Here is a 71,245-nt window from a genome sequence, read left to right as displayed (position 1 = left end):
CTAGGCTCAGACTCTATACTCTGTCTAGACTCAGTCTCTATACTCTGTCTAGGCTCAGTCCCTATACTCTGTCTAGGCTCAGTCTCTATACTCTGTCTAGGCTCAGTCTCTATACTCTGTCTAGGCTCAGTCTCTATACTCTGTCTAGGCTCAGTCTCTATACTCTGTCTAGGCTCAGTCTCTATACTCTGTCTAGGCTCAGTCTCTATACTCTGTCTAGGCTCAGTCTCTATACTCTGTCTAGACTCAGTCTCTATACTCTGTCTAGACTCAGTCTCTATACTCTGTCTAGGCTCAGTCTCTATACTCTGTCTAGGCTCAGTCTCTATACTCTGTCTAGACTCAGTCTCTATACTCTGTCTAGGCTCAGTCTCTATACTCTGTCTAGGCTCAGTCTCTATACACTGTCTAGGCTCAGTCTCTATACTCTGTCTAGGCTCAGACTCTATACTCTGTCTAGACTCAGTCTCTATACTCTGTCTAGGCTCAGTCTCTATACTCTGTCTAGGCTCAGTCTCTATACTCTGTCTAGGCTCAGTCTCTATACTCTGTCTAGGCTCAGTCTCTATACTCTGTCTAGACTCAGTCTCTATACTCTGTCTAGACTCAGTCTCTATACTCTGTCTAGGCTCAGTCTCTATACTCTGTCTAGGCTCAGTCTCTATACTCTGTCTAGGCTCAGTCTCTATACTCTGTCTAGGCTCAGTCTCTATACTCTGTCTAGGCTCAGACTCTATACTCTGTCTAGACTCAGTCTCTATACTCTGTCTAGGCTCAGTCTCTATACTCTGTCTAGGCTCAGTCTCTATACTCTGTCTGGACTCAGTCTCTATACTCTGTCTAGGCTCAGTCTCTATACTCTGTCTAGGCTCAGTCTCTATACTCTGTCTAGGCTCAGTCTCTATACTCTGTCTAGGCTCAGTCTCTATACTCTGTCTAGGCTCAGTCTCTATACTCTGTCTAGGCTCAGTCTCTATACTCTGTCTAGGCTCAGTCTCTATACTCTGTCTAGGCTCAGTCTCTATACTGTCTCGACACAGTCTCTATACTCTGTCTAGGCTCAGTCTCTATACTCTGTCTAGGCTCAGTCTCTATACTCTGTCTAGACTCAGTCTCTATACTCTGTCTAGGCTCAGTCTCTATACTCTGTCTAGGCTCAGTCTCTATACTCTGTCTAGGCTCAGTCTCTATACTCTGTCTAGGCTCAGTCTCTATACTCTGTCTAGGCTCAGTCTCTATACTCTGTCTAGGCTCAGTCTCTATACTCTGTCTAGGCTCAGTCTCTATACTGTCTCGACTCAGTCTCTATACTCTGTCTAGGCTCAGTCTCTATACTCTGTCTCGGCTCAGTCTCTATACTCTGTCTAGACTCAGTCTCTATACTCTGTCTAGACTCAGTCTCTATACTCTGTCTAGGCTCAGTCTCTATACTCTGTCTAGGCTCAGTCTCTATACTCTGTCTAGGCTCAGTCTAGACTCAGTCTCTATACTCTGTGTAGGCTCAGTCTCTATACTCTGTCTAGGCTCAGTCTCAATACTCTGTCTAGGCTCAGTCTCTATACTCTGTCTAGGCTCAGTCTCTATACTCTGTCTAGGCTCAGTCTCTATACTCTGTCTAGGCTCAGTCTCTATACTCTGTCTGGGCTCAGACTCTATACTCTGTCTGGACTCAGACTCTATACTCTGTCTAGGCTCAGTCTCTATACCCTGTCTAGGCTCAGTCTCTATACTCTGTCTAGGCTCAGTCTAGGCTCAGTCTCTATACTCTGTCTAGGCTCAGTCTCTATACTCTGTCTAGGCTCAGTCTCTATACTCTGTCTAGGCTCAGACTCTATACTCTGTCTAGACTCAGTCTCTATACTCTGTCTAGGCTCAGTCTCTATACTCTGTCTAGGCTCAGTCTCTATACTCTGTCTAGACTCAGTCTCTATACTCTGTCTAGGCTCAGTCTCTATACTCTGTCTAGGCTCAGTCTCTATACTCTGTCTAGACTCAGTCTCGATACTCTGTCTAGACTCAGTCTCTATACTCTGTCTAGGCTCAGTCTCTACACTCTGTCTAGGCTCAGTCTAGGCTCAGTCTCTATACTCTGTCTAGGCTCAGTCTCTATACTCTGTCTAAACTCAGTCTCTATACTCTGTCTAGGCTCAGTCTCTATACTCTGTCTAAACTCAGTCTCTATACTCTGTCTAGGCTCAGTCTCTATACTCTGTCTAGGCTCAGTCTCTATACTGTCTCGACTCAGTCTCTATACTCTGTCTAAACTCAGTCTCTATACTCTGTCTAGGCTCAGTCTCTATACTGTCTCGACTCAGTCTCTATACTCTGTCTAGGCTCAGTCTCTGTACTCTGTCTAGGCTCAGTCTAGACTCAGTCTCTATACTCTGTCTAGGCTCAGTCTCTATACTCTGTCTAGGCTCAGTCTCTATACTCTGTCTAGGCTCAGTCTAGACTCAGTCTCTATACTCTGTCTAGGCTCAGTCCCTATACTCTGTCTCGGCTCAGTCTCTATACTCTGTCTAGGCTCAGTCTCTATACTCTGTCTAGGCTCAGTCTCTATACTCTGTCTAGACTCAGTCTCTATACTCTGTCTAGGCTCAGTCTCTATACTCTGTCTAGGCTCAGTCTCTATACTCTGTCTAGGCTCAGTCTCTATACTCTGTCTAGGCTCAGTCTCTATACTCTGTCTAGGCTCAGTCTCTATACTCTGTCTAGGCTCAGTCTCTATACTGTCTCGACACAGTCTCTATACTCTGTCTAGGCTCAGTCTCTATACTCTGTCTAGGCTCAGTCTCTATACTCTGTCTAGACTCAGTCTCTATACTCTGTCTAGGCTCAGTCTCTATACTCTGTCTAGGCTCAGTCTCTATACTCTGTCTAGGCTCAGTCTCTATAATCTGTCTAGGCTCAGTCTCTATACTCTGTCTAGGCTCAGTCTCTATACTCTGTCTAGACTCAGTCTCTATACTCTGTCTAGGCTCAGTCTCTATACTCTGTCTAGGCTCAGTCTAGACTCAGTCTCTATACTCTGTCTAGGCTCAGTCTCCATACTCTGTCTAGGCTCAGTCTCTATACTCTGTCTAGACTCAGTCTCTATACTCTGTCTAGGCTCAGTCTCTATACTCTGTCTAGACTCAGTCTCTATACTCTGTCTAGGCTCAGTCTCTATACTCTGTCTAGGCTCAGTCTCTACACTCTGTCTAGACTCAGTCTCTATACTCTGTCTAGGCTCAGTCTCTATACTCTGTCTAGGCTCAGTCTCTATACTCTGTCTAGGCTCAGTCTCTATACTCTGTCTAGGCTCAGTCTCTATACTCTGTCTAGGCTCAGTCTCTATACTCTGTCTAGGCTCAGTCTCTATACTCTGTCTCGACTCAGTCTCTATACTCTGTCTAGTCTCAGTCTCTATACTCTGTCTAGGCTCAGTCTCTATACTCTGTCTAGGCTCAGTCTCTATACTCTGTCTAGGCTCAGTCTCTATACTCTGTCTAGGCTCAGTCTCTATACTCTGTCTAGGCTCAGTCTCTATACTCTGTCTAGGCTCAGTCTCTATACTCTGTCTCGACTCAGTCTCTATACTCTGTCTAGGCTCAGTCTCTATACTCTGTCTCGACTCAGTCTCTATACTCTGTCTAGACTCAGTCTCTATACTCTGTCTAGACTCAGTCTCTATACTCTGTCTAGGCTCAGTCTCTATACTCTGTCTCGACTCAGTCTCTATACTCTGTCTAGGCTCAGACTCTATACTCTGTCTAGGCTCAGTCTCTATACTCTGTCTAGGCTCAGTCTCTATACTCTGTCTAGGCTCAGTCTCTATACTCTGTCTAGGCTCAGTCTCTATACTGTCTCGACTCAGTCTCTATACTCTGTCTAGGCTCAGTCTCTGTACTCTGTCTAGGCTCAGTCTCTATACTCTGTCTAGACTCAGTCTCTATACTCTGTCTAGACTCAGTCTCTATACTCTGTCTAGGCTCAGTCTCTGTACTCTGTCTAGGCTCAGTCTCTATACTCTGTCTAGGCTCAGTCTCTATACTCTGTCTAGGCTCAGTCTCTATACTCTGTCTAGGCTCAGTCTCTATACTCTGTCTAGGCTCAGACTCTATACTCTGTCTAGACTCAGTCTCTATACTCTGTCTAGGCTCAGTCTCTATACTCTGTCTAGGCTCAGTCTCTATACTCTGTCTCGACTCAGTCTCTATACTCTGTCTAGGCTCAGTCTCTATACTCTGTCTAGGCTCAGTCTCTATACTCTGTCTAGGCTCAGTCTCTATACTCTGTCTAGGCTCAGTCTCTATACTCTGTCTAGGCTCAGTCTCTATACTCTGTCTAGGCTCAGTCTCTATACTCTGTCTAGGCTCAGTCTCTATACTCTGTCTGGACTCAGTCTCTATACTCTGTCTAGACTCAGTCTCTATACTCTGTCTCGACTCAGTCTCTATACTCTGTCTAGGCTCAGTCTCTATACTCTGTGTAGGCTCAGTCTCTATACTCTGTCTAGGCTCAGTCTCTATACTCTGTCTAGGCTCAGTCTCTATACTCTGTCTAGGCTCAGTCTCTATACTCTGTCTAGGCTCAGTCTCTATACTCTGTCTAGACTCAGTCTCTATACTCTGTCTAGGCTCAGTCTCTATACTCTGTCTAGGCTCAGTCTCTATACTCTGTCTAGGCTCAGTCTCTATACTCTGTCTAGGCTCAGTCTCTATACTCTGTCTAGGCTCAGTCTCTATACTCTGTCTAGGCTCAGTCTCTATACTCTGTCTAGGCTCAGTCTCTATACTGTCTCGACTCAGTCTCTATACTCTGTCTAGGCTCAGTCTCTATACTCTGTCTCGGCTCAGTCTCTATACTCTGTCTAGACTCAGTCTCTATACTCTGTCTAGACTCAGTCTCTATACTCTGTCTAGGCTCAGTCTCTATACTCTGTCTAGGCTCAGTCTCTATACTCTGTCTAGGCTCAGTCTAGACTCAGTCTCTATACTCTGTGTAGGCTCAGTCTCTATACTCTGTCTAGACTCAGTCTCTATACTCTGTCTAGGCTCAGACTCTATACTCTGTCTAGGCTCAGTCTCTATACTCTGTCTAGGCTCAGTCTCTATACTCTGTCTAGGCTCAGTCTCTATACTCTGTCTAGGCTCAGTCTCTATACTCTGTCTAGGCTCAGTCTCTATACTCTGTCTAGGCTCAGTCTCTATACTCTGTCTAGGCTCAGTCTCTATACTCTGTCTAGGCTCAGTCTCTATACTCTGTCTAGGCTCAGTCTCTATACTCTGTCTAGGCTCAGTCTCAATACTCTGTCTAGGCTCAGTCTCTATACTCTGTCTAGGCTCAGTCTCTATACTCTGTCTAGGCTCAGTCTCTATACTCTGTCTAGGCTCAGTCTCTATACTCTGTCTAGGCTCAGTCTCTATACTCTGTCTAGGCTCAGTCTCTATACTCTGTCTGGGCTCAGACTCTATACTCTGTCTGGACTCAGACTCTATACTCTGTCTAGGCTCAGTCTCTATACCCTGTCTAGGCTCAGTCTCTATACTCTGTCTAGGCTCAGTCTAGGCTCAGTCTCTATACTCTGTCTAGGCTCAGTCTCTATACTCTGTCTAGGCTCAGTCTCTATACTCTGTCTAGACTCAGTCTCTATACTCTGTCTAGGCTCAGTCTCTATACTCTGTCTAGGCTCAGTCTCTATACTCTGTCTAGACTCAGTCTCTATACTCTGTCTAGGCTCAGTCTCTATACTCTGTCTAGGCTCAGTCTCTATACTCTGTCTAGACTCAGTCTCGATACTCTGTCTAGACTCAGTCTCTATACTCTGTCTAGACTCAGTCTCTATACTCTGTCTAGGCTCAGTCTCTATACTCTGTCTAGACTCAGTCTCTATACTCTGTCTAGACTCAGTCTCTATACTCTGTCTAGGCTCAGTCTCTATACTCTGTCTAGGCTCAGTCTCTATACTCTGTCTAGGCTCAGTCTAGACTCAGTCTCTATACTCTGTCTAGACTCAGTCTCTATACTCTGTCTAGGCTCAGACTCTATACTCTGTCTAGGCTCAGTCTCTATACTCTGTCTAGGCTCAGTCTCTATACTCTGTCTAGGCTCAGTCTCTATACTCTGTCTAGGCTCAGTCTCTATACTCTGTCTAGGCTCAGTCTCTATACTGTCTCGACACAGTCTCTATACTCTGTCTAGGCTCAGTCTCTATACTCTGTCTAGGCTCAGTCTCTATACTCTGTCTAGACTCAGTCTCTATACTCTGTCTAGGCTCAGTCTCTATACTCTGTCTAGGCTCAGTCTCTATACTCTGTCTAGGCTCAGTCTCTATAATCTGTCTAGGCTCAGTCTCTATACTCTGTCTAGGCTCAGTCTCTATACTCTGTCTAGACTCAGTCTCTATACTCTGTCTAGGCTCAGTCTCTATACTCTGTCTAGGCTCAGTCTAGACTCAGTCTCTATACTCTGTCTAGGCTCAGTCTCCATACTCTGTCTAGGCTCAGTCTCTATACTCTGTCTAGACTCAGTCTCTATACTCTGTCTAGGCTCAGTCTCTATACTCTGTCTAGACTCAGTCTCTATACTCTGTCTAGGCTCAGTCTCTATACTCTGTCTAGGCTCAGTCTCTACACTCTGTCTAGACTCAGTCTCTATACTCTGTCTAGGCTCAGTCTCTATACTCTGTCTAGGCTCAGTCTCTATACTCTGTCTAGGCTCAGTCTCTATACTCTGTCTAGGCTCAGTCTCTATACTCTGTCTAGGCTCAGTCTCTATACTCTGTCTAGGCTCAGTCTCTATACTCTGTCTCGACTCAGTCTCTATACTCTGTCTAGTCTCAGTCTCTATACTCTGTCTAGGCTCAGTCTCTATACTCTGTCTAGGCTCAGTCTCTATACTCTGTCTAGGCTCAGTCTCTATACTCTGTCTAGGCTCAGTCTCTATACTCTGTCTAGGCTCAGTCTCTATACTCTGTCTAGGCTCAGTCTCTATACTCTGTCTCGACTCAGTCTCTATACTCTGTCTAGGCTCAGTCTCTATACTCTGTCTCGACTCAGTCTCTATACTCTGTCTAGACTCAGTCTCTATACTCTGTCTAGACTCAGTCTCTATACTCTGTCTAGGCTCAGTCTCTATACTCTGTCTCGACTCAGTCTCTATACTCTGTCTAGGCTCAGACTCTATACTCTGTCTAGGCTCAGTCTCTATACTCTGTCTAGGCTCAGTCTCTATACTCTGTCTAGGCTCAGTCTCTATACTCTGTCTAGGCTCAGTCTCTATACTGTCTCGACTCAGTCTCTATACTCTGTCTAGGCTCAGTCTCTGTACTCTGTCTAGGCTCAGTCTCTATACTCTGTCTAGACTCAGTCTCTATACTCTGTCTAGACTCAGTCTCTATACTCTGTCTAGGCTCAGTCTCTGTACTCTGTCTAGGCTCAGTCTCTATACTCTGTCTAGGCTCAGTCTCTATACTCTGTCTAGGCTCAGTCTCTATACTCTGTCTAGGCTCAGTCTCTATACTCTGTCTAGGCTCAGACTCTATACTCTGTCTAGACTCAGTCTCTATACTCTGTCTAGGCTCAGTCTCTATACTCTGTCTAGGCTCAGTCTCTATACTCTGTCTCGACTCAGTCTCTATACTCTGTCTAGGCTCAGTCTCTATACTCTGTCTAGGCTCAGTCTCTATACTCTGTCTAGGCTCAGTCTCTATACTCTGTCTAGGCTCAGTCTCTATACTCTGTCTAGGCTCAGTCTCTATACTCTGTCTAGGCTCAGTCTCTATACTCTGTCTAGGCTCAGTCTCTATACTCTGTCTGGACTCAGTCTCTATACTCTGTCTAGACTCAGTCTCTATACTCTGTCTCGACTCAGTCTCTATACTCTGTCTAGGCTCAGTCTCTATACTCTGTGTAGGCTCAGTCTCTATACTCTGTCTAGGCTCAGTCTCTATACTCTGTCTAGGCTCAGTCTCTATACTCTGTCTAGGCTCAGTCTCTATACTCTGTCTAGGCTCAGTCTCTATACTCTGTCTAGACTCAGTCTCTATACTCTGTCTAGGCTCAGTCTCTATACTCTGTCTAGGCTCAGTCTCTATACTCTGTCTAGGCTCAGTCTCTATACTCTGTCTAGGCTCAGTCTCTATACTCTGTCTAGGCTCAGTCTCTATACTCTGTCTAGGCTCAGTCTCTATACTCTGTCTAGGCTCAGTCTCTATACTGTCTCGACTCAGTCTCTATACTCTGTCTAGGCTCAGTCTCTATACTCTGTCTCGGCTCAGTCTCTATACTCTGTCTAGACTCAGTCTCTATACTCTGTCTAGACTCAGTCTCTATACTCTGTCTAGGCTCAGTCTCTATACTCTGTCTAGGCTCAGTCTCTATACTCTGTCTAGGCTCAGTCTAGACTCAGTCTCTATACTCTGTGTAGGCTCAGTCTCTATACTCTGTCTAGACTCAGTCTCTATACTCTGTCTAGGCTCAGACTCTATACTCTGTCTAGGCTCAGTCTCTATACTCTGTCTAGGCTCAGTCTCTATACTCTGTCTAGGCTCAGTCTCTATACTCTGTCTAGGCTCAGTCTCTATACTCTGTCTAGGCTCAGTCTCTATACTCTGTCTAGGCTCAGTCTCTATACTCTGTCTAGGCTCAGTCTCTATACTCTGTCTAGGCTCAGTCTCTATACTCTGTCTAGGCTCAGTCTCTATACTCTGTCTAGGCTCAGTCTCAATACTCTGTCTAGGCTCAGTCTCTATACTCTGTCTAGGCTCAGTCTCTATACTCTGTCTAGGCTCAGTCTAGGCTCAGTCTCTATACTCTGTCTAGGCTCAGTCTCTATACTCTGTCTAGGCTCAGTCTCTATACTCTGTCTAGACTCAGTCTCTATACTCTGTCTAGGCTCAGTCTCTATACTCTGTCTAGGCTCAGTCTCTATACTCTGTCTAGGCTCAGTCTCTATACTCTGTCTGGGCTCAGACTCTATACTCTGTCTGGACTCAGACTCTATACTCTGTCTAGGCTCAGTCTCTATACCCTGTCTAGGCTCAGTCTCTATACTCTGTCTAGGCTCAGTCTAGGCTCAGTCTCTATACTCTGTCTAGGCTCAGTCTCTATACTCTGTCTAGGCTCAGTCTCTATACTCTGTCTAGACTCAGTCTCTATACTCTGTCTAGGCTCAGTCTCTATACTCTGTCTAGGCTCAGTCTCTATACTCTGTCTAGACTCAGTCTCTATACTCTGTCTAGGCTCAGTCTCTATACTCTGTCTAGGCTCAGTCTCTATACTCTGTCTAGACTCAGTCTCGATACTCTGTCTAGACTCAGTCTCTATACTCTGTCTAGACTCAGTCTCTATACTCTGTCTAGGCTCAGTCTCTATACTCTGTCTAGACTCAGTCTCTATACTCTGTCTAGACTCAGTCTCTATACTCTGTCTAGGCTCAGTCTCTATACTCTGTCTAGGCTCAGTCTCTATACTCTGTCTAGGCTCAGTCTAGACTCAGTCTCTATACTCTGTGTAGGCTCAGTCTCTATACTCTGTCTAGACTCAGTCTCTATACTCTGTCTAGGCTCAGACTCTATACTCTGTCTAGGCTCAGTCTCTATACTCTGTCTAGGCTCAGTCTCTATACTCTGTCTAGGCTCAGTCTCTATACTCTGTCTAGGCTCAGTCTCTATACTCTGTCTAGGCTCAGTCTCTATACTCTGTCTAGGCTCAGTCTCTATACTCTGTCTAGGCTCAGTCTCTATACTCTGTCTAGGCTCAGTCTCTATACTCTGTCTAGGCTCAGTCTCTATACTCTGTCTAGGCTCAGTCTCAATACTCTGTCTAGGCTCAGTCTCTATACTCTGTCTAGGCTCAGTCTCTATACTCTGTCTAGGCTCAGTCTCTATACTCTGTCTAGGCTCAGTCTCTATACTCTGTCTAGGCTCAGTCTCTATACTCTGTCTAGGCTCAGTCTCTATACTCTGTCTGGGCTCAGACTCTATACTCTGTCTGGACTCAGACTCTATACTCTGTCTAGGCTCAGTCTCTATACCCTGTCTAGGCTCAGTCTCTATACTCTGTCTAGGCTCAGTCTAGGCTCAGTCTCTATACTCTGTCTAGGCTCAGTCTCTATACTCTGTCTAGGCTCAGTCTCTATACTCTGTCTAGGCTCAGACTCTATACTCTGTCTAGACTCAGTCTCTATACTCTGTCTAGGCTCAGTCTCTATACTCTGTCTAGGCTCAGTCTCTATACTCTGTCTAGACTCAGTCTCTATACTCTGTCTAGGCTCAGTCTCTATACTCTGTCTAGGCTCAGTCTCTATACTCTGTCTAGACTCAGTCTCGATACTCTGTCTAGACTCAGTCTCTATACTCTGTCTAGGCTCAGTCTCTACACTCTGTCTAGGCTCAGTCTAGGCTCAGTCTCTATACTCTGTCTAGGCTCAGTCTCTATACTCTGTCTAAACTCAGTCTCTATACTCTGTCTAGGCTCAGTCTCTATACTCTGTCTAAACTCAGTCTCTATACTCTGTCTAGGCTCAGTCTCTATACTCTGTCTAGGCTCAGTCTCTATACTGTCTCGACTCAGTCTCTATACTCTGTCTAAACTCAGTCTCTATACTCTGTCTAGGCTCAGTCTCTATACTGTCTCGACTCAGTCTCTATACTCTGTCTAGGCTCAGTCTCTATACTGTCTCGACTCAGTCTCTATACTCTGTCTAGGCTCAGTCTAGACTCAGTCTCTATACTCTGTCTAGGCTCAGTCTCTATACTCTGTCTAGGCTCAGTCTCTATACTCTGTCTAGACTCAGTCTCTATACTCTGTCTAGGCTCAGTCTCTATACTCTGTCTAGGCTCAGTCTCTATACTCTGTCTAGGCTCAGTCTCTATACTCTGTCTAGGCTCAGTCTAGACTCAGTCTCTATACTCTGTCTAGGCTCAGTCCCTATACTCTGTCTCGGCTCAGTCTCTATACTCTGTCTAGGCTCAGTCTCTATACTCTGTCTAGACTCAGTCTCTATACTCTGTCTAGGCTCAGTCTCTGTACTCTGTCTAAACTCAGTCTCTATACTCTGTCTAGGCTCAGTCTCTATACTCTGTCTAGGCTCAGTCTCTATACTCTGTCTAGGCTCAGTCTCGATACTCTGTCGAGGCTCAGTCTCTATACTCTGTCTAGGCTCAGTCTCTACACTCTGTCTAGGCTCAGTCTCAATACTCTGTCTAGACTCAGTCTCTATACTCTGTCTAGACCCAGTCTCTATACTCTGTCTAGGCTCAGTCCCTATACTCTGTCTAGGCTCAGTCTCTATACTCTGTCTAGGCTCAGTCTCTATACTCTGTCTAGACCCAGTCTCTATACTCTGTCTAGGCTCAGTCTCTATACTCTGTCTAGGCTCAGTCTCTATACTCTGTCTAGACCCAGTCTCTATACTCTGTCTAGACTCAGTCTCTATACTCTGTCTAGGCTCAGTCTCTATACTCTGTCTAGGCTCAGTCTCTATACTCTGTCTAGGCTCAGTCTCGAGACTCTGTCTAGGCTCAGTCTCTATACTCTGTCTAGACTCTGTCTCTATACTCTGTCTAGGCTCAGTCTCTATACTCTGTCTAGGCTCAGTCTCTACGCTCAGTCTCTATACACAGTCTAGGCTCAGTCTCTATACTCTGTCTAGGCTCAGTCTCTATACTCTGTCTAGGCTCAGTCTAGGCTCAGTCTCTATACTCTGTCTAGACTCAGTCTCTATACTCTGTCTAGACTCAGTCTCTATACTCTGTCTAGACTCAGTCTCTATACTCTGTCTAGGCTCAGTCTCTATACTCTGTCTAGACTCAGTCTCTATACTCTGTCCAGACTCAGTCTCTATACTCTGTCTAGACTCAGTCTCTATACTCTGTCTAGGCTCAGTCTCTATACTCTGTCTAGGCTCAGTCTCTATACTCTGTCTAGACTCAGTCTCTATACTCTGTCTAGGCTCAGTCTCTATACTCTGTCTAGACTCAGTCTCTATACTCTGTCTCGACTCAGTCTCTATACTCTGTCTAGGCTCAGTCTCTATACTCTGTCTAGACTCAGTCTCTATACTCTGTCTAGGCTCAGTCTCTATACTCTGTCTAGGCTCAGTCTCTATACTCTGTCTAGGCTCAGTCTCTATACTCTGTCTAGACTCAGTCTCTATACTCTGTCTAGGCTCAGTCTCTATACTCTGTCTCGACTCAGTCTCTATACTCTGTCTAGGCTCAGACTCTATACTCTGTCTAGGCTCAGTCTCTATACTCTGTCTAGGCTCAGTCTCTATACTCTGTCTAGGCTCAGTCTCTATACTCTGTCTAGGCTCAGTCTCTATACTGTCTCGACTCAGTCTCTATACTCTGTCTAGACTCAGTCTCTATACTCTGTCTAGGCTCAGTCTCTATACTCTGTCGAGGCTCAGTCTCTATACTCTGTCTAGGCTCAGTCTCTATACTCTGTCTAGGCTCAGACTCTATACTCTGTCTAGGCTCAGTCTCTATACTCTGTCTAGGCTCAGTCTCTATACTCTGTCTAGGCTCAGTCTCTATACTCTGTCTAGGCTCAGACTCTATACTCTGTCTAGGCTCAGTCTCTATACTCTGTCTAGGCTCAGTCTCTATACTCTGTCTAGGCTCAGTCTCTATACTCTGTCTAGGCTCAGTCTCTATACTCTGTCTAGGCTCAGACTCTATACTCTGTCTAGGCTCAGTCTCTATACTCTGTCTAGGCTCAGTCTCTATACTCTGTCTAGGCTCAGTCTCTATACTCTGTCTAGGCTCAGTCTCTATACTCTGTCTAGTCTCAGTCTCTATACTCTGTCTAGGCTCAGTCTCTATACTCTGTCTAGGCTCAGTCTCTATACTCTGTCTAGGCTCAGTCTCTATACTCTGTCTAGGCTCAGTCTCTATACTCTGTCTAGGCTCAGTCTCTATACTCTGTCTAGGCTCAGTCTCTATACTCTGTCTAGGCTCAGTCTCTATACTCTGTCTAGGCTCAGTCTCTATTCTCTGTCTAGGCTCAGTCTCTATACTCTGTCTAGGCTCAGTCTCTATACTCTGTCTAGGCTCAGTCTCTATACTCTGTCTAGGCTCAGTCTCTATACTCTGTCTAGGCTCAGTCTCTATACTCTGTCTAGGCTCAGACTCTATACTCTGTCTAGACTCAGTCTCTATACTCTGTCTAGGCTCAGTCCCTATACTCTGTCTAGGCTCAGTCTCTATACTCTGTCTAGGCTCAGTCTCTATACTCTGTCTAGGCTCAGTCTCTATACTCTGTCTAGGCTCAGTCTCTATACTCTGTCTAGGCTCAGTCTCTATACTCTGTCTAGGCTCAGTCTCTATACTCTGTCTAGGCTCAGTCTCTATACTCTGTCTAGACTCAGTCTCTATACTCTGTCTAGACTCAGTCTCTATACTCTGTCTAGGCTCAGTCTCTATACTCTGTCTAGACTCAGTCTCTATACTCTGTCTAGGCTCAGTCTCTATACTCTGTCTAGGCTCAGTCTCTATACACTGTCTAGGCTCAGTCTCTATACTCTGTCTAGGCTCAGACTCTATACTCTGTCTAGACTCAGTCTCTATACTCTGTCTAGGCTCAGTCTCTATACTCTGTCTAGGCTCAGTCTCTATACTCTGTCTAGGCTCAGTCTCTATACTCTGTCTAGGCTCAGTCTCTATACTCTGTCTAGGCTCAGTCTCTATACTCTGTCTAGGCTCAGTCTCTATACTCTGTCTAGGCTCAGTCTCTATACTCTGTCTAGGCTCAGTCTCTATACTCTGTCTAGACTCAGTCTCTATACTCTGTCTAGACTCAGTCTCTATACTCTGTCTAGGCTCAGTCTCTGTACTCTGTCTAGGCTCAGTCTCTATACTCTGTCTAGGCTCAGTCTCTATACTCTGTCTAGGCTCAGTCTCTATACTCTGTCTAGGCTCAGTCTCTATACTCTGTCTAGGCTCAGACTCTATACTCTGTCTAGACTCAGTCTCTATACTCTGTCTAGGCTCAGTCTCTATACTCTGTCTAGGCTCAGTCTCTATACTCTGTCTCGACTCAGTCTCTATACTCTGTCTAGGCTCAGTCTCTATACTCTGTCTAGGCTCAGTCTCTATACTCTGTCTAGGCTCAGTCTCTATACTCTGTCTAGGCTCAGTCTCTATACTCTGTCTAGGCTCAGTCTAGACTCAGTCTCTATACTCTGTGTAGGCGCAGTCTCTATACTCTGTCTAGGCTCAGTCTCAATACTCTGTCTAGGCTCAGTCTCTATACTCTGTCTAGGCTCAGTCTCTATACTCTGTCTAGGCTCAGTCTCTATACTCTGTCTAGGCTCAGTCTCTATACTCTGTCTAGGCTCAGTCTCTATACTCTGTCTAGGCTCAGTCTCTATACACTGTCTGGGCTCAGACTCTATACTCTGTCTGGACTCAGACTCTATACTCTGTCTAGGCTCAGTCTCTATACCCTGTCTAGGCTCAGTCTCTATACTCTGTCTAGGCTCAGTCTAGGCTCAGTCTCTATACTCTGTCTAGGCTCAGTCTCTATACTCTGTCTAGGCTCAGTCTCTATACTCTGTCTAGGCTCAGACTCTATACTCTGTCTAGACTCAGTCTCTATACTCTGTCTAGGCTCAGTCTCTATACTCTGTCTAGGCTCAGTCTCTATACTGTCTCGACTCAGTCTCTATACTCTGTCTAGACTCAGTCTCTATACTCTGTCTAGGCTCAGTCTCTATACTCTGTCGAGGCTCAGTCTCTATACTCTGTCTAGGCTCAGTCTCTATACTCTGTCTAGGCTCAGACTCTATACTCTGTCTAGACTCAGTCTCTATACTCTGTCTAGGCTCAGTCTCTATACTCTGTCTAGGCTCAGTCTCTATACTCTGTCTAGGCTCAGACTCTATACTCTGTCTAGGCTCAGTCTCTATACTCTGTCTAGTCTCAGTCTCTATACTCTGTCTAGGCTCAGTCTCTATACTCTGTCTAGGCTCAGTCTCTATACTCTGTCTAGGCTCAGTCTCTATACTCTGTCTAGGCTCAGTCTCTATACTCTGTCTAGGCTCAGTCTCTATACTCTGTCTAGGCTCAGTCTCTATACTCTGTCTAGGCTCAGTCTCTATACTCTGTCTAGGCTCAGTCTCTATTCTCTGTCTAGGCTCAGTCTCTATACTCTGTCTAGGCTCAGTCTCTATACTCTGTCTAGGCTCAGTCTCTATACTCTGTCTAGGCTCAGTCTCTATACTCTGTCTAGGCTCAGTCTCTATACTCTGTCTAGGCTCAGACTCTATACTCTGTCTAGACTCAGTCTCTATACTCTGTCTAGGCTCAGTCCCTATACTCTGTCTAGGCTCAGTCTCTATACTCTGTCTAGGCTCAGTCTCTATACTCTGTCTAGGCTCAGTCTCTATACTCTGTCTAGGCTCAGTCTCTATACTCTGTCTAGGCTCAGTCTCTATACTCTGTCTAGGCTCAGTCTCTATACTCTGTCTAGGCTCAGTCTCTATACTCTGTCTAGACTCAGTCTCTATACTCTGTCTAGACTCAGTCTCTATACTCTGTCTAGGCTCAGTCTCTATACTCTGTCTAGGCTCAGTCTCTATACTCTGTCTAGACTCAGTCTCTATACTCTGTCTAGGCTCAGTCTCTATACTCTGTCTTGGCTCAGTCTCTATACACTGTCTAGGCTCAGTCTCTATACTCTGTCTAGGCTCAGACTCTATACTCTGTCTAGACTCAGTCTCTATACTCTGTCTAGGCTCAGTCTCTATACTCTGTCTAGGCTCAGTCTCTATACTCTGTCTAGGCTCAGTCTCTATACTCTGTCTAGGCTCAGTCTCTATACTCTGTCTAGACTCAGTCTCTATACTCTGTCTAGACTCAGTCTCTATACTCTGTCTAGGCTCAGTCTCTGTACTCTGTCTAGGCTCAGTCTCTATACTCTGTCTAGGCTCAGTCTCTATACTCTGTCTAGGCTCAGTCTCTATACTCTGTCTAGGCTCAGTCTCTATACTCTGTCTAGGCTCAGACTCTATACTCTGTCTAGGCTCAGTCTCTATACTCTGTCTAGGCTCAGTCTCTATACTCTGTCTCGACTCAGTCTCTATACTCTGTCTAGGCTCAGTCTCTATACTCTGTCTAGGCTCAGTCTCTATACTCTGTCTAGGCTCAGTCTCTATACTCTGTCTAGGCTCAGTCTCTATACTCTGTCTAGGCTCAGTCTAGACTCAGTCTCTATACTCTGTGTAGGCTCAGTCTCTATACTCTGTCTAGGCTCAGTCTCAATACTCTGTCTAGGCTCAGTCTCTATACTCTGTCTAGGCTCAGTCTCTATACTCTGTCTAGGCTCAGTCTCTATACTCTGTCTAGGCTCAGTCTCTATACTCTGTCTAGGCTCAGTCTCTATACTCTGTCTAGGCTCAGTCTCTATACTCTGTCTGGGCTCAGACTCTATACTCTGTCTGGACTCAGACTCTATACTCTGTCTAGGCTCAGTCTCTATACCCTGTCTAGGCTCAGTCTCTATACTCTGTCTAGGCTCAGTCTAGGCTCAGTCTCTATACTCTGTCTAGGCTCAGTCTCTATACTCTGTCTAGGCTCAGTCTCTATACTCTGTCTAGGCTCAGACTCTATACTCTGTCTAGACTCAGTCTCTATACTCTGTCTAGGCTCAGTCTCTATACTCTGTCTAGGCTCAGTCTCTATACTCTGTCTAGACTCAGTCTCTATACTCTGTCTAGGCTCAGTCTCTATACTCTGTCTAGGCTCAGTCTCTATACTCTGTCTAGACTCAGTCTCGATACTCTGTCTAGACTCAGTCTCTATACTCTGTCTAGGCTCAGTCTCTACACTCTGTCTAGGCTCAGTCTAGGCTCAGTCTCTATACTCTGTCTAGGCTCAGTCTCTATACTCTGTCTAAACTCAGTCTCTATACTCTGTCTAGGCTCAGTCTCTATACTCTGTCTAAACTCAGTCTCTATACTCTGTCTAGGCTCAGTCTCTATACTCTGTCTAGGCTCAGTCTCTATACTGTCTCGACTCAGTCTCTATACTCTGTCTAAACTCAGTCTCTATACTCTGTCTAGGCTCAGTCTCTATACTGTCTCGACTCAGTCTCTATACTCTGTCTAGGCTCAGTCTCTGTACTCTGTCTAGGCTCAGTCTAGACTCAGTCTCTATACTCTGTCTAGGCTCAGTCTCTATACTCTGTCTAGGCTCAGTCTCTATACTCTGTCTAGACTCAGTCTCTATACTCTGTCTAGGCTCAGTCTCTATACTCTGTCTAGGCTCAGTCTCTATACTCTGTCTAGGCTCAGTCTCTATACTCTGTCTAGGCTCAGTCTCTATACTCTGTCTAGGCTCAGTCTCTATACTCTGTCTAGGCTCAGTCTCTATACTCTGTCTGGACTCAGTCTCTATACTCTGTCTAGACTCAGTCTCTATACTCTGTCTAGACTCAGTCTCTATACTCTGTCTAGGCTCAGTCTCTGTACTCTGTCTAGGCTCAGTCTCTATACTCTGTCTAGGCTCAGTCTCTATACTCTGTCTAGGCTCAGTCTCTATACTCTGTCTAGGCTCAGTCTCTATACTCTGTCTAGGCTCAGACTCTATACTCTGTCTAGACTCAGTCTCTATACTCTGTCTAGGCTCAGTCTCTATACTCTGTCTAGGCTCAGTCTCTATACTCTGTCTCGACTCAGTCTCTATACTCTGTCTAGGCTCAGTCTCTATACTCTGTCTAGGCTCAGTCTCTATACTCTGTCTAGGCTCAGTCTCTATACTCTGTCTAGGCTCAGTCTCTATACTCTGTCTAGGTTCAGTCTCTATACTCTGTCTAGGCTCAGTCTCTATACTCTGTCTAGGCTCAGTCTCTATACTCTGTCTGGACTCAGTCTCTATACTCTGTCTAGACTCAGTCTCTATACTCTGTCTCGACTCAGTCTCTATACTCTGTCTAGGCTCAGTCTCTATACTCTGTGTAGGCTCAGTCTCTATACTCTGTCTAGGCTCAGTCTCTATACTCTGTCAAGGCTCAGTCTCTATACTCTGTCTAGGCTCAGTCTCTATACTCTGTCTAGGCTCAGACTCTATACTCTGTCTAGGCTCAGTCTCTATACTCTGTCTGGACTCAGTCTCTATACTCTGTCTGGACTCAGTCTCTATACTCTGTCTAGACTCAGTCTCTATACTCTGTCTAGGCTCAGTCTCTATACTCTGTCTGGACTCAGTCTCTATACTCTGTCTAGGCTCAGTCTCTATACTCTGTCTAGGCTCAGTCTCTATACTCTGTCTGGACTCAGTCTCTATACTCTGTCTAGGCTCAGTCTCTATACTCTGTCTAGGCTCAGTCTCTATACTCTGTCTAGGCTCAGTCTCTATACTCTGTCTAGGCTCAGTCTCTATACTGTCTCGACTCAGTCTCTATACTCTGTCTAGGCTCAGTCTCTATACTCTGTCTAGGCTCAGTCTCTATACTCTGTCTAGGCTCAGTCTCTATACTCTGTCTAGGCTCAGTCTCTATACTCTGTCTAGGCTCAGTCTCTATACTCTGTCTAGGCTCAGTCTCTATACTGTCTCGACACAGTCTCTATACTCTGTCTAGGCTCAGTCTCTATACTCTGTCTAGGCTCAGTCTCTATACTCTGTCTAGACTCAGTCTCTATACTCTGTCTAGGCTCAGTCTCTATACTCTGTCTAGGCTCAGTCTCTATACTCTGTCTAGGCTCAGTCTCTATACTCTGTCTAGGCTCAGTCTCTATACTCTGTCTAGGCTCAGTCTCTATACTCTGTCTAGGCTCAGTCTCTATACTCTGTCTAGGCTCAGTCTCTATACTGTCTCGACTCAGTCTCTATACTCTGTCTCGGCTCAGTCTCTATACTCTGTCTAGACTCAGTCTCTATACTCTGTCTAGACTCAGTCTCTATACTCTGTCTAGGCTCAGTCTCTATACTCTGTCTAGGCTCAGTCTCTATACTCTGTCTAGGCTCAGTCTAGACTCAGTCTCTATACTCTGTGTAGGCTCAGTCTCTATACTCTGTCTAGGCTCAGTCTCAATACTCTGTCTAGGCTCAGTCTCTATACTCTGTCTAGGCTCAGTCTCTATACTCTGTCTAGGCTCAGTCTCTATACTCTGTCTAGGCTCAGTCTCTATACTCTGTCTAGGCTCAGTCTCTATACTCTGTCTAGGCTCAGTCTCTATACTCTGTCTGGGCTCAGACTCTATACTCTGTCTGGACTCAGACTCTATACTCTGTCTAGGCTCAGTCTCTATACCCTGTCTAGGCTCAGTCTCTATACTCTGTCTAGGCTCAGTCTAGGCTCAGTCTCTATACTCTGTCTAGGCTCAGTCTCTATACTCTGTCTAGGCTCAGTCTCTATACTCTGTCTAGGCTCAGACTCTATACTCTGTCTAGACTCAGTCTCTATACTCTGTCTAGGCTCAGTCTCTATACTCTGTCTAGGCTCAGTCTCTATACTCTGTCTAGACTCAGTCTCTATACTCTGTCTAGGCTCAGTCTCTATACTCTGTCTAGGCTCAGTCTCTATACTCTGTCTAGACTCAGTCTCGATACTCTGTCTAGACTCAGTCTCTATACTCTGTCTAGGCTCAGTCTCTACACTCTGTCTAGGCTCAGTCTAGGCTCAGTCTCTATACTCTGTCTAGGCTCAGTCTCTATACTCTGTCTAAACTCAGTCTCTATACTCTGTCTAGGCTCAGTCTCTATACTCTGTCTAAACTCAGTCTCTATACTCTGTCTAGGCTCAGTCTCTATACTCTGTCTAGGCTCAGTCTCTATACTGTCTCGACTCAGTCTCTATACTCTGTCTAAACTCAGTCTCTATACTCTGTCTAGGCTCAGTCTCTATACTGTCTCGACTCAGTCTCTATACTCTGTCTAGGCTCAGTCTCTGTACTCTGTCTAGGCTCAGTCTAGACTCAGTCTCTATACTCTGTCTAGGCTCAGTCTCTATACTCTGTCTAGGCTCAGTCTCTATACTCTGTCTAGACTCAGTCTCTATACTCTGTCTAGGCTCAGTCTCTATACTCTGTCTAGGCTCAGTCTCTATACTCTGTCTAGGCTCAGTCTCTATACTCTGTCTAGGCTCAGTCTAGACTCAGTCTCTATACTCTGTCTAGGCTCAGTCCCTATACTCTGTCTCGGCTCAGTCTCTATACTCTGTCTAGGCTCAGTCTCTATACTCTGTCTAGGCTCAGTCTCTATACTCTGTCTAGACTCAGTCTCTATACTCTGTCTAGACTCAGTCTCTATACTCTGTCTAGACTCAGTCTCTATACTCTGTCTAGGCTCAGTCTCTATACTCTGTCTAGGCTCAGTCTCTATACTCTGTCTAGGCTCAGTCTCTATACTCTGTCTAGGCTCAGTCTCTATACCCTGTCTAGGCTCAGTCTCTATACTCTGTCTAGGCTCAGTCTAGGCTCAGTCTCTATACTCTGTCTAGGCTCAGTCTCTATACTCTGTCTAGGCTCAGTCTCTATACTCTGTCTAGGCTCAGACTCTATACTCTGTCTAGACTCAGTCTCTATACTCTGTCTAGGCTCAGTCTCTATACTCTGTCTAGGCTCAGTCTCTATACTCTGTCTAGACTCAGTCTCTATACTCTGTCTAGGCTCAGTCTCTATACTCTGTCTAGGCTCAGTCTCTATACTCTGTCTAGACTCAGTCTCGATACTCTGTCTAGACTCAGTCTCTATACTCTGTCTAGGCTCAGTCTCTACACTCTGTCTAGGCTCAGTCTAGGCTCAGTCTCTATACTCTGTCTAGGCTCAGTCTCTATACTCTGTCTAAACTCAGTCTCTATACTCTGTCTAGGCTCAGTCTCTATACTCTGTCTAAACTCAGTCTCTATACTCTGTCTAGGCTCAGTCTCTATACTCTGTCTAGGCTCAGTCTCTATACTGTCTCGACTCAGTCTCTATACTCTGTCTAAACTCAGTCTCTATACTCTGTCTAGGCTCAGTCTCTATACTGTCTCGACTCAGTCTCTATACTCTGTCTAGGCTCAGTCTCTGTACTCTGTCTAGGCTCAGTCTAGACTCAGTCTCTATACTCTGTCTAGGCTCAGTCTCTATACTCTGTCTAGGCTCAGTCTCTATACTCTGTCTAGACTCAGTCTCTATACTCTGTCTAGGCTCAGTCTCTATACTCTGTCTAGGCTCAGTCTCTATACTCTGTCTAGGCTCAGTCTCTATACTCTGTCCAGGCTCAGTCTAGAGTCAGTCTCTATACTCTGTCTAGGCTCAGTCCCTATACTCTGTCTCGGCTCAGTCTCTATACTCTGTCTAGGCTCAGTCTCTATACTCTGTCTAGGCTCAGTCTCTATACTCTGTCTAGACTCAGTCTCTATACTCTGTCTAGACTCAGTCTCTATACTCTGTCTAGACTCAGTCTCTATACTCTGTCTAGGCTCAGTCTCTATACTCTGTCTAGGCTCAGTCTCTATACTCTGTCTAGGCTCAGTCTCTATACTCTGTCTAGGCTCAGTCTCTATACTCTGTCTAGGCTCAGTCTCTATAATCTGTCTAGGCTCAGTCTCTATACTCTGTCTAGGCTCAGTCTCTATACTCTGTCTAGACTCAGTCTCTATACTCTGTCTAGGCTCAGTCTCTATACTCTGTCTAGGCTCAGTCTAGACTCAGTCTCTATACTCTGTCTAGGCTCAGTCTCCATACTCTGTCTAGGCTCAGTCTCTATACTCTGTCTAGGCTCAGTCTCTATACTCTGTCTAGACTCAGTCTCTATACTCTGTCTAGGCTCAGTCTCTATACTCTGTCTAGGCTCAGTCTAGACTCAGTCTCTATACTCTGTCTAGGCTCAGTCTCCATACTCTGTCTAGGCTCAGTCTCTATACTCTGTCTAGACTCAGTCTCTATACTCTGTCTAGACTCAGTCTCTATACTCTGTCTAGGCTCAGTCTCTATACTCTGTCTAGGCTCAGTCTCTATACTCTGTCTAGGCTCAGTCTCTATACTCTGTCTAGGCTCAGTCTCTATACTCTGTCTAGGCTCAGTCTCTATACTCTGTCTAGGCTCAGTCTCTATACTCTGTCTCGGCTCAGTCTCTATACTCTGTCTAGGCTCAGTCTCTATACTCTGTCTAGGCTCAGTCTCTATACTCTGTCTGGACTCAGACTCTATACTCTGTCTAGGCTCAGTCTAGGCTCAGTCTCTATACTCTGTCTCGACTCAGTCTCTATACTCTGTCTAGGCTCAGTCCCTATACTCTGTCTAGGCTCAGTCTCTATACTCTGTCTAGGCTCAGTCTCAATACTCTGTCTAGACTCAGTCTAGACTCAGTCTCTATACTCTGTCTAGGTTCAGTCTCCATACTCTGTCTAGGCTCAGTCTCTATACTCTGTCTAGACTCAGTCTCTATACTCTGTCTAGGCTCAGTCTCTATACTCTGTCTAGGCTCAGTCTCTATACTCTGTCTAGGCTCAGTCTCTATACTCTGTCTAGGCTCAGTCTCTATACTCCGTCTAGGCTCAGTCTCTATACTCTGTCTAGGCTCAGTCTCTATACTCTGTCTAGGCTCAGTCTCTATACTCTGTCTAGGCTCAGTCTCTATACTCTGTCTAGGCTCAGTCTCTACACTCTGTCTAGGCTCAGTCTCTATACTCTGTCTAGACTCAGTCTCTATACTCTGTCTAGGCTCAGTCTCTATACTCTGTCTAGGCTCAGTCTCTATACTCTGTCTAGGCTCAGTCTCTATACTCTGTCTCGGCTCAGTCTCTATACTCTGTCTAGGCTCAGTCTCTATACTCTGTCTAGGCTCAGTCTCTATACTCTGTCTGGACTCAGACTCTATACTCTGTCTAGGCTCAGTCTAGGCTCAGTCTCTATACTCTGTCTCGACTCAGTCTCTATACTCTGTCTAGGCTCAGTCCCTATACTCTGTCTAGGCTCAGTCTCTATACTCTGTCTAGGCTCAGTCTCAATACTCTGTCTAGACTCAGTCTAGACTCAGTCTCTATACTCTGTCTAGGCTCAGTCTCCATACTCTGTCTAGGCTCAGTCTCTATACTCTGTCTAGACTCAGTCTCTATACTCTGTCTAGGCTCAGTCTCTATACTCTGTCTAGACTCAGTCTCTATACTCTGTCTAGGCTCAGTCTCTATACTCTGTCTAGGCTCAGTCTCTATACTCTGTCTAGGCTCAGTCTCTATACTCTGTCTAGGCTCAGTCTCTATACTCTGTCTAGGCTCAGTCTCTATACTCTGTCTAGGCTCAGTCTCTATACTCTGTCTCGGCTCAGTCTCTATACTCTGTCTAGGCTCAGTCTCTATACTCTGTCTAGGCTCAGTCTCTATACTCTGTCTGGACTCAGACTCTATACTCTGTCTAGGCTCAGTCTAGGCTCAGTCTCTATACTCTGTCTCGACTCAGTCTCTATACTCTGTCTAGGCTCAGTCCCTATACTCTGTCTAGGCTCAGTCTCTATACTCTGTCTAGGCTCAGTCTCAATACTCTGTCTAGACTCAGTCTCTATACTCTGTCTAGACTCAGTCTCTATACTCTGTCTAGGCTCAGTCTCTATACTCTGTGTAGGCTCAGTCTCTATACTCTGTCTAGACTCAGACTCTATACTCTGTCTAGGCTCAGTCTCTATACTCTGTCTAGGCTCAATCTCTATACTCTGTCTAGGCTCAGTCTCTATACTCTGTCTAGGCTCAGTCTCTATACTCTGTCTAGGCTCAGTCTCTATACTCTGTCTGGACTCAGACTCTATACTCTGTCTAGGCTCAGTCTCTATACTCTGTCTAGGCTCAGTCTCTATACTCTGTCTAGGCTCAGTCTCTATACTCTGTCTAGGCTCAGTCTCTATACTCTGTCTAGGCTCAGTCTCTATACTCTGTCTAGACTCAGTCTCTATACTCTGTCTAGGCTCAGTCCCTATACTCTGTCTAGGCTCAGTCTCTATACTCTGTCTAGGCTCAGTCTCTATACTCTGTCCAGACTCAGTCTCTATACTCTGTCTAGGCTCAGTCTCTATACTCTGTCTAGGCTCAGTCTCTATACTCTGTCTAGGCTCAGTCTAGGCTCAGTCTCTATACTCTGTCTCGACTCAGTCTCTATACTCTGTCTAGGCTCAGTCCCTATACTCTGTCTAGGCTCAGTCTCTATACTCTGTCTAGGCTCAGTCTCTATACTCTGTCTAGACTCAGTCTCTATACTCTGTCTAGGCTCAGTCTCTATACTCTGTCTAGGCTCAGTCTCTTTTCTCTGTCTAGGCTCAGTCTCTATACTCTGTCTGGACTCAGACTCTATACTCTGTCTAGGTTCAGTCTCTATACTCTGTCTAGGCTCAGTCTCTATACTCTGTCTAGACTCAGTCTCTATACTCTGTCTAGGCTCAGTCTAGGCTCAGTCTCTATACTCTGTCTAGGCTCAGTCTCTATACTCTGTCGAGACTCAGTCTCTATACTCTGTCTAGGCTCAGTCTCTATACTCTGTCTCGGCTCAGTCTCTATACTCTGTCTAGGCTCAGACTCTATACTCTGTCTAGGCTCAGACTCTATACTCTGTCTAGGCTCAGTCTCTATACTCTGTCTAGGCTCAGTCTCTATACTCTGTCTAGGCTCAGTCTCTATACTCTGTCTAGGCTCAAACTCTATACTCTGTCTAGATGCAGTCTAGGCTCAGTCTCTACACTCTGTCTAGGCTCAGTCTAGGCTCAGTCTCTATACTCTGTCTAGGCTCAGTCTCTATACTCTGTCTAAACTCAGTCTCTATACTCTGTCTAGGCTCAGTCTCTATACTCTGTCTAAACTCAGTCTCTATACTCTGTCTAGGCTCAGTCTCTATACTCTGTCTAGGCTCAGTCTCTATACTGTCTCGACTCAGTCTCTATACTCTGTCTAAACTCAGTCTCTATACTCTGTCTAGGCTCAGTCTCTATACTGTCTCGACTCAGTCTCTATACTCTGTCTAGGCTCAGTCTCTGTACTCTGTCTAGGCTCAGTCTAGACTCAGTCTCTATACTCTGTCTAGGCTCAGTCTCTATACTCTGTCTAGGCTCAGTCTCTATACTCTGTCTAGACTCAGTCTCTATACTCTGTCTAGGCTCAGTCTCTATACTCTGTCTAGGCTCAGTCTCTATACTCTGTCTAGGCTCAGTCTCTATACTCTGTCTAGGCTCAGTCTAGACTCAGTCTCTATACTCTGTCTAGGCTCAGTCCCTATACTCTGTCTCGGCTCAGTCTCTATACTCTGTCTAGGCTCAGTCTCTATACTCTGTCTAGGCTCAGTCTCTATACTCTGTCTAGACTCAGTCTCTATACTCTGTCTAGACTCAGTCTCTATACTCTGTCTAGACTCAGTCTCTATACTCTGTCTAGGCTCAGTCTCTATACTCTGTCTAGGCTCAGTCTCTATACTCTGTCTAGGCTCAGTCTCTATACTCTGTCTAGGCTCAGTCTCTATACTCTGTCTAGGCTCAGTCTCTATACTCTGTCTAGGCTCAGTCTCTATACTCTGTCTAGGCTCAGTCTCTATACTCTGTCTAGACTCAGTCTCTATACTCTGTCTAGGCTCAGTCTCTATACTCTGTCTAGGCTCAGTCTAGACTCAGTCTCTATACTCTGTCTAGGCTCAGTCTCCATACTCTGTCTAGGCTCAGTCTCTATACTCTGTCTAGACTCAGTCTCTATACTCTGTCTAGGCTCAGTCTCTATACTCTGTCTAGACTCAGTCTCTATACTCTGTCTAGGCTCAGTCTCTATACTCTGTCTAGGCTCAGTCTCTATACTCTGTCTAGGCTCAGTCTCTATACTCTGTCTAGGCTCAGTCTCTATACTCTGTCTAGGCTCAGTCTCTATACTCTGTCTAGGCTCAGACTCTATACTCTGTCTAGGCTCAGTCTCTATACTCTGTCTAGGCTCAGTCTCTATACTCTGTCTAGGCTCAGTCTCTATACTCTGTCTAGGCTCAGTCTCTATACTCTGTCTGGACTCAGACTCTATACTCTGTCTAGGCTCAGTCTAGGCTCAGTCTCTATACTCTGTCTCGACTCAGTCTCTATACTCTGTCTAGGCTCAGTCCCTATACTCTGTCTAGGCTCAGTCTCTATACTCTGTCTAGGCTCAGTCTCTATACTCTGTCTAGACTCAGTCTCTATACTCTGTCTAGGCTCAGTCTCTATACTCTGTCTAGGCTCAGTCTCTTTTCTCTGTCTAGGCTCAGTCTCTATACTCTGTCTGGACTCAGACTCTATACTCTGTCTAGGTTCAGTCTCTATACTCTGTCTAGGCTCAGTCTCTATACTCTGTCTAGACTCAGTCTCTATACTCTGTCTAGGCTCAGTCTAGGCTCAGTCTCTATACTCTGTCTAGGCTCAGTCTCTATACTCTGTCTAGACTCAGTCTCTATACTCTGTCTAGGCTCAGTCTCTATACTCTGTCTCGGCTCAGTCTCTATACTCTGTCTAGGCTCAGACTCTATACTCTGTCTAGACTCAGTCTCTATACTCTGTCTAGGCTCAGTCTCTACACTCTGTCTAGGCTCAGTCTAGGCTCAGTCTCTATACTCTGTCCAGACTCAGACTCTATACTCTGTCTAGGCTCAGTCTCTATACTCTGTCTAGGCTCAGTCTCTATACTCTGGACTCAGTCTCTATACTCTGTCTAGGCTCAGTCTCTATACTCTGTCTAGACTCAGTCTCTATACTCTGTCTAGGCTCAGTCTCTATACTCTGTCTAGGCTCAGTCTCTATACTCTGTCTAGACTCAGTCTCTATACTCTGTCTAGACTCAGTCTCTATACTCTGTCTAGGCTCAGTCTCAATACTGTCTCGACTCAGTCTCTATACTCTGTCTAGGCTCAGTCTCTATACTCTGTCTAGACTCAGTCTCTATACTCTGTCTAGGCTCAGTCTCTATACTCTGTCTAGGCTCAGTCTTTATACTCTGTCTAAACTCAGTCTCTATACTGTCTCGACTCAGTCTCTATACTCTGTCTAGGCTCAGTCTCTATACTCTGTCTAGACTCAGTCTCTATACTCTGTCTAGACTCAGTCTCCATACTCTGTCTAGGCTCAGTCTCTATACTCTGTCTAGACTCAGTCTCTATACTCTGTCCAGACTCAGTCTCTATACTCTGTCTAGGCTCAGTCTCTATACTCTGTCTAGGCTCAGTCTCTATACTCTGTCTAGGCTCAGTCTCTATACTCTGTCTAGACTCAGTCTCTATACTCTGTCTAGACTCAGTCTCTATACTCTGTCCAGACTCAGTCTCTATACTCTGTCTAGGCTCAGTCTCTATACTCTGTCTAGGCTCAGTCTAGGCTCAGTCTCTATACTCTGTCTCGACTCAGTCTCTATACTCTGTCTAGGCTCAGTCCCTATACTCTGTCTAGGCTCAGTCTCTATACTCTGTCTAGGCTCAGTCTCTATACTCTGTCTAGACTCAGTCTCTATACTCTGTCTAGGCTCAGTCTCTATACTCTGTCTAGGCTCAGTCTCTTTTCTCTGTCTAGGCTCAGTCTCTATACTCTGTCTGGACTCAGACTCTATACTCTGTCTAGGTTCAGTCTCTATACTCTGTCTAGGCTCAGTCTCTATACTCTGTCTAGACTCAGTCTCTATACTCTGTCTAGGCTCAGTCTAGGCTCAGTCTCTATACTCTGTCTAGGCTCAGTCTCTATACTCTGTCGAGACTCAGTCTCTATACTCTGTCTAGGCTCAGTCTCTATACTCTGTCTCGGCTCAGTCTCTATACTCTGTCTAGGCTCAGACTCTATACTCTGTCTAGGCTCAGACTCTATACTCTGTCTAGGCTCAGTCTCTATACTCTGTCTAGGCTCAGTCTCTATACTCTGTCTAGGCTCAGTCTCTATACTCTGTCTAGGCTCAAACTCTATACTCTGTCTAGATGCAGTCTAGGCTCAGTCTCTACACTCTGTCTAGGCTCAGTCTAGGCTCAGTCTCTATACTCTGTCTAGGCTCAGTCTCTATACTCTGTCTAAACTCAGTCTCTATACTCTGTCTAGGCTCAGTCTCTATACTCTGTCTAAACTCAGTCTCTATACTCTGTCTAGGCTCAGTCTCTATACTCTGTCTAGGCTCAGTCTCTATACTGTCTCGACTCAGTCTCTATACTCTGTCTAAACTCAGTCTCTATACTCTGTCTAGGCTCAGTCTCTATACTGTCTCGACTCAGTCTCTATACTCTGTCTAGGCTCAGTCTCTGTACTCTGTCTCGGCTCAGTCTAGACTCAGTCTCTATACTCTGTCTAGGCTCAGTCTCTATACTCTGTCTAGACTCAGTCTCCATACTCTGTCTAGGCTCAGTCTCTATACTCTGTCTAGACTCAGTCTCTATACTCTGTCCAGACTCAGTCTCTATACTCTGTCTAGGCTCAGTCTCTATACTCTGTCTAGGCTCAGTCTCTATACTGTCTCGACTCAGTCTCTATACTCTGTCTAGGCTCAGTCTCTATACTCTGTCTAGACTCAGTCTCTATACTCTGTCCAGACTCAGTCTCTATACTCTGTCTAGGCTCAGTCTCTATACTCTGTCTAGGCTCAGTCTCTATACTCTGTCTAGGCTCAGTCTCTATACTCTGTCTAGGCTCAGTCTCTATACTCTGTCTAGGCTCAGTCTCTATACTCTGTCTAGGCTCAGTCTCTATACTCTGTCTCGGCTCAGTCTCTATACTCTGTCTAGGCTCAGACTCTATACTCTGTCTAGACTCAGTCTCTATACTCTGTCTAGGCTCAGTCTCTACACTCTGTCTAGGCTCAGTCTAGGCTCAGTCTCTATACTCTGTCCAGACTCAGACTCTATACTCTGTCTAGGCTCAGTCTCTATACTCTGTCTAGGCTCAGTCTCTATACTCTGTCTAGACTCAGTCTCTATACTCTGTCTAGGCTCAGTCTCAATACTGTCTCGACTCAGTCTCTATACTCTGTCTAGGCTCAGTCTCTATACTCTGTCTAGACTCAGTCTCTATACTCTGTCTAGGCTCAGTCTCTATACTCTGTCTAGGCTCAGTCTTTATACTCTGTCTAAACTCAGTCTCTATACTGTCTCGACTCAGTCTCTATACTCTGTCTAGACTCAGTCTCTATACTCTGTCTAGACTCAGTCTCTATACTCTGTCTAGGCTCAGTCTCTATACTCTGTCTAGGCTCAGTCTCTATACTCTGTCTAGGCTCAGTCTCTATACTCTGTCTAGGCTCAGTCTCTATACTCTGTCTCGGCTCAGTCTCTATACTCTGTCTAGGCTCAGTCTCTATACTCTGTCTAGGCTCAGTCTCTATACTCTGTCTGGACTCAGACTCTATACTCTGTCTAGGCTCAGTCTAGGCTCAGTCTCTATACTCTGTCTCGACTCAGTCTCTATACTCTGTCTAGGCTCAGTCCCTATACTCTGTCTAGGCTCAGTCTCTATACTCTGTCTAGGCTCAGTCTCAATACTCTGTCTAGACTCAGTCTAGACTCAGTCTCTATACTCTGTCTAGGTTCAGTCTCCATACTCTGTCTAGGCTCAGTCTCTATACTCTGTCTAGACTCAGTCTCTATACTCTGTCTAGGCTCAGTCTCTATACTCTGTCTAGGCTCAGTCTCTATACTCTGTCTAGGCTCAGTCTCTATACTCTGTCTAGGCTCAGTCTCTATACTCCGTCTAGGCTCAGTCTCTATACTCTGTCTAGGCTCAGTCTCTATACTCTGTCTAGGCTCAGTCTCTATACTCTGTCTAGGCTCAGTCTCTATACTCTGTCTAGGCTCAGTCTCTACACTCTGTCTAGGCTCAGTCTCTATACTCTGTCTAGACTCAGTCTCTATACTCTGTCTAGGCTCAGTCTCTATACTCTGTCTAGGCTCAGTCTCTATACTCTGTCTAGGCTCAGTCTCTATACTCTGTCTCGGCTCAGTCTCTATACTCTGTCTAGGCTCAGTCTCTATACTCTGTCTAGGCTCAGTCTCTATACTCTGTCTGGACTCAGACTCTATACTCTGTCTAGGCTCAGTCTAGGCTCAGTCTCTATACTCTGTCTCGACTCAGTCTCTATACTCTGTCTAGGCTCAGTCCCTATACTCTGTCTAGGCTCAGTCTCTATACTCTGTCTAGGCTCAGTCTCAATACTCTGTCTAGACTCAGTCTCTATACTCTGTCTAGACTCAGTCTCTATACTCTGTCTAGGCTCAGTCTCTATACTCTGTGTAGGCTCAGTCTCTATACTCTGTCTAGACTCAGACTCTATACTCTGTCTAGGCTCAGTCTCTATACTCTGTCTAGGCTCAATCACTATACTCTGTCTAGGCTCAGTCTCTATACTCTGTCTAGGCTCAGTCTCTATACTCTGTCTAGGCTCAGTCTCTATACTCTGTCTGGACTCAGACTCTATACTCTGTCTAGGCTCAGTCTCTATACTCTGTCTAGGCTCAGTCTCTATACTCTGTCTAGGCTCAGTCTCTATACTCTGTCTAGGCTCAGTCTCTATACTCTGTCTAGGCTCAGTCTCTATACTCTGTCTGGACTCAGACTCTATACTCTGTCTAGGCTCAGTCTCTATACTCTGTCTAGGCTCAGTCTCTATACTCTGTCTAGGCTCAGTCTCTATACTCTGTCTAGGCTCAGTCTCTATACTCTGTCTAGGCTCAGTCTCTATACTCTGTCTAGACTCAGTCTCTATACTCTGTCTAGGCTCAGTCCCTATACTCTGTCTAGGCTCAGTCTCTATACTCTGTCTAGGCTCAGTCTCTATACTCTGTCCAGACTCAGTCTCTATACTCTGTCTAGGCTCAGTCTCTATACTCTGTCTAGGCTCAGTCTCTATACTCTGTCTAGGCTCAGTCTAGGCTCAGTCTCTATACTCTGTCTCGACTCAGTCTCTATACTCTGTCTAGGCTCAGTCCCTATACTCTGTCTAGGCTCAGTCTCTATACTCTGTCTAGGCTCAGTCTCTATACTCTGTCTAGACTCAGTCTCTATACTCTGTCTAGGCTCAGTCTCTATACTCTGTCTAGGCTCAGTCTCTTTTCTCTGTCTAGGCTCAGTCTCTATACTCTGTCTGGACTCAGACTCTATACTCTGTCTAGGTTCAGTCTCTATACTCTGTCTAGGCTCAGTCTCTATACTCTGTCTAGACTCAGTCTCTATACTCTGTCTAGGCTCAGTCTAGGCTCAGTCTCTATACTCTGTCTAGGCTCAGTCTCTATACTCTGTCTAGACTCAGTCTCTATACTCTGTCTAGGCTCAGTCTCTATACTCTGTCTCGGCTCAGTCTCTATACTCTGTCTAGGCTCAGACTCTATACTCTGTCTAGGCTCAGACTCTATACTCTGTCTAGGCTCAGTCTCTATACTCTGTCTAGGCTCAGTCTCTATACTCTGTCTAGGCTCAGTCTCTATACTCTGTCTAGGCTCAAACTCTATACTCTGTCTAGATGCAGTCTAGGCTCAGTCTCTACACTCTGTCTAGGCTCAGTCTAGGCTCAGTCTCTATACTCTGTCTAGGCTCAGTCTCTATACTCTGTCTCGACTCAGTCTCTATACTCTGTCTAGGCTCAGTCTCTGTACTCTGTCTAGGCTCAGTCTAGACTCAGTCTCTATACTCTGTCTAGGCTCAGTCTCTATACTCTGTCTAGGCTCAGTCTCTATACTCTGTCTAGACTCAGTCTCTATACTCTGTCTAGGCTCAGTCTCTATACTCTGTCTAGGCTCAGTCTCCATACTCTGTCTAGGCTCAGTCTCTATACTCTGTCTAGACTCAGTCTCTATACTCTGTCTAGGCTCAGTCTCTATACTCTGTCTAGGCTCAGTCTCTATACTCTGTCTAGGCTCAGTCTCTATACTCTGTCTAGGCTCAGTCTCTATACTGTCTCGACTCAGTCTCTATACTCTGTCTAAACTCAGTCTCTATACTCTGTCTAGGCTCAGTCTCTACTCTGTCTAGGCTCAGTCTCTGTACTCTGTCTAGGCTCAGTCTAGACTCAGTCTCTATACTCTGTCTAGGCTCAGTCTCTATACTCTGTCTAGGCTCAGTCTCTATACTCTGTCTAGACTCAGTCTCTATACTCTGTCTAGGCTCAGTCTCTATACTCTGTCTAGGCTCAGTCTCCATACTCTGTCTAGGCTCAGTCTCTATACTCTGTCTAGACTCAGTCTCTATACTCTGTCTAGGCTCAGTCTCTATACTCTGTCTAGGCTCAGTCTCTATACTCTGTCTAGGCTCAGTCTCTATACTCTGTCTAGGCTCAGTCTCTATACTCTGTCTCGGCTCAGTCTCTATACTCTGTCTAGGCTCAGTCTCTATACTCTGTCTAGGCTCAGTCTCTATACTCTGTCTGGACTCAGACTCTATACTCTGTCTAGGCTCAGTCTAGGCTCAGTCTCTATACTCTGTCTCGACTCAGTCTCTATACTCTGTCTAGGCTCAGTCCCTATACTCTGTCGAGGCTCAGTCTCTATACTCTGTCTAGGCTCAGTCTCAATACTCTGTCTAGACTCAGTCTAGACTCAGTCTCTATACTCTGTCTAGGCTCAGTCTCCATACTCTGTCTAGGCTCAGTCTCTATACTCTGTCTAGACTCAGTCTCTATACTCTGTCTAGGCTCAGTCTCTATACTCTGTCTAGACTCAGTCTCTATACTCTGTCTAGGCTCAGTCTCTATACTCTGTCTAGGCTCAGTCTCTATACTCTGTCTAGGCTCAGTCTCTATACTCTGTCTAGGCTCAGTCTCTATACTCTGTCTAGGCTCAGTCTCTATACTCTGTCTAGGCTCAGTCTCTATACTCTGTCTCGGCTCAGTCTCTATACTCTGTCTAGGCTCAGTCTCTATACTCTGTCTAGGCTCAGTCTCTATACTCTGTCTGGACTCAGACTCTATACTCTGTCTAGGCTCAGTCTAGGCTCAGTCTCTATACTCTGTCTCGACTCAGTCTCTATACTCTGTCTAGGCTCAGTCCCTATACTCTGTCTAGGCTCAGTCTCTATACTCTGTCTAGGCTCAGTCTCAATACTCTGTCTAGACTCAGTCTCTATACTCTGTCTAGACTCAGTCTCTATACTCTGTCTAGGCTCAGTCTCTATACTCTGTGTAGGCTCAGTCTCTATACTCTGTCTAGACTCAGACTCTATACTCTGTCTAGGCTCAGTCTCTATACTCTGTCTAGGCTCAATCTCTATACTCTGTCTAGGCTCAGTCTCTATACTCTGTCTAGGCTCAGTCTCTATACTCTGTCTAGGCTCAGTCTCTATACTCTGTCTGGACTCAGACTCTATACTCTGTCTAGGCTCAGTCTCTATACTCTGTCTAGGCTCAGTCTCTATACTCTGTCTAGGCTCAGTCTCTATACTCTGTCTAGGCTCAGTCTCTATACTCTGTCTAGGCTCAGTCTCTATACTCTGTCTAGACTCAGTCTCTATACTCTGTCTAGGCTCAGTCCCTATACTCTGTCTAGGCTCAGTCTCTATACTCTGTCTCGACTCAGTCTCTATACTCTGTCTAGGCTCAGTCCCTATACTCTGTCTAGGCTCAGTCTCTATACTCTGTCTAGGCTCAGTCTCTATACTCTGTCTAGACTCAGTCTCTATACTCTGTCTAGGCTCAGTCTCTATACTCTGTCTAGGCTCAGTCTCTTTTCTCTGTCTAGGCTCAGTCTCTATACTCTGTCTGGACTCAGACTCTATACTCTGTCTAGGTTCAGTCTCTATACTCTGTCTAGGCTCAGTCTCTATACTCTGTCTAGACTCAGTCTCTATACTCTGTCTAGGCTCAGTCTAGGCTCAGTCTCTATACTCTGTCTAGGCTCAGTCTCTATACTCTGTCGAGACTCAGTCTCTATACTCTGTCTAGGCTCAGTCTCTATACTCTGTCTCGGTTCAGTCTCTATACTCTGTCTAGGCTCAGACTCTATACTCTGTCTAGGCTCAGACTCTATACTCTGTCTAGGCTCAGTCTCTATACTCTGTCTAGGCTCAGTCTCTATACTCTGTCTCGGCTCAGTCTCTATACTCTGTCTAGGCTCAAACTCTATACTCTGTCTAGATGCAGTCTAGGCTCAGTCTCTACACTCTGTCTAGGCTCAGTCTAGGCTCAGTCTCTATACTCTGTCTAGGCTCAGTCTCTATACTCTGTCTAAACTCAGTCTCTATACTCTGTCTAGGCTCAGTCTCTATACTCTGTCTAAACTCAGTCTCTATACTCTGTCTAGGCTCAGTCTCTATACTCTGTCTAGGCTCAGTCTCTATACTGTCTCGACTCAGTCTCTATACTCTGTCTAAACTCAGTCTCTATACTCTGTCTAGGCTCAGTCTCTATACTGTCTCGACTCAGTCTCTATACTCTGTCTAGGCTCAGTCTCTGTACTCTGTCTAGGCTCAGTCTAGACTCAGTCTCTATACTCTGTCTAGGCTCAGTCTCTATACTCTGTCTAGGCTCAGTCTCTATACTCTGTCTAGACTCAGTCTCTATACTCTGTCTAGGCTCAGTCTCTATACTCTGTCTAGGCTCAGTCTCTATACTCTGTCTAGGCTCAGTCTCTATACTCTGTCTAGGCTCAGTCTAGACTCAGTCTCTATACTCTGTCTAGGCTCAGTCCCTATACTCTGTCTCGGCTCAGTCTCTATACTCTGTCTAGGCTCAGTCTCTATACTCTGTCTAGGCTCAGTCTCTATACTCTGTCTAGACTCAGTCTCTATACTCTGTCTAGACTCAGTCTCTATACTCTGTCTAGACTCAGTCTCTATACTCTGTCTAGGCTCAGTCTCTATACTCTGTCTAGGCTCAGTCTCTATAATCTGTCTAGGCTCAGTCTCTATACTCTGTCTAGGCTCAGTCTCTATACTCTGTCTAGACTCAGTCTCTATACTCTGTCTAGGCTCAGTCTCTATACTCTGTCTAGGCTCAGTCTAGACTCAGTCTCTATACTCTGTCTAGGCTCAGTCTCCATACTCTGTCTAGGCTCAGTCTCTATACTCTGTCTAGACTCAGTCTCTATACTCTGTCTAGGCTCAGTCTCTATACTCTGTCTAGGCTCAGTCTCTATACTCTGTCTAGGCTCAGTCTCTATACTCTGTCTAGGCTCAGTCTCTATACTCTGTCTAGGCTCAGTCTCTATACTCTGTCTAGGCTCAGACTCTATACTCTGTCTAGGCTCAGTCTCTATACTCTGTCTAGGCTCAGTCTCTATACTCTGTCTAGGCTCAGTCTCTATACTCTGTCTAGGCTCAATCTCTATACTCTGTCTGGACTCAGACTCTATACTCTGTCTAGGCTCAGTCTAGGCTCAGTCTCTATACTCTGTCTCGACTCAGTCTCTATACTCTGTCTAGGCTCAGTCCCTATACTCTGTCTAGGCTCAGTCTCTATACTCTGTCTAGGCTCAGTCTCTATACTCTGTCTAGACTCAGTCTCTATACTCTGTCTAGGCTCAGTCTCTATACTCTGTCTAGGCTCAGTCTCTTTTCTCTGTCTAGGCTCAGTCTCTATACTCTGTCTGGACTCAGACTCTATACTCTGTCTAGGTTCAGTCTCTATACTCTGTCTAGGCTCAGTCTCTATACTCTGTCTAGACTCAGTCTCTATACTCTGTCTAGGCTCAGTCTAGGCTCAGTCTCTATACTCTGTCTAGGCTCAGTCTCTATACTCTGTCTAGACTCAGTCTCTATACTCTGTCTAGGCTCAGTCTCTATACTCTGTCTCGGCTCAGTCTCTATACTCTGTCTAGGCTCAGACTCTATACTCTGTCTAGACTCAGTCTCTATACTCTGTCTAGGCTCAGTCTCTACACTCTGTCTAGGCTCAGTCTAGGCTCAGTCTCTATACTCTGTCCAGACTCAGACTCTATACTCTGTCTAGGCTCAGTCTCTATACTCTGTCTAGGCTCAGTCTCTATACTCTGGACTCAGTCTCTATACTCTGTCTAGGCTCAGTCTCTATACTCTGTCTAGACTCAGTCTCTATACTCTGTCTAGGCTCAGTCTCTATACTCTGTCTAGGCTCAGTCTCTATACTCTGTCTAGACTCAGTCTCTATACTCTGTCTAGACTCAGTCTCTATACTCTGTCTAGGCTCAGTCTCAATACTGTCTCGACTCAGTCTCTATACTCTGTCTAGGCTCAGTCTCTATACTCTGTCTAGACTCAGTCTCTATACTCTGTCTAGGCTCAGTCTCTATACTCTGTCTAGGCTCAGTCTTTATACTCTGTCTAAACTCAGTCTCTATACTGTCTCGACTCAGTCTCTATACTCTGTCTAGGCTCAGTCTCTATACTCTGTCTAGACTCAGTCTCTATACTCTGTCTAGACTCAGTCTCCATACTCTGTCTCGGCTCAGTCTCTATACTCTGTCTAGACTCAGTCTCTATACTCTGTCCAGACTCAGTCTCTATACTCTGTCTAGGCTCAGTCTCTATACTCTGTCTAGGCTCAGTCTCTATACTCTGTCTAGGCTCAGTCTCTATACTCTGTCTAGACTCAGTCTCTATACTCTGTCTAGACTCAGTCTCTATACTCTGTCCAGACTCAGTCTCTATACTCTGTCTAGGCTCAGTCTCTATACTCTGTCTAGGCTCAGTCTAGGCTCAGTCTCTATACTCTGTCTCGACTCAGTCTCTATACTCTGTCTAGGCTCAGTCCCTATACTCTGTCTAGGCTCAGTCTCTATACTCTGTCTAGGCTCAGTCTCTATACTCTGTCTAGACTCAGTCTCTATACTCTGTCTAGGCTCAGTCTCTATACTCTGTCTAGGCTCAGTCTCTTTTCTCTGTCTAGGCTCAGTCTCTATACTCTGTCTGGACTCAGACTCTATACTCTGTCTAGGTTCAGTCTCTATACTCTGTCTAGGCTCAGTCTCTATACTCTGTCTAGACTCAGTCTCTATACTCTGTCTAGGCTCAGTCTAGGCTCAGTCTCTATACTCTGTCTAGGCTCAGTCTCTATACTCTGTCGAGACTCAGTCTCTATACTCTGTCTAGGCTCAGTCTCTATACTCTGTCTCGGCTCAGTCTCTATACTCTGTCTAGGCTCAGACTCTATACTCTGTCTAGGCTCAGACTCTATACTCTGTCTAGGCTCAGTCTCTATACTCTGTCTAGGCTCAGTCTCTATACTCTGTCTAGGCTCAGTCTCTATACTCTGTCTAGGCTCAAACTCTATACTCTGTCTAGATGCAGTCTAGGCTCAGTCTCTACACTCTGTCTAGGCTCAGTCTAGGCTCAGTCTCTATACTCTGTCTAGGCTCAGTCTCTATACTCTGTCTAAACTCAGTCTCTATACTCTGTCTAGGCTCAGTCTCTATACTCTGTCTAAACTCAGTCTCTATACTCTGTCTAGGCTCAGTCTCTATACTCTGTCTAGGCTCAGTCTCTATACTGTCTCGACTCAGTCTCTATACTCTGTCTAAACTCAGTCTCTATACTCTGTCTAGGCTCAGTCTCTATACTGTCTCGACTCAGTCTCTATACTCTGTCTAGGCTCAGTCTCTGTACTCTGTCTAGGCTCAGTCTAGACTCAGTCTCTATACTCTGTCTAGGCTCAGTCTCTATACTCTGTCTAGACTCAGTCTCCATACTCTGTCTAGGCTCAGTCTCTATACTCTGTCTAGACTCAGTCTCTATACTCTGTCCAGACTCAGTCTCTATACTCTGTCTAGGCTCAGTCTCTATACTCTGTCTAGGCTCAGTCTCTATACTGTCTCGACTCAGTCTCTATACTCTGTCTAGGCTCAGTCTCTATACTCTGTCTAGACTCAGTCTCCATACTCTGTCTAGGCTCAGTCTCTATACTCTGTCTAGACTCAGTCTCTATACTCTGTCCAGACTCAGTCTCTATACTCTGTCTAGGCTCAGTCTCTATACTCTGTCTAGGCTCAGTCTCTATACTCTGTCTAGGCTCAGTCTCTATACTCTGTCTAGGCTCAGTCTCTATACTCTGTCTAGGCTCAGTCTCTATACTCTGTCTAGGCTCAGTCTCTATACTCTGTCTCGGCTCAGTCTCTATACTCTGTCTAGGCTCAGACTCTATACTCTGTCTAGACTCAGTCTCTATACTCTGTCTAGGCTCAGTCTCTACACTCTGTCTAGGCTCAGTCTAGGCTCAGTCTCTATACTCTGTCCAGACTCAGACTCTATACTCTGTCTAGGCTCAGTCTCTATACTCTGTCTAGGCTCAGTCTCTATACTCTGGACTCAGTCTCTATACTCTGTCTAGGCTCAGTCTCTATACTCTGTCTAGACTCAGTCTCTATACTCTGTCTAGGCTCAGTCTCTATACTCTGTCTAGGCTCAGTCTCTATACTCTGTCTAGACTCAGTCTCTATACTCTGTCTAGACTCAGTCTCTATACTCTGTCTAGGCTCAGTCTCAATACTGTCTCGACTCAGTCTCTATACTCTGTCTAGGCTCAGTCTCTATACTCTGTCTAGACTCAGTCTCTATACTCTGTCTAGGCTCAGTCTCTATACTCTGTCTAGGCTCAGTCTTTATACTCTGTCTAAACTCAGTCTCTATACTGTCTCGACTCAGTCTCTATACTCTGTCTAGGCTCAGTCTCTATACTCTGTCTAGACTCAGTCTCCATACTCTGTCTAGGCTCAGTCTCTATACTCTGTCTAGACTCAGTCTCTATACTCTGTCCAGACTCAGTCTCTATACTCTGTCTAGGCTCAGTCTCTATACTCTGTCTAGGCTCAGTCTCTATACTCTGTCTAGGCTCAGTCTCTATACTCTGTCTAGGCTCAGTCTCTATACTCTGTCTAGGCTCAGTCTCTATACTCTGTCTAGGCTCAGTCTCTGTACTCTGTCTAGGCTCAGACTCTATACTCTGTCTAGGCTCAGTCTCTATACTCTGTCTAGGCTCAGTCTCAATACTGTCTCGACTCAGTCTCTATACTCTGTCTAGGCTCAGTCTCTATACTCTGTCTAGGCTCAGTCTCTATACTCTGTCTAGGCTCAGTCTCTATACTCTGTCTAGGCTCAGTCTCTATACTCTGTCTAGACCCAGTCTCTATACTCTGTCTAGGCTCAGTCTCTATACTCTGTCTAGGCTCAGTCTCTATACTCTGTCTAGGCTCAGTCTCTGTACTCTGTCTAGGCTCAGACTCTATACTCTGTCTAGGCTCAGTCTCTATACTCTGTCTAGGCTCAGTCTCTATACTCTGTCTAGACTCAGTCTCTATACTCTGTCTAGACTCAGTCTCTATACTCTGTCTAGGCTCAGTCTCAATACTGTCTCGACTCAGTCTCTATACTCTGTCTAGGCTCAGTCTCTATACTCTGTCTAGACTCAGTCTCTATACTCTGTCTAGGCTCAGTCTCTATACTCTGTCTAGGCTCAGTCTTTATACTCTGTCTAAACTCAGTCTCTATACTGTCTCGACTCAGTCTCTATACTCTGTCTAGGCTCAGTCTCTATACTCTGTCTAGACTCAGTCTCTATACTCTGTCTAGACTCAGTCTCCATACTCTGTCTAGGCTCAGTCTCTATACTCTGTCTAGACTCAGTCTCTATACTCTGTCCAGACTCAGTCTCTATACTCTGTCTAGGCTCAGTCTCTATACTCTGTCTAGACTCAGTCTCTATACTCTGTCTAGACTCAGTCTCTATACTCTGTCCAGACTCAGTCTCTATACTCTGTCTAGGCTCAGTCTCTATACTCTGTCTAGGCTCAGTCTAGGCTCAGTCTCTATACTCTGTCTCGACTCAGTCTCTATACTCTGTCTAGGCTCAGTCCCTATACTCTGTCTAGGCTCAGTCTCTATACTCTGTCTAGGCTCAGTCTCTATACTCTGTCTAGGCTCAGTCTCTATACTCTGTCTAGGCTCAGTCTCTATACTCTGTCTAGGCTCAGTCTCTATACTCTGTCTAGGCTCAGTCTCTGTACTCTGTCTAGGCTCAGACTCTATACTCTGTCTAGGCTCAGTCTCTATACTCTGTCTAGGCTCAGTCTCAATACTGTCTCGACTCAGTCTCTATACTCTGTCTAGGCTCAGTCTCTATACTCTGTCTAGGCTCAGTCTCTATACTCTGTCTAGGCTCAGTCTCTATACTCTGTCTAGGCTCAGTCTCTATACTCTGTCTAGACCCAGTCTCTATACTCTGTCTAGGCTCAGTCTCTATACTCTGTCTAGGCTCAGTCTCTATACTCTGTCTAGGCTCAGTCTCTGTACTCTGTCTAGGCTCAGACTCTATACTCTGTCTAGGCTCAGTCTCTATACTCTGTCTAGGCTCAGTCTCTATACTCTGTCTAGACTCAGTCTCTATACTCTGTCTAGACTCAGTCTCTATACTCTGTCTAGGCTCAGTCTCAATACTGTCTCGACTCAGTCTCTATACTCTGTCTAGGCTCAGTCTCTATACTCTGTCTAGACTCAGTCTCTATACTCTGTCTAGGCTCAGTCTCTATACTCTGTCTAGGCTCAGTCTTTATACTCTGTCTAAACTCAGTCTCTATACTGTCTCGACTCAGTCTCTATACTCTGTCTAGGCTCAGTCTCTATACTCTGTCTAGACTCAGTCTCTATACTCTGTCTAGACTCAGTCTCCATACTCTGTCTAGGCTCAGTCTCTATACTCTGTCTAGACTCAGTCTCTATACTCTGTCCAGACTCAGTCTCTATACTCTGTCTAGGCTCAGTCTCTATACTCTGTCTAGACTCAGTCTCTATACTCTGTCTAGACTCAGTCTCTATACTCTGTCCAGACTCAGTCTCTATACTCTGTCTAGGCTCAGTCTCTATACTCTGTCTAGGCTCAGTCTAGGCTCAGTCTCTATACTCTGTCTAGGCTCAGTCCCTATACTCTGTCTAGGCTCAGTCTCTATACTCTGTCTAGGCTCAGTCTCTATACTCTGTCTAGGCTCAGTCTCTATACTCTGTCTAGGCTCAGTCTCTTTTCTCTGTCTAGGCTCAGTCTCTATACTCTGTCTGGACTCAGACTCTATACTCTGTCTAGGTTCAGTCTCTATACTCTGTCTAGGCTCAGTCTCTATACTCTGTCTAGACTCAGTCTCTATACTCTGTCTAGGCTCAGTCTAGGCTCAGTCTCTATACTCTGTCTAGGCTCAGTCTCTATACTCTGTCGAGACTCAGTCTCTATACTCTGTCTAGGCTCAGTCTCTATACTCTGTCTCGGCTCAGTCTCTATACTCTGTCTAGGCTCAGACTCTATACTCTGTCTAGGCTCAGACTCTATACTCTGTCTAGGCTCAGTCTCTATACTCTGTCTAGGCTCAGTCTCTATACTCTGTCTAGGCTCAGTCTCTATACTCTGTCTAGGCTCAAACTCTATACTCTGTCTAGATGCAGTCTAGGCTCAGTCTCTACACTCTGTCTAGGCTCAGTCTAGGCTCAGTCTCTATACTCTGTCTAGGCTCAGTCTCTATACTCTGTCTAAACTCAGTCTCTATACTCTGTCTAGGCTCAGTCTCTATACTCTGTCTAAACTCAGTCTCTATACTCTGTCTAGGCTCAGTCTCTATACTCTGTCTAGGCTCAGTCTCTATACTGTCTCGACTCAGTCTCTATACTCTGTCTAAACTCAGTCTCTATACTCTGTCTAGGCTCAGTCTCTATACTGTCTCGACTCAGTCTCTATACTCTGTCTAGGCTCAGTCTCTGTACTCTGTCTAGGCTCAGTCTAGACTCAGTCTCTATACTCTGTCTAGGCTCAGTCTCTATACTCTGTCTAGACTCAGTCTCCATACTCTGTCTAGGCTCAGTCTCTATACTCTGTCTAGACTCAGTCTCTATACTCTGTCCAGACTCAGTCTCTATACTCTGTCTAGGCTCAGACTCTATACTCTGTCTAGGCTCAGTCTCTATACTCTGTCTAGGCTCAGTCTCTATACTCTGTCTAGGCTCAGTCTCTATACTCTGTCTAGGCTCAAACTCTATACTCTGTCTAGATGCAGTCTAGGCTCAGTCTCTACACTCTGTCTAGGCTCAGTCTAGGCTCAGTCTCTATACTCTGTCTAGGCTCAGTCTCTATACTCTGTCTAAACTCAGTCTCTATACTCTGTCTAGGCTCAGTCTCTATACTCTGTCTAAACTCAGTCTCTATACTCTGTCTAGGCTCAGTCTCTATACTCTGTCTAGGCTCAGTCTCTATACTGTCTCGACTCAGTCTCTATACTCTGTCTAAACTCAGTCTCTATACTCTGTCTAGGCTCAGTCTCTATACTGTCTCGACTCAGTCTCTATACTCTGTCTAGGCTCAGTCTCTGTACTCTGTCTAGGCTCAGTCTAGACTCAGTCTCTATACTCTGTCTAGGCTCAGTCTCTATACTCTGTCTAGACTCAGTCTCCATACTCTGTCTAGGCTCAGTCTCTATACTCTGTCTAGACTCAGTCTCTATACTCTGTCCAGACTCAGTCTCTATACTCTGTCTAGGCTCAGTCTCTATACTCTGTCTAGGCTCAGTCTCTATACTGTCTCGACTCAGTCTCTATACTCTGTCTAGGCTCAGTCTCTATACTCTGTCTAGACTCAGTCTCCATACTCTGTCTAGACTCAGTCTCTATACTCTGTCCAGACTCAGTCTCTATACTCTGTCTAGGCTCAGTCTCTATACTCTGTCTAGGCTCAGTCTCTATACTCTGTCGAGGCTCAGTCTCTATACTCTGTCTAGGCTCAGTCTCTATACTCTGTCTAGGCTCAGTCTCTATACTCTGTCTAGGCTCAGTCTCTATACTCTGTCTCGGCTCAGTCTCTATACTCTGTCTAGGCTCAGACTCTATACTCTGTCTAGACTCAGTCTCTATACTCTGTCTAGGCTCAGTCTCTACACTCTGTCTAGGCTCAGTCTAGGCTCAGTCTCTATACTCTGTCCAGACTCAGACTCTATACTCTGTCTAGGCTCAGTCTCTATACTCTGTCTAGGCTCAGTCTCTATACTCTGGACTCAGTCTCTATACTCTGTCTAGGCTCAGTCTCTATACTCTGTCTAGGCTCAGTCTCTATACTCTGTCTAGACTCAGTCTCTATACTCTGTCTAGACTCAGTCTCTATACTCTGTCTAGGCTCAGTCTCAATACTGTCTCGACTCAGTCTCTATACTCTGTCTAGGCTCAGTCTCTATACTCTGTCTAGACTCAGTCTCTATACTCTGTCTAGGCTCAGTCTCTATACTCTGTCTAGGCTCAGTCTTTATACTCTGTCTAAACTCAGTCTCTATACTGTCTCGACTCAGTCTCTATACTCTGTCTAGGCTCAGTCTCTATACTCTGTCTAGACTCAGTCTCCATACTCTGTCTAGGCTCAGTCTCTATACTCTGTCTAGACTCAGTCTCTATACTCTGTCCAGACTCAGTCTCTATACTCTGTCTAGGCTCAGTCTCTATACTCTGTCTAGGCTCAGTCTCTATACTCTGTCTAGGCTCAGTCTCTATACTCTGTCTAGGCTCAGTCTCTATACTCTGTCTAGGCTCAGTCTCTATACTCTGTCTAGGCTCAGTCTCTATACTCTGTCTAGGCTCAGTCTCTATACTCTGTCTAAACTCAGTCTCTATACTCTGTCTAAACTCAGTCTCTATACTGTCTCGACTCAGTCTCTATACTCTGTCTAGGCTCAGTCTCTATACTCTGTCTAGACTCAGTCTCCATACTCTGTCTAGGCTCAGTCTCTATACTCTGTCTAGACTCAGTCTCTATACTCTGTCCAGACTCAGTCTCTATACTCTGTCTAGGCTCAGTCTCTATACTCTGTCTAGGCTCAGTCTCTATACTCTGTCTAGGCTCAGTCTCTATACTCTGTCTAGACTCACTCTCTATACTCTGTCTAGACTCAGTCTCTATACTCTGTCCAGACTCAGTCTCTATACTCTGTCTAGGCTCAGTCTCTATACTCTGTCTAGGCTCAGTCTAGGCTCAGTCTCTATACTCTGTCTCGACTCAGTCTCTATACTCTGTCTAGGCTCAGTCCCTATACTCTGTCTAGGCTCAGTCTCTATACTCTGTCTAGGCTCAGTCTCTATACTCTGTCTAGACTCAGTCTCTATACTCTGTCTAGGCTCAGTCTCTATACTCTGTCTAGGCTCAGTCTCTTTTCTCTGTCTAGGCTCAGTCTCTATACTCTGTCTGGACTCAGACTCTATACTCTGTCTAGGTTCAGTCTCTATACTCTGTCTAGGCTCAGTCTCTATACTCTGTCTAGACTCAGTCTCTATACTCTGTCTAGGCTCAGTCTAGGCTCAGTCTCTATACTCTGTCTAGGCTCAGTCTCTATACTCTGTCGAGACTCAGTCTCTATACTCTGTCTAGGCTCAGTCTCTATACTCTGTCTCGGCTCAGTCTCTATACTCTGTCTAGGCTCAGACTCTATACTCTGTCTAGGCTCAGACTCTATACTCTGTCTAGGCTCAGTCTCTATACTCTGTCTAGGCTCAGTCTCTATACTCTGTCTAGGCTCAGTCTCTATACTCTGTCTAGGCTCAAACTCTATACTCTGTCTAGATGCAGTCTAGGCTCAGTCTCTACACTCTGTCTAGGCTCAGTCTAGGCTCAGTCTCTATACTCTGTCTAGGCTCAGTCTCTATACTCTGTCTAAACTCAGTCTCTATACTCTGTCTAGGCTCAGTCTCTATACTGTCTCGACTCAGTCTCTATACTCTGTCTAGGCTCAGTCTCTGTACTCTGTCTAGGCTCAGTCTAGACTCAGTCTCTATACTCTGTCTAGGCTCAGTCTCTATACTCTGTCTAGGCTCAGTCTCTATACTCTGTCTAGACTCAGTCTCTATACTCTGTCTAGGCTCAGTCTCTATACTCTGTCTAGGCTCAGTCTCTATACTCTGTCTAGGCTCAGTCTCTATACTCTGTCTAGGCTCAGTCTAGACTCAGTCTCTATACTCTGTCTAGGCTCAGTCCCTATACTCTGTCTCGGCTCAGTCTCTATACTCTGTCTAGGCTCAGTCTCTATACTCTGTCTAGGCTCAGTCTCTATACTCTGTCTAGACTCAGTCTCTATACTCTGTCTAGACTCAGTCTCTATACTCTGTCTAGACTCAGTCTCTATACTCTGTCTAGGCTCAGTCTCTATACTCTGTCTAGGCTCAGTCTCTATACTCTGTCTAGGCTCAGTCTCTATACTCTGTCTAGGCTCAGTCTCTATACTCTGTCTAGGCTCAGTCTCTATAATCTGTCTAGGCTCAGTCTCTATACTCTGTCTAGGCTCAGTCTCTATACTCTGTCTAGACTCAGTCTCTATACTCTGTCTAGGCTCAGTCTCTATACTCTGTCTAGGCTCAGTCTAGACTCAGTCTCTATACTCTGTCTAGGCTCAGTCTCCATACTCTGTCTAGGCTCAGTCTCTATACTCTGTCTAGACTCAGTCTCTATACTCTGTCTAGGCTCAGTCTCTATACTCTGTCTAGACTCAGTCTCTATACTCTGTCTAGGCTCAGTCTCTATACTCTGTCTAGGCTCAGTCTCTATACTCTGTCTAGGCTCAGTCTCTATACTCTGTCTAGGCTCAGTCTCTATACTCTGTCTAGGCTCAGTCTCTATACTCTGTCTAGGCTCAGACTCTATACTCTGTCTAGGCTCAGTCTCTATACTCTGTCTAGGCTCAGTCTCTATACTCTGTCTAGGCTCAGTCTCTATACTCTGTCTAGGCTCAGTCTCTATACTCTGTCTGGACTCAGACTCTATACTCTGTCTAGGCTCAGTCTAGGCTCAGTCTCTATACTCTGTCTCGACTCAGTCTCTATACTCTGTCTAGGCTCAGTCCCTATACTCTGTCTAGGCTCAGTCTCTATACTCTGTCTAGGCTCAGTCTCTATACTCTGTCTAGACTCAGTCTCTATACTCTGTCTAGGCTCAGTCTCTATACTCTGTCTAGGCTCAGTCTCTTTTCTCTGTCTAGGCTCAGTCTCTATACTCTGTCTGGACTCAGACTCTATACTCTGTCTAGGTTCAGTCTCTATACTCTGTCTAGGCTCAGTCTCTATACTCTGTCTAGACTCAGTCTCTATACTCTGTCTAGGCTCAGTCTAGGCTCAGTCTCTATACTCTGTCTAGGCTCAGTCTCTATACTCTGTCTAGACTCAGTCTCTATACTCTGTCTAGGCTCAGTCTCTATACTCTGTCTCGGCTCAGTCTCTATACTCTGTCTAGGCTCAGACTCTATACTCTGTCTAGACTCAGTCTCTATACTCTGTCTAGGCTCAGTCTCTACACTCTGTCTAGGCTCAGTCTAGGCTCAGTCTCTATACTCTGTCCAGACTCAGACTCTATACTCTGTCTAGGCTCAGTCTCTATACTCTGTCTAGGCTCAGTCTCTATACTCTGGACTCAGTCTCTATACTCTGTCTAGGCTCAGTCTCTATACTCTGTCTAGACTCAGTCTCTATACTCTGTCTAGACTCAGTCTCTATACTCTGTCTAGGCTCAGTCTCTATACTCTGTCTAGGCTCAGTCTCTATACTCTGTCTAGGCTCAGTCTCTATACTCTGTCTAGGCTCAGTCTCTATACTCTGTCTCGGCTCAGTCTCTATACTCTGTCTAGGCTCAGACTCTATACTCTGTCTAGACTCAGTCTCTATACTCTGTCTAGGCTCAGTCTCTACACTCTGTCTAGGCTCAGTCTAGGCTCAGTCTCTATACTCTGTCCAGACTCAGACTCTATACTCTGTCTAGGCTCAGTCTCTATACTCTGTCTAGGCTCAGTCTCTATACTCTGGACTCAGTCTCTATACTCTGTCTAGGCTCAGTCTCTATACTCTGTCTAGGCTCAGTCTCTATACTCTGTCTAGACTCAGTCTCTATACTCTGTCTAGACTCAGTCTCTATACTCTGTCTAGGCTCAGTCTCAATACTGTCTCGACTCAGTCTCTATACTCTGTCTAGGCTCAGTCTCTATACTCTGTCTAGACTCAGTCTCTATACTCTGTCTAGGCTCAGTCTCTATACTCTGTCTAGGCTCAGTCTTTATACTCTGTCTAAACTCAGTCTCTATACTGTCTCGACTCAGTCTCTATACTCTGTCTAGGCTCAGTCTCTATACTCTGTCTAGACTCAGTCTCCATACTCTGTCTAGGCTCAGTCTCTATACTCTGTCTAGACTCAGTCTCTATACTCTGTCCAGACTCAGTCTCTATACTCTGTCTAGGCTCAGTCTCTATACTCTGTCTAGGCTCAGTCTCTATACTCTGTCTAGGCTCAGTCTCTATACTCTGTCTAGGCTCAGTCTCTATACTCTGTCTAGGCTCAGTCTCTATACTCTGTCTAGGCTCAGTCTCTATACTCTGTCTAGGCTCAGTCTCTATACTCTGTCTAAACTCAGTCTCTATACTCTGTCTAAACTCAGTCTCTATACTGTCTCGACTCAGTCTCTATACTCTGTCTAGGCTCAGTCTCTATACTCTGTCTAGGCTCAGTCTCCATACTCTGTCTAGGCTCAGTCTCTATACTCTGTCTAGACTCAGTCTCTATACTCTGTCCAGACTCAGTCTCTATACTCTGTCTAGGCTCAGTCTCTATACTCTGTCTAGGCTCAGTCTCTATACTCTGTCTAGGCTCAGTCTCTATACTCTGTCTAGACTCACTCTCTATACTCTGTCTAGACTCAGTCTCTATACTCTGTCCAGACTCAGTCTCTATACTCTGTCTAGGCTCAGTCTCTATACTCTGTCTAGGCTCAGTCTAGGCTCAGTCTCTATACTCTGTCTCGACTCAGTCTCTATACTCTGTCTAGGCTCAGTCCCTATACTCTGTCTAGGCTCAGTCTCTATACTCTGTCTAGGCTCAGTCTCTATACTCTGTCTAGACTCAGTCTCTATACTCTGTCTAGGCTCAGTCTCTATACTCTGTCTAGGCTCAGTCTCTTTTCTCTGTCTAGGCTCAGTCTCTATACTCTGTCTGGACTCAGACTCTATACTCTGTCTAGGTTCAGTCTCTATACTCTGTCTAGGCTCAGTCTCTATACTCTGTCTAGACTCAGTCTCTATACTCTGTCTAGGCTCAGTCTAGGCTCAGTCTCTATACTCTGTCTAGGCTCAGTCTCTATACTCTGTCGAGACTCAGTCTCTATACTCTGTCTAGGCTCAGTCTCTATACTCTGTCTCGGCTCAGTCTCTATACTCTGTCTAGGCTCAGACTCTATACTCTGTCTAGGCTCAGACTCTATACTCTGTCTAGGCTCAGTCTCTATACTCTGTCTAGGCTCAGTCTCTATACTCTGTCTAGGCTCAGTCTCTATACTCTGTCTAGGCTCAAACTCTATACTCTGTCTAGATGCAGTCTAGGCTCAGTCTCTACACTCTGTCTAGGCTCAGTCTAGGCTCAGTCTCTATACTCTGTCTAGGCTCAGTCTCTATACTCTGTCTAAACTCAGTCTCTATACTCTGTCTAGGCTCAGTCTCTATACTGTCTCGACTCAGTCTCTATACTCTGTCTAGGCTCAGTCTCTGTACTCTGTCTAGGCTCAGTCTAGACTCAGTCTCTATACTCTGTCTAGGCTCAGTCTCTATACTCTGTCTAGGCTCAGTCTCTATACTCTGTCTAGACTCAGTCTCTATACTCTGTCTAGGCTCAGTCTCTATACTCTGTCTAGGCTCAGTCTCTATACTCTGTCTAGGCTCAGTCTCTATACTCTGTCTAGGCTCAGTCTAGACTCAGTCTCTATACTCTGTCTAGGCTCAGTCCCTATACTCTGTCTCGGCTCAGTCTCTATACTCTGTCTAGGCTCAGTCTCTATACTCTGTCTAGGCTCAGTCTCTATACTCTGTCTAGACTCAGTCTCTATACTCTGTCTAGACTCAGTCTCTATACTCTGTCTAGACTCAGTCTCTATACTCTGTCTAGGCTCAGTCTCTATACTCTGTCTAGGCTCAGTCTCTATACTCTGTCTAGGCTCAGTCTCTATACTCTGTCTAGGCTCAGTCTCTATACTCTGTCTAGGCTCAGTCTCTATAATCTGTCTAGGCTCAGTCTCTATACTCTGTCTAGGCTCAGTCTCTATACTCTGTCTAGACTCAGTCTCTATACTCTGTCTAGGCTCAGTCTCTATACTCTGTCTAGGCTCAGTCTAGACTCAGTCTCTATACTCTGTCTAGGCTCAGTCTCCATACTCTGTCTAGGCTCAGTCTCTATACTCTGTCTAGACTCAGTCTCTATACTCTGTCTAGGCTCAGTCTCTATACTCTGTCTAGACTCAGTCTCTATACTCTGTCTAGGCTCAGTCTCTATACTCTGTCTAGGCTCAGTCTCTATACTCTGTCTAGGCTCAGTCTCTATACTCTGTCTAGGCTCAGTCTCTATACTCTGTCTAGGCTCAGTCTCTATACTCTGTCTAGGCTCAGACTCTATACTCTGTCTAGGCTCAGTCTCTATACTCTGTCTAGGCTCAGTCTCTATACTCTGTCTAGGCTCAGTCTCTATACTCTGTCTAGGCTCAGTCTCTATACTCTGTCTGGACTCAGACTCTATACTCTGTCTAGGCTCAGTCTAGGCTCAGTCTCTATACTCTGTCTCGACTCAGTCTCTATACTCTGTCTAGGCTCAGTCCCTATACTCTGTCTAGGCTCAGTCTCTATACTCTGTCTAGGCTCAGTCTCTATACTCTGTCTAGACTCAGTCTCTATACTCTGTCTAGGCTCAGTCTCTATACTCTGTCTAGGCTCAGTCTCTTTTCTCTGTCTAGGCTCAGTCTCTATACTCTGTCTGGACTCAGACTCTATACTCTGTCTAGGTTCAGTCTCTATACTCTGTCTAGGCTCAGTCTCTATACTCTGTCTAGACTCAGTCTCTATACTCTGTCTAGGCTCAGTCTAGGCTCAGTCTCTATACTCTGTCTAGGCTCAGTCTCTATACTCTGTCTAGACTCAGTCTCTATACTCTGTCTAGGCTCAGTCTCTATACTCTGTCTCGGCTCAGTCTCTATACTCTGTCTAGGCTCAGACTCTATACTCTGTCTAGACTCAGTCTCTATACTCTGTCTAGGCTCAGTCTCTACACTCTGTCTAGGCTCAGTCTAGGCTCAGTCTCTATACTCTGTCCAGACTCAGACTCTATACTCTGTCTAGGCTCAGTCTCTATACTCTGTCTAGGCTCAGTCTCTATACTCTGGACTCAGTCTCTATACTCTGTCTAGGCTCAGTCTCTATACTCTGTCTAGGCTCAGTCTCTATACTCTGGACTCAGTCTCTATACTCTGTCTAGGCTCAGTCTCTATACTCTGTCTAGACTCAGTCTCTATACTCTGTCTAGACTCAGTCTCTATACTCTGTCTAGGCTCAGTCTCTATACTCTGTCTAGGCTCAGTCTCTATACTCTGTCTAGGCTCAGTCTCTATACTCTGTCTAGGCTCAGTCTCTATACTCTGTCTAGGCTCAGTCTCTTTTCTCTGTCTAGGCTCAGTCTCTATACTCTGTCTGGACTCAGACTCTATACTCTGTCTAGGTTCAGTCTCTATACTCTGTCTAGGCTCAGTCTCTATACTCTGTCTAGACTCAGTCTCTATACTCTGTCTAGGCTCAGTCTAGGCTCAGTCTCTATACTCTGTCTAGGCTCAGTCTCTATACTCTGTCTAGACTCAGTCTCTATACTCTGTCTAGACTCAGTCTCCATACTCTGTCTAGGCTCAGTCTCTATACTCTGTCTAGACTCAGTCTCTATACTCTGTCTAGGCTCAGTCTCTATACTCTGTCTAGGCTCAGTCTCTATACTCTGTCTAGGCTCAGTCTCTATACTCTGTCTAGGCTCAGTCTCTATACTCTGTCTAGGCTCAGTCTCTATACTCTGTCTAGACCCAGTCTCTATACTCTGTCTAGGCTCAGTCTCTATACTCTGTCTAGGCTCAGTCTCTATACTCTGTCTAGGCTCAGTCTCTGTACTCTGTCTAGGCTCAGTCTCTATACTCTGTCTAGGCTCAGTCTCTATACTCTGTCTAGGCTCAGTCTCTATACTCTGTCTAGGCTCAGTCTCTATACTCTGTCTAGACCCAGTCTCTATACTCTGTCTAGGCTCAGTCTCTATACTCTGTCTAGGCTCAGTCTCTATACTCTGTCTAGGCTCAGTCTCTGTACTCTGTCTAGGCTCAGACTCTATACTCTGTCTAGGCTCAGTCTCTATACTCTGTCTAGGCTCAGTCTCTATACTCTGTCTAGGCTCAGTCTCTATACTCTGTCTAGGCTCAGTCTCTATACTCTGTCTAGACCCAGTCTCTATACTCTGTCTAGGCTCAGTCTCTATACTCTGTCTAGGCTCAGTCTCTATACTCTGTCTAGGCTCAGTCTCTGTACTCTGTCTAGGCTCAGACTCTATACTCTGTCTAGGCTCAGTCTCTATACTCTGTCTAGGCTCAGTCTCTATACTCTGTCTAGACTCAGTCTCTATACTCTGTCTAGACTCAGTCTCTATACTCTGTCTAGGCTCAGTCTCAATACTGTCTCGACTCAGTCTCTATACTCTGTCTAGGCTCAGTCTCTATACTCTGTCTAGACTCAGTCTCTATACTCTGTCTAGGCTCAGTCTCTATACTCTGTCTAGGCTCAGTCTCTATACTCTGTCTAGGCTCAGTCTCTATACTCTGTCTAGGCTCAGTCTCTATACTCTGGACTCAGTCTCTATACTCTGTCTAGGCTCAGTCTCTATACTCTGTCTAGGCTCAGTCTCAATACTGTCTCGACTCAGTCTCTATACTCTGTCTAGGCTCAGTCTCTATACTCTGTCTAGGCTCAGTCTCTATACTCTGTCTACGCTCAGTCTCTATACTCTGTCTAGGCTCAGTCTCTATACTCTGTCTAGGCTCAGTCTCTGTACTCTGTCTAGGCTCAGACTCTATACTCTGTCTAGGCTCAGTCTCTATACTCTGTCTAGGCTCAGACTCTATACTCTGTCTAGGCTCAGACTCTATACTCTGTCTAGGCTCAGTCTCTATACTCTGTCTAGACTCAGTCTCTATACTCTGTCTAGGCTCAGTCTAGGCTCAGTCTCTATACTCTGTCTAGGCTCAGTCTCTATACTCTGTCTAGACTCAGTCTCTATACTCTGTCTAGACTCAGTCTCCATACTCTGTCTAGGCTCAGTCTCTATACTCTGTCTAGACTCAGTCTCTATACTCTGTCTAGGCTCAGTCTCTATACTCTGTCTAGGCTCAGTCTCTATACTCTGTCTAGGCTCAGTCTCTATACTCTGTCTAGGCTCAGTCTCTATACTCTGTCTAGGCTCAGTCTCTATACTCTGTCTAGACCCAGTCTCTATACTCTGTCTAGGCTCAGTCTCTATACTCTGTCTAGGCTCAGTCTCTATACTCTGTCTAGGCTCAGTCTCTGTACTCTGTCTAGGCTCAGTCTCTATACTCTGTCTAGGCTCAGTCTCTATACTCTGTCTAGGCTCAGTCTCTATACTCTGTCTAGGCTCAGTCTCTATACTCTGTCTAGACCCAGTCTCTATACTCTGTCTAGGCTCAGTCTCTATACTCTGTCTAGGCTCAGTCTCTATACTCTGTCTAGGCTCAGTCTCTGTACTCTGTCTAGGCTCAGACTCTATACTCTGTCTAGGCTCAGTCTCTATACTCTGTCTAGGCTCAGTCTCTATACTCTGTCTAGGCTCAGTCTCTATACTCTGTCTAGGCTCAGTCTCTATACTCTGTCTAGACCCAGTCTCTATACTCTGTCTAGGCTCAGTCTCTATACTCTGTCTAGGCTCAGTCTCTATACTCTGTCTAGGCTCAGTCTCTGTACTCTGTCTAGGCTCAGACTCTATACTCTGTCTAGGCTCAGTCTCTATACTCTGTCTAGGCTCAGTCTCTATACTCTGTCTAGACTCAGTCTCTATACTCTGTCTAGACTCAGTCTCTATACTCTGTCTAGGCTCAGTCTCAATACTGTCTCGACTCAGTCTCTATACTCTGTCTAGGCTCAGTCTCTATACTCTGTCTAGACTCAGTCTCTATACTCTGTCTAGGCTCAGTCTCTATACTCTGTCTAGGCTCAGTCTCTATACTCTGTCTAGGCTCAGTCTCTATACTCTGTCTAGGCTCAGTCTCTATACTCTGGACTCAGTCTCTATACTCTGTCTAGGCTCAGTCTCTATACTCTGTCTAGGCTCAGTCTCAATACTGTCTCGACTCAGTCTCTATACTCTGTCTAGGCTCAGTCTCTATACTCTGTCTAGGCTCAGTCTCTATACTCTGTCTACGCTCAGTCTCTATACTCTGTCTAGGCTCAGTCTCTATACTCTGTCTAGGCTCAGTCTCTGTACTCTGTCTAGGCTCAGACTCTATACTCTGTCTAGGCTCAGTCTCTATACTCTGTCTAGGCTCAGACTCTATACTCTGTCTAGGCTCAGACTCTATACTCTGTCTAGGCTCAGTCTCTATACTCTGTCTAGGCTCAGACTCTATACTCTGTCTAAACTCAGTCTCTATACTGTCTCGACTCAGTCTCTATACTCTGTCTAGGCTCAGTCTCTATACTCTGTCTAGACTCAGTCTCTATACTCTGTCTAGACTCAGTCTCCATACTCTGTCTAGGCTCAGTCTCTATACTCTGTCTAGACTCAGTCTCTATACTCTGTCCAGACTCAGTCTCTATACTCTGTCTAGGCTCAGTCTCTATACTCTGTCTAGACTCAGTCTCTATACTCTGTCTAGACTCAGTCTCTATACTCTGTCCAGACTCAGTCTCTATACTCTGTCTAGGCTCAGTCTCTATACTCTGTCTAGGCTCAGTCTAGGCTCAGTCTCTATACTCTGTCTCGACTCAGTCTCTATACTCTGTCTAGGCTCAGTCCCTATACTCTGTCTAGGCTCAGTCTCTATACTCTGTCTAGGCTCAGTCTCTATACTCTGTCTAGGCTCAGTCTCTATACTCTGTCTAGGCTCAGTCTCTTTTCTCTGTCTAGGCTCAGTCTCTATACTCTGTCTGGACTCAGACTCTATACTCTGTCTAGGTTCAGTCTCTATACTCTGTCTAGGCTCAGTCTCTATACTCTGTCTAGACTCAGTCTCTATACTCTGTCTAGGCTCAGTCTAGGCTCAGTCTCTATACTCTGTCTAGGCTCAGTCTCTATACTCTGTCGAGACTCAGTCTCTATACTCTGTCTAGGCTCAGTCTCTATACTCTGTCTCGGCTCAGTCTCTATACTCTGTCTAGGCTCAGACTCTATACTCTGTCTAGGCTCAGACTCTATACTCTGTCTAGGCTCAGTCTCTATACTCTGTCTAGGCTCAGTCTCTATACTCTGTCTAGGCTCAGTCTCTATACTCTGTCTAGGCTCAAACTCTATACTCTGTCTAGATGCAGTCTAGGCTCAGTCTCTACACTCTGTCTAGGCTCAGTCTAGGCTCAGTCTCTATACTCTGTCTAGGCTCAGTCTCTATACTCTGTCTAAACTCAGTCTCTATACTCTGTCTAGGCTCAGTCTCTATACTCTGTCTAAACTCAGTCTCTATACTCTGTCTAGGCTCAGTCTCTATACTCTGTCTAGGCTCAGTCTCTATACTGTCTCGACTCAGTCTCTATACTCTGTCTAAACTCAGTCTCTATACTCTGTCTAGGCTCAGTCTCTATACTGTCTCGACTCAGTCTCTATACTCTGTCTAGGCTCAGTCTCTGTACTCTGTCTAGGCTCAGTCTAGACTCAGTCTCTATACTCTGTCTAGGCTCAGTCTCTATACTCTGTCTAGACTCAGTCTCCATACTCTGTCTAGGCTCAGTCTCTAAACTCTGTCTAGACTCAGTCTCTATACTCTGTCCAGACTCAGTCTCTATACTCTGTCTAGGCTCAGTCTCTATACTCTGTCTAGGCTCAGTCTCTATACTGTCTCGACTCAGTCTCTATACTCTGTCTAGGCTCAGTCTCTATACTCTGTCTAGACTCAGTCTCCATACTCTGTCTAGGCTCAGTCTCTATACTCTGTCTAGACTCAGTCTCTATACTCTGTCCAGACTCAGTCTCTATACTCTGTCTAGGCTCAGTCTCTATACTCTGTCTAGGCTCAGTCTCTATACTCTGTCTAGGCTCAGTCTCTATACTCTGTCTAGGCTCAGTCTCTATACTCTGTCTAGGCTCAGTCTCTATACTCTGTCTAGACTCAGTCTCCATACTCTGTCTAGGCTCAGTCTCTATACTCTGTCTAGACTCAGTCTCTATACTCTGTCCAGACTCAGTCTCTATACTCTGTCTAGGCTCAGACTCTATACTCTGTCTAGACTCAGTCTCTATACTCTGTCTAGGCTCAGTCTCTACACTCTGTCTAGGCTCAGTCTAGGCTCAGTCTCTATACTCTGTCCAGACTCAGACTCTATACTCTGTCTAGGCTCAGTCTCTATACTCTGGACTCAGTCTCTATACTCTGTCTAGGCTCAGTCTCTATACTCTGTCTAGGCTCAGTCTCTATACTCTGTCTAGACTCAGTCTCTATACTCTGTCTAGACTCAGTCTCTATACTCTGTCTAGGCTCAGTCTCTATACTCTGTCTAGGCTCAGTCTCTATACTCTGTCTAGGCTCAGTCTCTATACTCTGGACTCAGTCTCTATACTCTGTCTAGGCTCAGTCTCTATACTCTGTCTAGGCTCAGTCTCAATACTGTCTCGACTCAGTCTCTATACTCTGTCTAGGCTCAGTCTCTATACTCTGTCTAGGCTCAGTCTCTATACTCTGTCTACGCTCAGTCTCTATACTCTGTCTAGGCTCAGTCTCTATACTCTGTCTAGGCTCAGTCTCTGTACTCTGTCTAGGCTCAGACTCTATACTCTGTCTAGGCTCAGTCTCTATACTCTGTCTAGGCTCAGACTCTATACTCTGTCTAGGCTCAGACTCTATACTCTGTCTAGGCTCAGTCTCTATACTCTGTCTAGGCTCAGACTCTATACTCTGTCTAGGCTCAGTCTCTATACTCTGTCTAGACCCAGTCTCTATACTCTGTCTAGACTCAGTCTCTATACTCTGTCTAGGCTCAGTCTCTATACTCTGTCTGGACTCAGTCTCTATACTCTGTCTAGGCTCAGTCTCTATACTCTGTCTAGACTCAGTCTCTATACTCTGTCTAGGCTCAGTCTCTATACTCTGTCTAGGCTCAGTCTCTATACTCTGTCTAGGCTCAGTCTCTATACCCTGGACTCAGTCTCTATACTCTGTCTAGGCTCAGTCTCTATACTCTGTCTAGGCTCAGTCTCTATACTCTGGACTCAGTCTCTATACTCTGTCTAGGCTCAGTCTCTATACTCTGTCTAGGCTCAGTCTCTATACTCTGTCTAGGCTCAGTCTCTATACTCTGTCTAGGCTCAGTCTCTATACTCTGTCTAGGCTCAGTCTCTATACTCTGTCTAGGCTCAGTCTCTATACTCTGTCTAGGCTCAGTCTCCATACTCTGTCTAGGCTCAGTCTCTATACTCTGTCTACGCTCAGTCTCTATACTCTGTCTAGGCTCAGTCTCAATACTCTGTCTAGACTCAGTCTCTATACTCTGTCTAGACTCAGTCTCCATACTCTGTCTGGGCTCAGTCTCTATACTCTGTCTAGACTCAGTCTCTATACTCTGTCTAGGCTCAGACTCTATACTCTGTCTAGTCTCAGTCTCTATACTCTGTCTAAACTCAGTCTCTATACTCTGTCTAGGCTCAGTCTCAATACTGTCTCGACTCAGTCTCTATACTCTGTCTAGGCTCAGTCTCTATACTCTGTCTAGGCTCAGTCTCTATACTCTGTCTACGCTCAGTCTCTATACTCTGTCTAGGCTCAGTCTCTATACTCTGTCTAGGCTCAGACTCTATACTCTGTCTAGGCTCAGACTCTATACTCTGTCTAGGCTCAGTCTCTATACTCTGTCTAGGCTCAGACTCTATACTCTGTCTAGGCTCAGTCTCTATACTCTGTCTAGACCCAGTCTCTATACTCTGTCTAGACTCAGTCTCTATACTCTGTCTAGGCTCAGTCTCTATACTCTGTCTGGACTCAGTCTCTATACTCTGTCTAGGCTCAGTCTCTATACTCTGTCTAGGCTCAGTCTCTATACTCTGTCTAGGCTCAATCTCTATACTCTGTCTAGACTCAGTCTCTATACTCTGTCTAGGCTCAGTCTCTATACTCTGTCTAGGCTCAGTCTCTATACTCTGTCTAGACCCAGTCTCTATACTCTGTCTAGGCTCAGTCTCTATACTCTGTCTAGACCCAGTCTCTATACTCTGTCTAGACTCAGTCTCTATACTCTGTCTAGACTCAGTCTCTATACTCTGTCTAGGCTCAGTCTCTATACTCTGTCTAGACCCAGTCTCTATACTCTGTCTAGACTCAGTCTCTATACTCTGTCTAGGCTCAGTCTCTATACTCTGTCTAGGCTCAGTCTCTATACTCTGTCTAGGCTCAGTCTCTATACCCTGGACTCAGTCTCTATACTCTGTCTAGGCTCAGTCTCTATACTCTGTCTAGGCTCAGTCTCTATACTCTGGACTCAGTCTCTATACTCTGTCTAGGCTCAGTCTCTATACTCTGTCTAGGCTCAGTCTCTATACTCTGTCTAGGCTCAGTCTCTATACTCTGTCTAGGCTCAGTCTCTATACTCTGTCTAGGCTCAGTCTCTATACTCTGTCTAGGCTCAGTCTCTATACTCTGTCTAGGCTCAGTCTCCATACTCTGTCTAGGCTCAGTCTCTATACTCTGTCTACGCTCAGTCTCTATACTCTGTCTAGGCTCAGTCTCAATACTCTGTCTAGACTCAGTCTCTATACTCTGTCTAGACTCAGTCTCCATACTCTGTCTGGGCTCAGTCTCTATACTCTGTCTAGACTCAGTCTCTATACTCTGTCTAGGCTCAGACTCTATACTCTGTCTAGTCTCAGTCTCTATACTCTGTCTAAACTCAGTCTCTATACTCTGTCTAGGCTCAGTCTCAATACTGTCTCGACTCAGTCTCTATACTCTGTCTAGGCTCAGTCTCTATACTCTGTCTAGGCTCAGTCTCTATACTCTGTCTAGGCTCAGTCTCTATACCCTGGACTCAGTCTCTATACTCTGTCTAGGCTCAGTCTCTATACTCTGTCTAGGCTCAGTCTCTATACTCTGGACTCAGTCTCTATACTCTGTCTAGGCTCAGTCTCTATACTCTGTCTAGGCTCAGTCTCTATACTCTGTCTAGGCTTAGTCTCTATATCTGTCTAGGCTCAGTCTCTATACTCTGTCTAGGCTCAGTCTCTATACTCTGTCTAGGCTCAATCTCTATACTCTGTCTAGGCTCAGTCTCTATACTCTGTCTAGGCTCAGTCTCTATACTCTGTCTAGGCTCAGTCTCTATACTCTGTCTAGGCTCAGTCTCTATACTCTGTCTAGGCTCAGTCTCTATACTCTGTCTAGGCTCAGTCTCTATACTCTGTCTAGGCTCAGTCTCTATACTCTGTCTAGGCTCAGTCTCTATACTCTGTCTAGGCTCAGTCTCTATACTCTGTCTCGGCTCAGTCTCTATACTCTGTCTAGGCTCAGTCTCTATACTCTGTCTAGACTCAGTCTCTATACTCTGTCTAGGCTCAGTCTCTATACTGTCTCGACTCAGTCTCTATACTCTGTCTAGGCTCAGTCTCTATACTCTGTCTAGGCTCAGTCTCTATACTCTGTCTACGCTCAGTCTCTATACTCTGTCTACGCTCAGTCTCTATACTCTGTCTAGGCTCAGTCTCTGTACTCTGTCTAGGCTCAGACTCTATACTCTGTCTAGGCTCAGTCTCTATACTCTGTCTAGGCTCAGACTCTATACTCTGTCTAGGCTCAGACTCTATACTCTGTCTAGGCTCAGTCTCTATACTCTGTCTAGGCTCAGTCTCTATACTCTGTCTAAACTCAGTCTCTATACTCTGTCTAGGCTCAGTCTCTATACTCTGTCTAGGCTCAGTCTCTATACTCTGTCTAGGCTCAGTCTCTATACTCTGTCTAGGCTCAGTCTCTATACTCTGGACTCAGTCTCTATACTCTGTCTAGGCTCAGTCTCTATACTCTGTCTAGGCTCAGTCTCTATACTCTGTCTAGGCTTAGTCTCTATATCTGTCTAGGCTCAGTCTCTATACTCTGTCTAGGCTCAGTCTCTATACTCTGTCTAGGCTCAATCTCTATACTCTGTCTAGGCTCAGTCTCTATACTCTGTCTAGGCTCAGTCTCTATACTCTGTCTAGGCTCAGTCTCTATACTCTGTCTAGGCTCAGTCTCTATACTCTGTCTAGGCTCAGTCTCTATACTCTGTCTAGGCTCAGTCTCTATACTCTGTCTAGGCTCAGTCTCTATACTCTGTCTAGGCTCAGTCTCTATACTCTGTCTCGGCTCAGTCTCTATACTCTGTCTAGGCTCAGTCTCTATACTCTGTCTAGACTCAGTCTCTATACTCTGTCTAGGCTCAGTCTCTATACTGTCTCGACTCAGTCTCTATACTCTGTCTAGGCTCAGTCTCTATACTCTGAGCCTAGACAGAGTATAGAGACTGAGCCTAGACAGAGTATAGAGACTGAGTCGAGACAGTATAGAGACTGAGCGTAGACAGAGTATAGAGACTGAGCGTAGACAGAGTATAGAGACTGAGCCTAGACAGTCTCTATACTCTGTCTACGCTCAGTCTCTATACTCTGTCTACGCTCAGTCTCTATACTCTGTCTAGGCTCAGTCTCTGTACTCTGTCTAGGCTCAGACTCTATACTCTGTCTAGGCTCAGTCTCTATACTCTGTCTAGGCTCAGACTCTATACTCTGTCTAGGCTCAGACTCTATACTCTGTCTAGGCTCAGTCTCTATACTCTGTCTAGGCTCAGTCTCTATACTCTGTCTAAACTCAGTCTCTATACTCTGTCTAGGCTCAGTCTCTATACTCTGTCTAGGCTCAGTCTCTATACTCTGTCTAGGCTCAGTCTCTATACTCTGTCTCGGCTCAGTCTCTATACTCTGTCTAGACCCAGTCTCTATACTCTGTCTAGACTCAGTCTCTATACTCTGTCTAGGCTCAGTCTCTATACTCTGTCTAGGCTCAGTCTCTATACTCTGTCTAGGCTCAGTCTCTATACTCTGTCTAGGCTCAGTCTCCATACTCTGTCTAGGCTCAGTCTCTATACTCTGTCTACGCTCAGTCTCTATACTCTGTCTAGGCTCAGTCTCAATACTCTGTCTAGACTCAGTCTCTATACTCTGTCTAGACTCAGTCTCCATACTCTGTCTGGGCTCAGTCTCTATACTCTGTCTAGACTCAGTCTCTATACTCTGTCTAGGCTCAGACTCTATACTCTGTCTAGTCTCAGTCTCTATACTCTGTCTAAACTCAGTCTCTATACTCTGTCTAGGCTCAGTCTCAATACTGTCTCGACTCAGTCTCTATACTCTGTCTAGGCTCAGTCTCTATACTCTGTCTAGGCTCAGTCTCTATACTCTGTCTACGCTCAGTCTCTATACTCTGTCTAGGCTCAGTCTCTATACTCTGTCTAGGCTCAGTCTCTATACTCTGTCTAGGCTCAGTCTCTATACTCTGTCTAGGCTCAGTCTCTATACTCTGTCTAGGCTTAGTCTCTATATCTGTCTAGGCTCAGTCTCTATACTCTGTCTAGGCTCAGTCTCTATACTCTGTCTAGGCTCAATCTCTATACTCTGTCTAGGCTCAGTCTCTATACTCTGTCTAGGCTCAGTCTCTATACTCTGTCTAGGCTCAGTCTCTATACTCTGTCTAGGCTCAGTCTCTATACTCTGTCTAGGCTCAGTCTCTATACTCTGTCTAGGCTCAGTCTCTATACTCTGTCTAGGCTCAGTCTCTATACTCTGTCTAGGCTCAGTCTCTATACTCTGTCTAGGCTCAGTCTCTATACTCTGTCTCGGCTCAGTCTCTATACTCTGTCTAGGCTCAGTCTCTATACTCTGTCTAGACTCAGTCTCTATACTCTGTCTAGGCTCAGTCTCTATACTGTCTCGACTCAGTCTCTATACTCTGTCTAGGCTCAGTCTCTATACTCTGTCTAGGCTCAGTCTCTATACTCTGTCTAGACTCAGTCTCTATACTCTGTCTAGGCTCAGTCTCTATACTCTGTCTAGACTCAGTCTCTATACTCTGTCTAGGCTCAGTCTCTATACTCTGTCTAGACCCAGTCTCTATACTCTGTCTAGACTCAGTCTCTATACTCTGTCTAGGCTCAGTCTCTATACTCTGTCTAGGCTCAGTCTCTATACTCTGTCTAGGCTCAGTCTCTATACCCTGGACTCAGTCTCTATACTCTGTCTAGGCTCAGTCTCTATACTCTGTCTAGGCTCAGTCTCTATACTCTGGACTCAGTCTCTATACTCTGTCTAGGCTCAGTCTCTATACTCTGTCTAGGCTCAGTCTCTATACTCTGTCTAGGCTCAGTCTCTATACTCTGTCTAGGCTCAGTCTCTATACTCTGTCTAGGCTCAGTCTCTATACTCTGTCTAGGCTCAGTCTCTATACTCTGTCTAGGCTCAGTCTCCATACTCTGTCTAGGCTCAGTCTCTATACTCTGTCTACGCTCAGTCTCTATACTCTGTCTAGGCTCAGTCTCAATACTCTGTCTAGACTCAGTCTCTATACTCTGTCTAGACTCAGTCTCCATACTCTGTCTGGGCTCAGTCTCTATACTCTGTCTAGACTCAGTCTCTATACTCTGTCTAGGCTCAGACTCTATACTCTGTCTAGTCTCAGTCTCTATACTCTGTCTAAACTCAGTCTCTATACTCTGTCTAGGCTCAGTCTCAATACTGTCTCGACTCAGTCTCTATACTCTGTCTAGGCTCAGTCTCTATACTCTGTCTAGGCTCAGTCTCTATACTCTGTCTAGGCTCAGTCTCTATACCCTGGACTCAGTCTCTATACTCTGTCTAGGCTCAGTCTCTATACTCTGTCTAGGCTCAGTCTCTATACTCTGGACTCAGTCTCTATACTCTGTCTAGGCTCAGTCTCTATACTCTGTCTAGGCTCAGTCTCTATACTCTGTCTAGGCTTAGTCTCTATATCTGTCTAGGCTCAGTCTCTATACTCTGTCTAGGCTCAGTCTCTATACTCTGTCTAGGCTCAATCTCTATACTCTGTCTAGGCTCAGTCTCTATACTCTGTCTAGGCTCAGTCTCTATACTCTGTCTAGGCTCAGTCTCTATACTCTGTCTAGGCTCAGTCTCTATACTCTGTCTAGGCTCAGTCTCTATACTCTGTCTAGGCTCAGTCTCTATACTCTGTCTAGGCTCAGTCTCTATACTCTGTCTAGGCTCAGTCTCTATACTCTGTCTAGGCTCAGTCTCTATACTCTGTCTAGGCTCAGTCTCTATACTCTGTCTCGGCTCAGACTCTATACTCTGTCTAGTCTCAGTCTCTATACTCTGTCTAAACTCAGTCTCTATACTCTGTCTAGGCTCAGTCTCAATACTGTCTCGACTCAGTCTCTATACTCTGTCTAGGCTCAGTCTCTATACTCTGTCTAGGCTCAGTCTCTATACTCTGTCTAGGCTCAGTCTCTATACCCTGGACTCAGTCTCTATACTCTGTCTAGGCTCAGTCTCTATACTCTGTCTAGGCTCAGTCTCTATACTCTGGACTCAGTCTCTATACTCTGTCTAGGCTCAGTCTCTATACTCTGTCTAGGCTCAGTCTCTATACTCTGTCTAGGCTTAGTCTCTATATCTGTCTAGGCTCAGTCTCTATACTCTGTCTAGGCTCAGTCTCTATACTCTGTCTAGGCTCAATCTCTATACTCTGTCTAGGCTCAGTCTCTATACTCTGTCTAGGCTCAGTCTCTATACTCTGTCTAGGCTCAGTCTCTATACTCTGTCTAGGCTCAGTCTCTATACTCTGTCTAGGCTCAGTCTCTATACTCTGTCTAGGCTCAGTCTCTATACTCTGTCTAGGCTCAGTCTCTATACTCTGTCTAGGCTCAGTCTCTATACTCTGTCTAGGCTCAGTCTCTATACTCTGTCTAGGCTCAGTCTCTATACTCTGTCTCGGCTCAGTCTCTATACTCTGTCTAGGCTCAGTCTCTATACTCTGTCTAGACTCAGTCTCTATACTCTGTCTAGGCTCAGTCTCTATACTGTCTCGACTCAGTCTCTATACTCTGTCTAGGCTCAGTCTCTATACTCTGTCTAGGCTCAGTCTCTATACTCTGTCTACGCTCAGTCTCTATACTCTGTCTACGCTCAGTCTCTATACTCTGTCTAGGCTCAGTCTCTGTACTCTGTCTAGGCTCAGACTCTATACTCTGTCTAGGCTCAGTCTCTATACTCTGTCTAGGCTCAGACTCTATACTCTGTCTAGGCTCAGACTCTATACTCTGTCTAGGCTCAGTCTCTATACTCTGTCTAGGCTCAGTCTCTATACTCTGTCTAAACTCAGTCTCTATACTCTGTCTAGGCTCAGTCTCTATACTCTGTCTAGGCTCAGTCTCTATACTCTGTCTAGGCTCAGTCTCTATACTCTGTCTCGGCTCAGTCTCTATACTCTGTCTAGACCCAGTCTCTATACTCTGTCTAGACTCAGTCTCTATACTCTGTCTAGGCTCAGTCTCTATACTCTGTCTAGGCTCAGTCTCTATACTCTGTCTAGGCTCAGTCTCTATACTCTGTCTAGGCTCAGTCTCCATACTCTGTCTAGGCTCAGTCTCTATACTCTGTCTACGCTCAGTCTCTATACTCTGTCTAGGCTCAGTCTCAATACTCTGTCTAGACTCAGTCTCTATACTCTGTCTAGACTCAGTCTCCATACTCTGTCTGGGCTCAGTCTCTATACTCTGTCTAGACTCAGTCTCTATACTCTGTCTAGGCTCAGACTCTATACTCTGTCTAGTCTCAGTCTCTATACTCTGTCTACGCTCAGTCTCTATACTCTGTCTAGGCTCAGTCTCTATACTCTGTCTAGGCTCAGTCTCTATACTCTGTCTAGGCTCAGTCTCTATACTCTGTCTAGGCTCAGTCTCTATACTCTGTCTAGGCTTAGTCTCTATATCTGTCTAGGCTCAGTCTCTATACTCTGTCTAGGCTCAGTCTCTATACTCTGTCTAGGCTCAATCTCTATACTCTGTCTAGGCTCAGTCTCTATACTCTGTCTAGGCTCAGTCTCTATACTCTGTCTAGGCTCAGTCTCTATACTCTGTCTAGGCTCAGTCTCTATACTCTGTCTAGGCTCAGTCTCTATACTCTGTCTAGGCTCAGTCTCTATACTCTGTCTCGGCTCAGTCTCTATACTCTGTCTAGGCTCAGTCTCTATACTCTGTCTAGACTCAGTCTCTATACTCTGTCTAGGCTCAGTCTCTATACTGTCTCGACTCAGTCTCTATACTCTGTCTAGGCTCAGTCTCTATACTCTGTCTAGGCTCAGTCTCTATACTCTGTCTAGACTCAGTCTCTATACTCTGTCTAGGCTCAGTCTCTATACTCTGTCTAGACCCAGTCTCTATACTCTGTCTAGGCTCAGTCTCTATACTCTGTCTAGACTCAGTCTCTATACTCTGTCTAGGCTCAGTCTCTATACTCTGTCTAGGCTCAGTCTCTATACTCTGTCTAGGCTCAGTCTCTATACTCTGTCTAGGCTCAGTCTCTATACTCTGTCTAGGCTCAGTCTCTATACTCTGTCTAGGCTCAGTCTCTATACTCTGGACTCAGTCTCTATACTCTGTCTAGGCTCAGTCTCTATACTCTGTCTAGGCTCAGTCTCTATACTCTGTCTAGGCTCAGTCTCTATACTCTGTCTAGGCTCAGTCTCTATACTCTGTCTAGGCTCAGTCTCTATACTCTGTCTAGGCTCAGTCTCTATACTCTGTCTAGGCTCAGTCTCTATACTCTGTCTAGGCTCAGTCTCTATACTCTGTCTAGGCTCAGTCTCTATACCCTGGACTCAGTCTCTATACTCTGTCTAGGCTCAGTCTCTATACTCTGTCTAGGCTCAGTCTCTATACTCTGGACTCAGTCTCTATACTCTGTCTAGGCTCAGTCTCTATACTCTGTCTAGGCTCAGTCTCTATACTCTGTCTAGGCTCAGTCTCTATACTCTGTCTAGGCTTAGTCTCTATATCTGTCTAGGCTCAGTCTCTATACTCTGTCTAGGCTCAGTCTCTATACTCTGTCTAGGCTCAATCTCTATACTCTGTCTAGGCTCAGTCTCTATACTCTGTCTAGGCTCAGTCTCTATACTCTGTCTAGGCTCAGTCTCTATACTCTGTCTAGGCTCAGTCTCTATACTCTGTCTAGGCTCAGTCTCTATACTCTGTCTAGGCTCAGTCTCTATACTCTGTCTAGGCTCAGTCTCTATACTCTGTCTAGGCTCAGTCTCTATACTCTGTCTAGGCTCAGTCTCTATACTCTGTCTCGGCTCAGTCTCTATACTCTGTCTCGGCTCAGTCTCTATACTCTGTCTAGGCTCAGTCTCTATACTCTGTCTAGACTCAGTCTCTATACTCTGTCTAGGCTCAGTCTCTATACTGTCTCGACTCAGTCTCTATACTCTGTCTAGGCTCAGTCTCTATACTCTGTCTAGGCTCAGTCTCTATACTCTGTCTACGCTCAGTCTCTATACTCTGTCTACGCTCAGTCTCTATACTCTGTCTAGGCTCAGTCTCTGTACTCTGTCTAGGCTCAGACTCTATACTCTGTCTAGGCTCAGTCTCTATACTCTGTCTAGGCTCAGACTCTATACTCTGTCTAGGCTCAGACTCTATACTCTGTCTAGGCTCAGTCTCTATACTCTGTCTAGGCTCAGTCTCTATACTCTGTCTAAACTCAGTCTCTATACTCTGTCTAGGCTCAGTCTCTATACTCTGTCTAGGCTCAGTCTCTATACTCTGTCTAGGCTCAGTCTCTATACTCTGTCTCGGCTCAGTCTCTATACTCTGTCTAGACCCAGTCTCTATACTCTGTCTAGACTCAGTCTCTATACTCTGTCTAGGCTCAGTCTCTATACTCTGTCTAGGCTCAGTCTCTATACTCTGTCTAGGCTCAGTCTCTATACTCTGTCTAGGCTCAGTCTCCATACTCTGTCTAGGCTCAGTCTCTATACTCTGTCTACGCTCAGTCTCTATACTCTGTCTAGGCTCAGTCTCAATACTCTGTCTAGACTCAGTCTCTATACTCTGTCTAGACTCAGTCTCCATACTCTGTCTGGGCTCAGTCTCTATACTCTGTCTAGACTCAGTCTCTATACTCTGTCTAGGCTCAGACTCTATACTCTGTCTAGTCTCAGTCTCTATACTCTGTCTAAACTCAGTCTCTATACTCTGTCTAGGCTCAGTCTCAATACTGTCTCGACTCAGTCTCTATACTCTGTCTAGGCTCAGTCTCTATACTCTGTCTAGGCTCAGTCTCTATACTCTGTCTACGCTCAGTCTCTATACTCTGTCTAGGCTCAGTCTCTATACTCTGTCTAGGCTCAGTCTCTATACTCTGTCTAGGCTCAGTCTCTATACTCTGTCTAGGCTCAGTCTCTATACTCTGTCTAGGCTTAGTCTCTATATCTGTCTAGGCTCAGTCTCTATACTCTGTCTAGGCTCAGTCTCTATACTCTGTCTAGGCTCAATCTCTATACTCTGTCTAGGCTCAGTCTCTATACTCTGTCTAGGCTCAGTCTCTATACTCTGTCTAGGCTCAGTCTCTATACTCTGTCTAGGCTCAGTCTCTATACTCTGTCTAGGCTCAGTCTCTATACTCTGTCTAGGCTCAGTCTCTATACTCTGTCTAGGCTCAGTCTCTATACTCTGTCTAGGCTCAGTCTCTATACTCTGTCTAGGCTCAGTCTCTATACTCTGTCTAGGCTCAGTCTCTATACTCTGTCTAGGCTCAGTCTCTATACTCTGTCTAGGCTCAGTCTCTATACTCTGTCTAGGCTCAGTCTCTATACTCTGGACTCAGTCTCTATACTCTGTCTAGGCTCAGTCTCTATACTCTGTCTAGGCTCAGTCTCTATACTCTGTCTAGGCTCAGTCTCTATACTCTGTCTAGGCTCAGTCTCTATACTCTGTCTAGGCTCAGTCTCTATACTCTGTCTAGGCTCAGTCTCCATACTCTGTCTAGGCTCAGTCTCTATACTCTGTCTACGCTCAGTCTCTATACTCTGTCTAGGCTCAGTCTCTATACTCTGTCTAGGCTCAGTCTCTATACTCTGTCTAGGCTCAGTCTCAATACTGTCTCGACTCAGTCTCTATACTCTGTCTAGGCTCAGTCTCTATACTCTGTCTAGGCTCAGTCTCTATACTCTGTCTACGCTCAGTCTCTATACTCTGTCTAGGCTCAGTCTCTATACTCTGTCTAGGCTCAGTCTCTGTACTCTGTCTAGGCTCAGACTCTATACTCTGTCTAGGCTCAGTCTCTATACTCTGTCTAGGCTCAGACTCTATACTCTGTCTAGGCTCAGACTCTATACTCTGTCTAGGCTCAGTCTCTATACTCTGTCTAGGCTCAGTCTCTATACTCTGTCTAGGCTCAGTCTCCATACTCTGTCTAGGCTCAGTCTCTATACTCTGTCTACGCTCAGTCTCTATACTCTGTCTAGGCTCAGTCTCAATACTCTGTCTAGACTCAGTCTCTATACTCTGTCTAGACTCAGTCTCCATACTCTGTCTGGGCTCAGTCTCCATACTCTGTCTAGACTCAGTCTCTATACTCTGTCTAGGCTCAGACTCTATACTCTGTCTAGTCTCAGTCTCTATCCTCTGTCTAAACTCAGTCTCTATACTCTGTCTAGGCTCAGTCTCAATACTGTCTCGACTCAGTCTCTATACTCTGTCTAGGCTCAGTCTCTATACTCTGTCTAGGCTCAGTCTCTATACTCTGTCTACGCTCAGTCTCTATACTCTGTCTAGGCTCAGTCTCTATACTCTGTCTAGGCTCAGTCTCTATACTCTGTCTAGGCTCAGTCTCTATACTGTCTCGACTCAGTCTCTATACTCTGTCTAGGCTCAGTCTCTATACTCTGTCTAGGCTCAGTCTCTATACTCTGTCTACGCTCAGTCTCTATACTCTGTCTACGCTCAGTCTCTATACTCTGTCTAGGCTCAGTCTCTGTACTCTGTCTAGGCTCAGACTCTATACTCTGTCTAGGCTCAGTCTCTATACTCTGTCTAGGCTCAGACTCTATACTCTGTCTAGGCTCAGACTCTATACTCTGTCTAGGCTCAGTCTCTATACTCTGTCTAGGCTCAGTCTCTATACTCTGTCTAAACTCAGTCTCTATACTCTGTCTAGGCTCAGTCTCTATACTCTGTCTAGGCTCAGTCTCTATACTCTGTCTAGGCTCAGTCTCTATACTCTGTCTCGGCTCAGTCTCTATACTCTGTCTAGACCCAGTCTCTATACTCTGTCTAGACTCAGTCTCTATACTCTGTCTAGGCTCAGTCTCTATACTCTGTCTAGGCTCAGTCTCTATACTCTGTCTAGGCTCAGTCTCTATACTCTGTCTAGGCTCAGTCTCCATACTCTGTCTAGGCTCAGTCTCTATACTCTGTCTACGCTCAGTCTCTATACTCTGTCTAGGCTCAGTCTCAATACTCTGTCTAGACTCAGTCTCTATACTCTGTCTAGACTCAGTCTCCATACTCTGTCTGGGCTCAGTCTCTATACTCTGTCTAGACTCAGTCTCTATACTCTGTCTAGGCTCAGACTCTATACTCTGTCTAGTCTCAGTCTCTATACTCTGTCTAAACTCAGTCTCTATACTCTGTCTAGGCTCAGTCTCAATACTGTCTCGACTCAGTCTCTATACTCTGTCTAGGCTCAGTCTCTATACTCTGTCTAGGCTCAGTCTCTATACTCTGTCTACGCTCAGTCTCTATACTCTGTCTAGGCTCAGTCTCTATACTCTGTCTAGGCTCAGTCTCTATACTCTGTCTAGGCTCAGTCTCTATACTCTGTCTAGGCTCAGTCTCTATACTCTGTCTAGGCTTAGTCTCTATATCTGTCTAGGCTCAGTCTCTATACTCTGTCTAGGCTCAGTCTCTATACTCTGTCTAGGCTCAATCTCTATACTCTGTCTAGGCTCAGTCTCTATACTCTGTCTAGGCTCAGTCTCTATACTCTGTCTAGGCTCAGTCTCTATACTCTGTCTAGGCTCAGTCTCTATACTCTGTCTAGGCTCAGTCTCTATACTCTGTCTAGGCTCAGTCTCTATACTCTGTCTAGGCTCAGTCTCTATACTCTGTCTAGGCTCAGTCTCTATACTCTGTCTAGGCTCAGTCTCTATACTCTGTCTCGGCTCAGTCTCTATACTCTGTCTAGGCTCAGTCTCTATACTCTGTCTAGACTCAGTCTCTATACTCTGTCTAGGCTCAGTCTCTATACTGTCTCGACTCAGTCTCTATACTCTGTCTAGGCTCAGTCTCTATACTCTGTCTAGGCTCAGTCTCTATACTCTGTCTAGGCTCAGTCTCTATACTCTGTCTAGGCTCAGTCTCTATACTCTGTCTAGGCTCAGTCTCTATACTCTGTCTAGGCTCAGTCTCTATACTCTGGACTCAGTCTCTATACTCTGTCTAGGCTCAGTCTCTATACTCTGTCTAGGCTCAGTCTCTATACTCTGTCTAGGCTCAGTCTCTATACTCTGTCTAGGCTCAGTCTCTATACTCTGTCTAGGCTCAGTCTCTATACTCTGTCTAGGCTCAGTCTCTATACTCTGTCTAGGCTCAGTCTCTATACTGTCTCGACTCAGTCTCTATACTCTGTCTAGGCTCAGTCTCTATACTCTGTCTAGGCTCAGTCTCTATACTCTGTCTAGGCTCAGTCTCTATACTCTGTCTAGGCTCAGTCTCTATACTCTGTCTAGGCTCAGTCTCTATACTCTGTCTAGGCTCAGTCTCTATACTCTGGACTCAGTCTCTATACTCTGTCTAGGCTCAGTCTCTATACTCTGTCTAGGCTCAGTCTCTATACTCTGTCTAGGCTCAGTCTCTATACTCTGTCTAGGCTCAGTCTCTATACTCTGTCTAGGCTCAGTCTCTATACTCTGTCTAGGCTCAGTCTCCATACTCTGTCTAGGCTCAGTCTCTATACTCTGTCTACGCTCAGTCTCTATACTCTGTCTAGGCTCAGTCTCTATACTCTGTCTAGGCTCAGTCTCTATACTCTGTCTAGGCTCAGTCTCAATACTGTCTCGACTCAGTCTCTATACTCTGTCTAGGCTCAGTCTCTATACTCTGTCTAGGCTCAGTCTCTATACTCTGTCTACGCTCAGTCTCTATACTCTGTCTAGGCTCAGTCTCTATACTCTGTCTAGGCTCAGTCTCTGTACTCTGTCTAGGCTCAGACTCTATACTCTGTCTAGGCTCAGACTCTATACTCTGTCTAGGCTCAGTCTCTATACTCTGTCTAGGCTCAGACTCTATACTCTGTCTAGGCTCAGACTCTATACTCTGTCTAGGCTCAGTCTCTATACTCTGTCTAGGCTCAGTCTCTATACTCTGTCTAGGCTCAGTCTCCATACTCTGTCTAGGCTCAGTCTCTATACTCTGTCTACGCTCAGTCTCTATACTCTGTCTAGGCTCAGTCTCAATACTCTGTCTAGACTCAGTCTCTATACTCTGTCTAGACTCAGTCTCCATACTCTGTCTGGGCTCAGTCTCTATACTCTGTCTAGACTCAGTCTCTATACTCTGTCTAGGCTCAGACTCTATACTCTGTCTAGTCTCAGTCTCTATCCTCTGTCTAAACTCAGTCTCTATACTCTGTCTAGGCTCAGTCTCAATACTGTCTCGACTCAGTCTCTATACTCTGTCTAGGCTCAGTCTCTATACTCTGTCTAGGCTCAGTCTCTATACTCTGTCTACGCTCAGTCTCTATACTCTGTCTAGGCTCAGTCTCTATACTCTGTCTAGGCTCAGTCTCTATACTCTGTCTAGGCTCAGTCTCTATACTGTCTCGACTCAGTCTCTATACTCTGTCTAGGCTCAGTCTCTATACTCTGTCTAGGCTCAGTCTCTATACTCTGTCTACGCTCAGTCTCTATACTCTGTCTACGCTCAGTCTCTATACTCTGTCTAGGCTCAGTCTCTGTACTCTGTCTAGGCTCAGACTCTATACTCTGTCTAGGCTCAGTCTCTATACTCTGTCTAGGCTCAGACTCTATACTCTGTCTAGGCTCAGACTCTATACTCTGTCTAGGCTCAGTCTCTATACTCTGTCTAGGCTCAGTCTCTATACTCTGTCTAAACTCAGTCTCTATACTCTGTCTAGGCTCAGTCTCTATACTCTGTCTAGGCTCAGTCTCTATACTCTGTCTAGGCTCAGTCTCTATACTCTGTCTCGGCTCAGTCTCTATACTCTGTCTAGACCCAGTCTCTATACTCTGTCTAGACTCAGTCTCTATACTCTGTCTAGGCTCAGTCTCTATACTCTGTCTAGGCTCAGTCTCTATACTCTGTCTAGGCTCAGTCTCTATACTCTGT

The sequence above is a fragment of the Scyliorhinus torazame genome, chromosome 4 (genome assembly GCF_047496885.1).
Source record: "Scyliorhinus torazame isolate Kashiwa2021f chromosome 4, sScyTor2.1, whole genome shotgun sequence".
Lineage (NCBI taxonomy): Eukaryota > Metazoa > Chordata > Chondrichthyes > Carcharhiniformes > Scyliorhinidae > Scyliorhinus > Scyliorhinus torazame.
The sequence above is the reverse complement of the archived record's forward strand: the minus strand, read 5'-3'. Positions refer to the sequence as shown.